This window comes from Salvia splendens, chromosome 9 (genome assembly GCF_004379255.2).
Source record: "Salvia splendens isolate huo1 chromosome 9, SspV2, whole genome shotgun sequence".
NCBI lineage: Eukaryota > Viridiplantae > Streptophyta > Magnoliopsida > Lamiales > Lamiaceae > Salvia > Salvia splendens.
In genome coordinates, this window is record NC_056040.1 from 28,254,399 (window position 1) to 28,326,487 (window position 72,089).

The 72,089-nt window shown below is 36.2% G+C and overlaps 6 long non-coding RNA genes and 1 pseudogene across 21 annotated transcripts; all 7 read right to left on the bottom strand.

Annotated features, from left to right (window-relative positions):
* Positions 1–7,709: 7,709 nt before the first annotated feature.
* Positions 7,710–10,384, bottom strand: LOC121747706. Its single transcript, XR_006039313.1, has 3 exons — positions 8,651–10,384; positions 8,091–8,517; positions 7,710–7,986 (listed from the first exon to the last, which is right to left on the bottom strand). It is a non-coding gene; the product is annotated as an uncharacterized LOC121747706 (long non-coding RNA).
* A 402-nt stretch (positions 10,385–10,786) lies between these two features.
* On the bottom strand, positions 10,787–13,258 carry LOC121747698. The gene is made up of 2 exons (XR_006039303.1): positions 12,969–13,258; positions 10,787–11,111 (listed from the first exon to the last, which is right to left on the bottom strand). It is a non-coding gene; the product is annotated as an uncharacterized LOC121747698 (long non-coding RNA).
* Positions 13,259–19,805: 6,547 nt separating this feature from the next.
* Positions 19,806–23,543, bottom strand: LOC121747707. The gene is made up of 3 exons (XR_006039314.1): positions 22,848–23,543; positions 22,688–22,743; positions 19,806–22,605 (listed from the first exon to the last, which is right to left on the bottom strand). It is a non-coding gene; the product is annotated as an uncharacterized LOC121747707 (long non-coding RNA).
* A 2,636-nt stretch (positions 23,544–26,179) lies between these two features.
* Positions 26,180–34,614, bottom strand: LOC121747694. Of its 16 annotated transcripts, XR_006039291.1 has the most exons (10): positions 34,511–34,614; positions 34,303–34,412; positions 34,166–34,193; positions 33,559–34,083; positions 32,432–32,528; positions 31,890–32,320; positions 28,723–28,800; positions 27,585–28,629; positions 26,795–27,199; positions 26,180–26,326 (listed from the first exon to the last, which is right to left on the bottom strand). It is a non-coding gene; the product is annotated as an uncharacterized LOC121747694 (long non-coding RNA). The 16 variants fall into 16 exon arrangements; XR_006039287.1 differs by lacking the exons at positions 31,890–32,320; positions 32,432–32,528; positions 33,559–34,083; ... (1 more) ...; positions 34,303–34,412; positions 34,511–34,614 and adding exons at positions 29,507–29,569; positions 29,677–29,769; positions 30,033–30,117; positions 30,207–30,446; positions 31,163–31,862; XR_006039292.1 differs by lacking the exons at positions 31,890–32,320; positions 32,432–32,528; positions 33,559–34,083; ... (1 more) ...; positions 34,303–34,412; positions 34,511–34,614 and adding exons at positions 30,033–30,117; positions 30,207–30,446; positions 31,163–31,863 and having other exon boundaries at positions 27,585–27,654; positions 27,759–28,629; positions 28,723–29,769.
* On the bottom strand, positions 34,610–35,851 carry LOC121747711. Its single transcript, XR_006039318.1, has 3 exons — positions 35,424–35,851; positions 34,737–34,792; positions 34,610–34,650 (listed from the first exon to the last, which is right to left on the bottom strand). It is a non-coding gene; the product is annotated as an uncharacterized LOC121747711 (long non-coding RNA).
* A 440-nt stretch (positions 35,852–36,291) lies between these two features.
* LOC121747708 lies at positions 36,292–36,689 on the bottom strand. The gene is made up of 3 exons (XR_006039315.1): positions 36,669–36,689; positions 36,445–36,584; positions 36,292–36,352 (listed from the first exon to the last, which is right to left on the bottom strand). It is a non-coding gene; the product is annotated as an uncharacterized LOC121747708 (long non-coding RNA).
* An 11,446-nt stretch (positions 36,690–48,135) lies between these two features.
* LOC121749379 lies at positions 48,136–49,554 on the bottom strand (annotated as a pseudogene).
* Positions 49,555–72,089: the final 22,535 nt, after the last annotated feature.

Here is a 72,089-nt window from a genome sequence, read left to right on the forward strand (position 1 = left end):
AGATATTGTTATGTCTATCTTTTAAGAAGTAAAGATGAAGCAATAGAAGTGTTCAAAAATTATAAGAACAAAGTCGAGAATCAACTTGGATGTAAAATCAAAATGATTCGAAGTGATAGAGGAGGTGAATACGTAGCCCCGTTTGAGGAATTATGCAACGCAAGTGGTATAGTTCACCAAACGACTACACCATATTTACCACAACCTAATGGTGTTGCAGAACGCAAGAATCGAACTCTCAAAGAGATGCTGAATGCGTTACTGATAAGTTCGGGGATGCCCCAGAACATGTGGGGGGAAGCTGTTTTGACAGCCAACTACATCCTAAACAAAATCCCACTCAAAGGTAAGGACGTTACTCCTTATGAGTTGTGGAAGGGAAGGAAGCCATCCTACAAATACCTCAAAGTGTGGGGGTGTTTGGCTAAGGTGATGGTTCCTCCGCCCAAAGAAGTTACAATCGGTCCTAAAACGGTTGACTGAATCTTCATTGGGTATGCAATTAATAGTAGTGCATATCGATTTGTTGTCCACAAGTCTGAAATACCGACTGTGACCGTGGGAACAACAATCGAGTCAAGAAATGCTGTATTTCTTGAAAACATATTTCCTCGCAAAGACAAGTAAAATATTGTATCCAATTCTGAGACGAGAATTGAGGATGAAGCCACTAGTTCTAAATCAGCGGATGAAGAGCCAGAATCTCGCAAGCGAACAAGGCCTGATCCAAACGATGCGGTACCAAGACGTGGTAGCAGGGTCAGAACACCAAAGACATTTGGTCCTGACTACATTGCATTCATGTTGGATGAAGAACCAACATCGATAAAAGTAGCATTTGCTGGCCCAGACGGGTTGCATTGGAAAGAAGCTGTTCAAAGCGAAATTGAGTCAATTTTGCTAAACTACACGTGGGTGTTGGTTGATCTACCTGAAGGTGCTAAACCTTTAGGATGCAAATGGGTCCTTAAAAGAAAGTTTAAGGCCGATGGAACAGTGGACAAGTATAAAGCTCGACTGGTAGTCAAAGGCTTTAAACAAAAGGAAGGGTACGATTTCTTCGATACATACTCACCTATAACGAGGATTACATCAATTCGAGTGCTTCTCGCGATTGCTGTCGTGCACAATCTTGAGATTCATCAAATGGATGTTAAGACTGCGTTTCTAAATGATGACCTTGAAGATGAAATCTATATGGAACAACCCGAAGGTTTTGTAGTACCTGGACAAGAGAAAAAGGTCTGCAAACTGGTTAAATCCCTCTATAGATTGAAACAAGCGCCATTGCAGTGGCACTTGAAATTTGATAACGTGATGTTATCAAATGGATTTAAAATCAACGAATGTGACAAATGTGTCTACATTAAGAACACTGATAATGGATACGTTATAGTGTGTCTCTACGTTGATGATATGTTAATCATGGGTAGTAACACCCAAGTGATTAACGACACGAAAGCCATGTTGAAGAAAAACTTCGACATGAAAGATATGGGTCTAGCCGATGTAATTCTTGGAATGAAAATTTTAAGAACATCCGAAGGAATCACCTTAACACAATCTCATTATGTTGAGAAAGTATTAAAGAGATTCAATGCCTATGATGGCATCCCGGCTAAGACGCCTATAGAGCTCAATGTTCACTTGAGCAAGAACAGGGGTGAGCCCGTTGCACAAGAAGATTATGCACGGGTCATTGGATGCATTATGTATCTTACTAATTACACTCGACCTGATATTGCTTGCGTCGTGAAGTCATTGGATAATCTAGCGGATCCGCTAACCAAAGGGTTAAATCGTGATCAAATGAATAAATTGCTAGAGGGAATGGGTTTGAAATCCACAAACTAAAGAATTGTCATAGTGGTAACCCAACCATGATGACTGGAGATCCCAAGAACTTGGTTCAATGGGAAAACTATGCTATGAGAGTTCGTGTGAAACACTCATCTATATCTATTCCCTAGAGAGCAATAGAGTGTTTGAAAAACTTGCCTAGTGGTGAGGTTAAGTCTATGACTTTTAATGATTCCTAAAGGATCTCGTTGAGATGAAGTTCTCAAGGAGACTAAGTATGGCATGATACTTAACGAGGAATCACCTATTTAAGTGTGAAGTGGGGCCGCTTCAAACTATACACTTATGAATCCAAAGTGGTGTCCAAGGCCTGAAATAGACACAAAACGTGAGAACGGATGAGGTTGAGGTGTTTAAGTATTAACATCATTGTCTCGGTGCACGCCGTGGAGGAATAGTTCAAAGCATCGCGCTACTAGTCCGCCTGTGTATCCGATGGTGTTGACTATGGATGGTTCAAAGCAAAAAACTACCTATCCTTATGCTTACATACCTCTTGAGGGTTGAGCTTGTGTCTGCATACATATGCATTTGACAATTTCCACTCATGTGGGGGATTGTTGGAATCGTGTTTGGTCAAATGATTTTTGACTAATAATAAATATTACAAGACATTTAATTTTGTGAAATTAAATGCAATAACATCGATCTACGTTCCGAGTAGATGACCGTAGTATATTCATTTTCTCAAATCCGATTCCCGGTGAGTGAGAAATAATATATTAAAGTTGGTCACAATAAAGCTAGAAATGAGCTATGTGAAAAGACTAAGGGATTAATTAACTAAGTGTTAATTATCCCACATCGGGGATGATAGACTTCTTTGATGAAGTATTTAATCAGATGAATTAGTATGTGTAATAATTATCGTGGAATAAGACGGGTGACAGAGCCCAAACGCGAGCGCCGCCGCCGCCCGCCCACGAGCCGCGAGCCGCGCACTGTGACCCGTTACCCGTGTCCCGTGACCCGTGCCCCATGCACCGGGTGTCGGGTGCCTTGTGCCTTGGATCTTGGCAATTGGTCTTTGGGTGGTCTTTGGGCTGTTCTTTGGAGCTGGTCGTTGAGCGTGGTTCGATCCCCGCTTGTTCTTTTTAGACTACACCAAACTCCACGCTATCCCCAACGGGTCTGGTCCACGTCATGGTCCTGCTGGACCCCGACTCATGACAGGAGACAAAAGGTCCTCGGTGGACCCCGACTCACAACGGGAGTCAAAAGGTCCCCGCTGGACCCCGACGCATAACGGGAGATAAAAGGTCCCCGATGGACCCCGACGGTCCATGGTGTATCCCGTCGTGTAGCATGTCCAGGTGCGTCGTGTCTCTTCAGCTCCCACTGGCTAGTGCACCAGTCAATAACCCCCGGCGGTTACGGTCAAGCCATCATGGCACACATAATGGCTGTTGACTCCATCAATGCCCTGCAGGTGGACTTGGCCTATAAATAAGCATGCATCCATTGCATTCTAGACATAGAATACACAAGCATTCCTGCATACACGCTCTCTCCCTCTCTGCATATCTTCCCGTCGAAGCTCTGCCCCCGCCTTACTCCCGTTCACCGGAGCTCTGTTTCTAGCGGTGCTGCTACTTCAGAGACGAAGCCGTTTTTTCTTTGGGGACGACACGCCAAACCAAGAGCACTACCGGGGCGTATCTCGTCTTGCGGAAAGATGACTCCTCGACTCGGCTTACCGCTTTCCACATATATTTTTCCTTGTAATTGTTTCAGTTTTTCCGTGTAATTTTCTTTTGTTTATTTTCATTGTAATTTTTCGCCCGGCAAGACTTGTATCTCATTTCGACAACAATGCCGACCCCGAAACAACCTTAAAGACGCGAGGAAATGAGACAAGAAGGCGTTCAATATATATCAAGGTATTGACGAAACCACGTTCGAGAAAGTAAGTGCAACCACTGCATCAAAACAAGCTTGGGAGATTTTGAAGAATGCTTTCACCGACGTTGATAAGGCAATATGAGTACGGCTGCAAATCCTACGTGACTAGTTCGAACGTTTGACCATGTCTGAAATAAAAAGAATTTCAGACTATTTCACAAGAACATTGGTTATTGTGAAACAAATGAAAAGTAATGGGAGAATATTGAAGATTTTCGTGTTATTTGATGTCTAAGTCTAAATTTGAGCACGTCGTTGTGACTATTGAAGAATCCAAAGATCTCAATACCATGTCTATTGATCAGTTGCAGAGTAGCTTGCAAGTTCATGAGCAACATATGAAGAAAAAAGCTATTGCTTCTCTTGAGCATATCTTACAAGAAAAGATATCAAATACCATCCATAAATTTAATCTCCATACGACGTATTGTAGGTGTGGCATTTCTTAGCCATGATAGATCCACAAAATTTTTCCCACATATTGGAGATGATGCAGCTGCTTCATCCCCTCCAAAATCTATCCTAATTATGAATTATTTGAGTTTGATAAAATCAACAACCTCCCTTAAACTCAAATCTCCAATGTCTTCATTCCGAGCATGAACTTCAATCTTCTAAAAACGCCATGCTTCAATGGCTTCGTAAATATATCCGAACTTGCAAGTCACAAGATCAAGTTGCGGATATATTTACGAATCCATTGAAACACGACATCTTTAAAAGATTGAAGTTCATGCTCGAAAAGAAGACTTTGGAGATTTGAGTTCAAGGGAGGATGTTGTTTTTATTACACTCAAATACTTCAAAATTAATATAGGTTTTGGTGGACGTGATGAACCAGCTGCATCATCTCAAATTTGTGGTGAAAATTTTGTGAATCTATGGTGGCTAAGAAAACGCCAAACCAAGACTACATTATATGTAGGTGGAATTTATGGATATTATTTGATATCTTCCCTTGTAACATATGATCAAGAGAAGCAGTAGCTTTATTCTTCTCATGAACTTGCAAGCTGCTCTGCAACTGATCAATAGACATGGTATTGGGATCTTTGGATTCTTCAATAGTCACAATGATGTGCTCAAGGTTCGAAGAATTTTATCAATAACATAAAAATCTTCAATATTTTACCCTTGCTCATTTGATTCACAATAACCAAAGTTCTTGTGAAACAGTTTGAAATACTTTTTGTTTCAGGGATGAAGGGCTATGCGGAGTTGTTTGTGTGAACAGGATGTTCTGGGGAAAGGTTGGCTTGTGCCACGCAACTATAGAGTGGGTTTAACTATTTAAGTTTAACTACTTGGCTGAAATTTAAAACTAGCTACTTGACTTGGGAGATGAAAATGAACTCCAACTAACTGACCAACTAGACTACGGAGGTATGAAAAGAAAATAAAACATGAAAATGTTTTTAATCATTTTAATAAAACATGAAAGCAACTAATAAGCAATTAAAACTACGAGCTAAGCTAAAGACTTTCCTAAATGGACATGCATGTCAAAAAGTAAAAGGAGGACCACTACTCTATTTGGCTATGCACTGGCCATGCAGTCTGGAAAAACAAAGCATGTAAAGACAAAAATAATTAAACCCTAAGCAGCATTTCAGATTTAGTTGCTATTTTGTATTTCATCTTCCTCATCTATCTACACAAAAAAGAGCTTGAAAACACCATGGATGAACTTAAATGCAAGAAAACAGAGCATGATCGGAAAATGTACGGAAACACAAAATCAGCACTGGAAAACGCAGATCCGCGCTAACTGACCAATTGGAAAGCACGTAACCAGTATGGATCTAAACATCTAAGCTAACAATTGCGAAAAGCATCCAACAAGCCTAAAGAAGAGGCAACAACACGAGATCTAACTAAAACTTCCATAATTCAAGATTTTAAACAATATCCAATGGAGGAAACACGAGATTAAACTTCAAAAACTACGAGATTTAACCAAAGCATCAAATACAAGAGAGTTTCTAAAGCTAATATGTCAAACACGACACTTGGGATCTGAAACTGAAATGCGCAAGAACTGAAAATAAACGATGGTGTCTTCAACAAGCTAACTAAGAACGGCTGGAACAAGCTGGAATTAAGCTAAACTAAGGATAATCTGGAGCAAAACCAATCTAAACTAAGAGAGTGGTGGCGTTAAGCGCCTATGAGAGCTTTTTAACTAAACTAAGAAGATGGTAGCGTTAAGCGCTACTTCTACTTCGGTAAGACCCTCTATTTATAGGGAGGCATAGCTCACATCCCTAGGGTTACATCCTTCAATGATTTGACATTTATGCCCTTAAGAATTTCTAAAGCAGCCTCCTAACTCCGTGGTGTGGTCTACTGACTAGTTTGCACTTTTATGCCCAACTTCTTCTTGATTTTTCTTCTTTTCTAGTACAATTTGCCATGTCAGCGAGCCATTTGTTCTCCTTGATCAGTTGGCGGCTTTTTTTATGCATTTTTGCTCTAAGTTGCCATGTTTTCATCTACTTGTTCAAGTTGCACCCTCTAACTGATTTAGCAGCAATTCCTGCACATTTAACTCAGATTCCGCGCATTATGTCCCCTAATAAGTGTAAAATCACCCCGAAAAAATGTATGAAATGAGCCTCATTAGTGGACTAGGTCAGAGATCCATGGAAGAATGGACTTGGGCCAATCCACAGAACACGTGCTAATTAAATTAATTAACTCATAATTTAATATAGGTCAAATGAAATATTATTTTTTACCACTATGGATATTAATAATAACTTCCCGTTCAATTCCAAAACGTGCGAGTAATTCTGCTCCATTTTAATTTATAATTTTTCTCATGTATAAGAGGACAATGTCCATTAAATTTAACTCTTACCTGCTATCGATTATGTCTATAGAATCTAATTTAATATATTTTCCAAAGAATTTTCTAGTTTGGAACCTTATTTGTTATTTATGGAATAACTTTCAACTAGCCAGTTTTATGGAATAATAAATTCTTTTCTCAAATAACTCTCGGAGATATTATCATGCCACGCAGGCATATGATTCAATGCAATAACATATTTGACATATAATAGTCATTAATTAATAATATCCAAAATATCATGTGTAAGTATTGGATTGAAGTGAATTTATCTTTTAATGTGATACATACTAAAAATTAAGTTTGGATTTGATGTAAGTAGTTGAAGTTGCCCTGAGGGTTCCGAATGTGCCCGGTAAACTAACGACTATGCATATATACAATGAGCCCTTTTTGCCTTGCAAAATGCCAGCCAAAAGCCGTTTTTTAGTGAAAATGACAATATCATTAAGAAAATGTATCGCATATTGTTTTGGATATTACTCCCTGTTATTTATATATGGTGTAGTAAATATTTGTGAAAAAGAATTCCCTAATTTTGAAATTAATAGTAGTAACTTTTTATGCTTGGTGTTCTCATTATTAATTTGGATATTATTTAAATATTACATTTTTCCTTTTTTGTCCCTCAACTAATAAATGTTCGATTTCATTTTTCCTTCATTCGTCTCACTTAAGATGTTCACCTTTCTTTTTTAGTTTGTCTCATTCAAGATGTCCACTTTCAATATTTGGTAATAAATCTCTCTCTTTTCATTAAACTATTCAATCACCTTTTACACTCTATTTTATCACACAAAATTCCTTCACCTAAAACCTCATGTAATTAAAGAATGTGGACATTTTGAATGAGACGGGGGAGTGCTATTTTTAGTAAATGAACCATACATTCAACTAACTTATTTCACTCACATTTTATTATAAATCTACTCCCTCCTCCGTGAAAACTTGTCCACTTTGTTTTTTCTATTTTTGGTAAATGAACCTCACTTTTCACTAATTTCTTACACTCACGTTCTATTATAAAATGAATATATAAATGTGGGACCCCGAATACACTAATTTTTTCAACTCACTATTCTTTATATTTCTTAAAACCTGCATCGAGTCAAACTTGGACAATATTTCATGGACGGATAGAGTATAATAAATGTAGGACTCACGTCTCTCTAACTTTTTTCTATCCAATTTCCTTCATATAGTTAAACAATCTTAAAATCCAAATTAGTAGGGATGTAAATGTAGCCCGCAACCCGTGGGCTGGACCGAATAGCCCTCCAAATTTATGTGAAGAGGTGGAAAATCAGATGAACTAACACTTCTATCCGAAAGCAGAACCAAAGCTTTCTCCCATGAGTTTGATTTTATTTGCCCTAAACATAAAAATTATTCAAATTAGGGATTATCGTGTTCAACGAGCCATTGCTTTTCACACTAAGAAAACTGTGATTACAAAACGATGGAGTTGTAGTGCTACCTCAAGAGCAGAGATTGTAAGAGGGCTGAGAAAAGACACTTGGCAAGAATATGGCTAGCTGGGATAACATGTGTTGGATGTATATTGAATGGAAACAAGGCTCAAACATGGTTATTGAAGAAAAGTGGACATCTCTGGAACTTGATCAACAGTAAAGTAGAGCTCTCAACAAAGGAACGAGTTTTGCTTGCAGCGCAGCCCAGCAGCAGAATTTAGATGAGCAAGCAGTATGAGCAAACTCAAGTTTGCAATCTATAGAAAACTTGGTCCCGTGCTAGTTGATCAAACCGTCGTAGACAAACACAACTGCTGGAATAATAATTAAAATTTTGGGTGTATCACAACATTTCCAGAGAGGTTATCAATCGAGGAAGATGTGTATCAGTGGATGGATTACATTCATCGGTGTCAACTCTTTTTGTGATTCCTGCAAGGTCACATGTTATTTATAATTAAAACCAATTAATTTCTAAACAAGTCTTTATCGCCTCACTTCTTGTTTTAATAGTTATTATGGAAATCAAGACATTGATGCATATAATATTATCATTAGTTACCACCTGAAATGACTGCTCTAGAAATTATCTCAGTCGCCACAAATACAATAGGATTGGCACACAGCTCTTTAATCTGACTCAAACAGAAATTCTTTCCTACATACAGACAAGAAAGAATCCAAGGAAATAAAAATAATAAATTGTTGTATGCATTCCAATTCCCTACAACTAAACAAAAAATTATATCTAAATGTATGTACAACGAAGAGAATGACTAACCACACATCCTGGTATCGTGATCTTCAGATTTTGGACATAGCAAGACCAACTCCAATTTTATAAGTAGTGAAAAATGTAGAGCATCAGAAAATTTTTGCAGTAGTTCATTAATGGCTTTAGTATGAATTGAGAGACACTTAATATCGAAGTGGTCAAAACTGACTTGGAGCAGTGATACGCTACCCTCCATTCGATTGTATACTCCGAGGAACAAGTTAGACAATTACCCACTCACATCAAACACCCCCATAACTTAAGTCTTGCTTGCCCTCGAGCAAGTTAGACAATAAAGCACAGTCAGAAGATATTAGATAATCCTCTCCTTCAAGTCACGCCAACGAATCAGTAGGGAAATTAGGTCAACCGTGAATTCACTCTCGGGTAAAACTTTCGAACAAGAATCGTACACGAACTAATTCCCTAAGACCTAGGCATCCCATGCTTCAATATAAGTTCGAGTTGTGTCTTGGGAGTCTCAAACCATCGTCACTAATTCCTAAAGAGAAGTTCTTCCGGCTATTCTTTATTTTAAGCACATAAGATCTTTCTCCCAAATTCAAGAAAAATTCATCACTCACAAGTCAATATGATGCATAAATGAAAAGGTCTTATTCATTGGGAAGTAATGGGGCTTTTGGTAAAGGTGGGATAATATATGGTTAAGTAGCTTACCATCATTCTTAAAATACTAACACATCCATCACAACATCTTTCACATATCAGTCAATGCATACAAATTTCTCACAGCTCAACACCCCAAACATGAGATTTTTCGACCATCTAACCAGGTCAACTTATTCTTTTGAGCATTCTTTTATCATTTCTATTTTTCGCTCGATATTTTTTTTGAGCCTTGGCTTTTTTTACTCAAGAAGGCTTCCTTTTTTTTTTCTAGCCTTGGCTTTTTTTACTCAAGAAGGCTACCTTTTTATTTATTTATTTTTTTCTAGCCTTGGCCTTTTTTTTTACTCAAGAAAGGCTGCCTTTTTTTTTCTTTTTTTTTCTAGCCTTGGCTTTTTTTTACACATGAAAGGCTGCATTTTCCCCTAGTCTTGGCTTTATTTTACACATGAAAGGCTGCCCTTTTATTCTATTTTCGTTTGAAGTGACATCTTTTCACTCACTTTGTATCTCAGTACAAATGAATACCACCTAATGAATGGTCCAAAACTTCCATCTTTATCTTGCCACCATAATGCCCTCCCAAGATGTGCTAGCACTTTAATTTTGGTGACTAGGGAAGAAAATATAGGCCAACAAATGGATATTAATAATATGTAAGCTGATATAGTGACTAGAGGTTTATGCAGGGTCATGTGATAATTTAGATATGAGGCTTTTATTCCTATTGCCTAAATCATTTTTATGCACCATTCCCCTTCTAATTCTATACGTAATTTTCATTTTTTTAATGGCCAGTCCATTGTAATTCTATTTTATTCAAATTATTGACAATTATCAAGAAATTATTATTTAAAAATATCTAAATATAAATTTATAAAAAATATTTTAAAACCCATTTTACTTCAATCCTTTTTTATTCAAATTATTGATAAATAACAAAGAAATTATTATTTAAATATAAATTTATAAATAAATATTTAAATTATTGAAACCATGATTTTACTTCAACAATTTTATAGGAGTAATTTTTAGATATGAAAACTCTTAGAAATGTACCATAAAAAATAGAACTAGTTAAATTTTGTTATTTTAATAGTTTTTTAAATATAATATTATATATATTATTAATACTTTGTTATATTCGATCCCACGAGATTCATATCGTGGATCCTCAAGCATTCAATATGTCCTAATTTACATCGGACAAATCTCTTTAGCAATTATATCACCATGATATACCATGGAAAAAATAACTTCTCAGTTTTTCTCTGAAAATCAATTAATTAACACAACAAATTGAAGAAAAGTATCTTTTCATTTGCTTTAGCGATGGAACCAACTTTAAATACAAAGAAATTCAACAGATGAACAAAAATCTAGACTTCCTTACCTAGACATTTTTGCTACGGGTGATGGGCACAAAATATCGATAACTTGCTTCGATAGTTATTTACATCCCCATTAGCAAAAGAAGGTTCTAACCTCACATTTGTAACCCAACTATTTACAAACAAAAGATAACCTAAGCATGCTACGTGTAAACTCCAACTTTACCAGCAAAAAGCGGGTAGTGACTTGACACGTACTGCTGCCAACTAGCGAGTTCACTCGCTTCTATACTCTGTAAGAGGGAGAAGAAAGGGGGGTGAGCTTCGAAAAGCTCGTAGTCTAATCGCATTCCAGTATAAAATCTCTAAAACTTCAATCTATATCATTATCACAAGTAAACACTTTATTACCTAGAATGTCGTACAACACATACTCAATTTATATCAGCATCAATATACCAGTTCAAAATAATATTACCAAATATCAGCATTCATATAAGTTTGAATCATTTAAGATAACATATATCGCTTGCAATTAATCAACACCTTCATCCTTTACAACCACACTATCATATTTATCACGTAATACTTTCAATAATAACTATCTACCATCTATCCATAAAACCCAAACCAATAACATGATATAAATAAATGATCCTGTCAGCGGTCACTTTCTTTCATAAACACAATTTACACTATAAGAAACATAACTATTTAAAGAATTCAAACTACCAAAAGTATTATTTCTAAATCAAAAATCACATTCAGCCCCCAAGTTATGCTTAGTGATGGACACGGGTACACAGACACTATAGGTAGCCCGATGGGGGCGTCTATCATGTACGTCCATATCGAACATTGTAATCTCTCATATGGCCTATCGCAAGGCAACTGTCATTAATTACCCATATAGGGTACATGTCAACTATCAACATGTCATATAGACCATCGCTTCGGTTATCCAGAAGACGAATGATCAAACATGTGTGCATTACTGTTGTCCTATGACATGCTAACTATACCCTGTGATTCACTCAAGCAATGGGGCACAATGCAACTATTTCATATCAACTTTCACATTATTCAACACATATAACTATTTAAATCACTTTGCATCTCATAAAAAATACCAAACAACAATTTCAATATCTAATCTTTCAATATCACCGTTTCTGTCACTTTACCTTGAAGTATGCAATCCACACAATCATTTTTAAGTTCTATGGCATAAACATACGAATCACACAAACAAGTAGTAATATTTATCGAAGTTAAAGGAATTAAATTCTAGAACACGCGTACACTACCTGTACACGTATAAAAAATGCTATTACTTGCTTAGTCTACCATGGAGGTGCCCTTTTCCCTTATCATTTGTGCTTGAACTCGATTCATCTAATTTTTCCAACAATCACATATACAAATTATAAACAAACACTTAAAACACAAGTAAAACCAAATCATCACCTTTATCTATTTCACTTTCTATACTATTTCTTTCATCACAAATTAAATCAACTAAAACATATATACAACTTCATTTATACCAAAAAGAAGCAAAGTAATTCGATAATACTATTTAATAGCTTTGGAAACCGAGAGCTATACTCGGCTATCCCAAAAATATAAGCCTCACAATTCCATTTTTCTCCATAAAACAAACCTAATTAATTTTCAAAATATGGGACAACAACTTTATTTTAAAATTAAACTCAACAATTTGACATTTCGAAGCTAAACTCATAACCAAAAGTCTTTTGATATCAACCAACGACTAAACCTCTTTCACCATATCATTTTAAAGAATTTTCAGCTTGTTTAAGCATCAACAACCAACATCAAACTTCACAATAAAATCAGTCTCAATATTATACAATATCAAAATCATCAAAAGATAACTTTAAAATCAATATCAAGAGCTTATAGTCAACTATCATCTCAAAATCAGATTTTTCCTATCACTTTCATGCTTAATATCATATCATACTTCTAATTGCATAATTCAATAGTCAATTTACACCAAAGCATCAAAACAACAAAATCCCCAATTCTAAGAACCCTAATTTTAGACCAAACAAAAAGAATCACATCAAATTAACATCACTATTATACTCAGAAACAAGATTAAAAAAGTTATGGAAGAGTGTAACCTCTAATTTCAACTATTTTCTAAAGATAAGTGGAGGTGAGTTTGCAACCTAAGCTCCAAAATTGAGAGGAAGAATGGGGAATTGAGAGCTTGGATTGGTGGAGTGTTTTACATGTTTCACGGTGGAGTGGCCGGAGGAGTCGCGGTGGCTGATCGGTGGGAGTATAGGGCTGTTGAAAAACTTCACAGTGAAGGAGGAACTTGGCGTGGAGAGAGGGAGGAAAAGAGAAAAGAGGTGAGGAGAGAGAAGACTAATCATCTATCCTAATTACTTTCACACATACACACACACGTATCATCCCCTTCTACCTCACTTATTTTTTTTCTTCTTTTTCTTTATCTTATTTTCTCTTTTTGCTTTCTAATTCTTTCCACTAACTAGTATACAATTTTTTTTAATTCCAATTTCTAATTCTTTCTAAAGTTGGGATATTACAGATAGACGCACATAGATCACACATGCATGCTCGACTTTCACATCTCCAATTGAAATAGGCAAGGTAAACATGTCTGGGTCGGTCCGCTTGATGGCATCCTCCTCTTTTGGATTACCACTAAAACGCTCTCTCGGATCATTATCTTCCCATCAGATTTGGTCTTCCCAGCAAAAATTCCTTGATGAACTTGCTGAAAAGAGGTAATTTCAGAGCTTGTAGGAATGGTGGGTGGTTGATCTCCAGTTTGCCAAAAATTTCCATGAAATATACGTGATTTTTTTTCTTCTTCCTGACCTCCCCTCGATAAGGGAAGGGTTTAACTTGCTTGACTATGTTGCTGGAATTTCCCTTGGAAGACTCTTCAATTTCCTTCCTTATTTTTTCACTCTCCACTTCAGTTCATGGGCTTAGGGGGAACGGTTCAGCCATCTGGGGCAGTGGCTTCCTCAAGTCATCGATCTAGATGCCATCCCCTGTTTCCGCTTCCCCTGTTTTGGTATCTTCATTCTACTGGACCAAGTTATCTCATTCCTCGCTTACCACAGTAGGTACTCCTTCATCAATCTTCATTGTCGGTCCCTTGTACTCTCGTCCTAATCTCAAGGTGATTTGGTTGATGTTTGCCTTGTCTGGTGGTTTGACTGTAGCTGGGATTCTTCCTTCGTTCCCACGCATCTCACATAAGGAAGTATCTATCTGAGACAACTGTTTTGCAAACATATCCATGGCCGCCTTTTGTTCCTGTTGGGCGTCATGTAGCTTATGCACCACGTTGTTATTCGTTTGCATGTTGCTCTGAAGGTGTTGCGGTGAGCTGACATACTTGGATTTTACATGGTTTTAGAGGGTGGTTTTGTATGAAATTTATCATATTCATCTATTATTAGGCATGTTTATATCTACTTCTCTATTATGTTGGTATGTTGACCATATTGTTAAGAATGTGTAGAAAAAGGTAAAAAATATGTCGATGTGCAGCAGCCTTGGTTTGAGACAGTTTTACTGAAGATTTTGAAGTCCAATCAGCTCCCAATGCATATCATTCTCTTCGTCTTCGAAAGAGCTTCACGTGGATATCTTAAAGGCCTCAATCAGAGTTCCGTAGAAGAAGTTATGGACATTTTATGAACACTGCACTGTCTAGAAATTCTCACGCGGCCGGGTGAATTATTACCCTGTAAATTCACCCGGCCGGGTGTCTCAAATTCAGCGCTGGAGAGTCAGAAAGGGGTCGAAAATGACCACCCAAGTGATAGGTGCATAAGTAACGAATTTCTTGTTTGCCTTGATTCATGCTATTACTCAAGTGAGAATTGAGCCTTAATCTTTTCATGTGTGATGTATTATCAATCGTGCTACATGTTTCTAGGACTTGCTCTTGGTCTTCTTAAGTCTACAAGTGATTTTAGGAAGAGGAGACGACGTTAGGCCATTTTTGTTAGCCACATCTTTATCCAAACACTAACCATACTCATAACCTTTTGTTAGCTAGTTTTTAGCCTTAAGCCTTTATATTTGACAAGCTAATCAATTGGGTTGGGAATCCTAGACTCTATATGTTATAAATTATGAAAAAATGTGAGTTGGAAGAATATAGTAAAAAAATATATCTTTAAGATGTGGTGAGATTGTTAAAAAAATGGAGGTATAAGCTAGACGAAGTCTAGAGAAAAAAAATAAGAAAATATTTGGAGGTATAAGCTAGACGAAGTCTAGAAATGTTATTGGTTGTTTCTAAATAAGTGGGGATCGGATGGGAGGAAGAAGTTCGACAAAGTCTTACTTATCTGAGATTTGTTTTGGGAAATGGTCTTTTGTTGGAATTCTAATATGTGGGTACTTGTGCTTCTTATACTTTTCAGCCACTTTAGCCTAAATATTCCCTACCGTCCAAAGAGCCACATTACAACCATAAGAAAAGACCTTTCGGATCCTTGATTTATTGTCACAACATAATAGAGGAGAGGTGAGACCTTGAGCAAGCCTACGGTAAACTATTCACTTTTGTTTGATTTAAGAGTATTATTTTCATACACATACACTTTTGAGAGTGAGATACACATACACGTATCTTGAGAGAGCATGAATCCAAGGCGATATACAAGTTAGTAGTAGAAGTGCACTCGACAGCTTGACTTGATAGAATTTGTATTTTGATATGCTCTTTAATTTCATACCCCTTGAAACGAAGATGATGTCTAAACCCCTTTTAAATACAAGTCTTCTTTTAGTTCTTTTTCTCATTGCTCGAGGACTAGCAATTATGTAAGTTTGGGGGAGTTGCCATACTTGGATTTTACATGGTTTTAGAGAGTGGTTTTGTATGAATTTGATCATATTTCGTCTATTATTAGGCGTGTTTATATCTAATTTTCTATTATGTTGGTATGTTGATCATTTTGTTAAGAATGTGTAAAAAAGGTACAAAATATGTCGATGTGCAGCAGCCTTAGTTTGAGACAGTTTTACTGGAGATTTTGAAGTCCAATCAGCCCCCAATGCATATCATTCTCTTTTTCTTTGAAATAGCTTCGCGTGGGTATCTTTAACGCCTCAAGCGGAGTCCCGTAGAAGAAGTTAAGGTCGTTTTACGAACACTGCGATGTCCAGGAAATTCACCCGGCCAGGCGTCTCAAATTCAGCGCTGGAGAGTCAGAAAGGGGTCGAAAATGACCACCCGGCCGGGTACTTTGTTTTGGTGAATTAATTTTCCTGAAACACGATTTTTGAAGGAGAAAAAGGCTAGGGTTAAGATTCATTCTACACCTACTGCCTACCACACTCTACACACACCTCAAGAACACATTTGAGAGAGAATTGAAGATTGAAGACTCTGGATCGGAAGATTGAAGTTTCATTCCATAGATTCATTCCACAGGAGTTCTTGGTATCTATACTTCATGTTTTTGATGGAATACTTTGTGTTAAACTTAGTTTTCTTCATGAACATGAGTAGCTCAACTTTTCATGTAGAATTCTTGGTGAAGATGCATTGATTCATAGTTTTAATCCAATTGACTTCGTTTTATCTTGCTCTTGTGATTGTTTGAATTATTCATACGCTTTTTCCTATCAATTGCTTGATCACCAATTGAGAGTGTTAGGGTTTCTTTCAGTAATCGGGGAGATGAAATAATTAATCTTGAAAGAGGAATAATTCACACCTTAATTCAATAGAACTCGAGAGAGTTGAGATTATGAGTGGGATCATTAATCTAATCAAACTGTTAAGAGTTAGGTCTATGAATTAGAAGGGGACTTCAATTATTACACCTAATTTACGGGTTTCTCACCTCGGGAGGGGGTTTAATCTAAATTGTGATTGATTCAACAATTCTGGAGACTTTAAATGGTAAATCTATTTCAATTGGGTTAGACTATGAGTTGTGCATCGGTTCCATGAATTCTGCATATTTCTCCATCATCTTACACAACCTGCATAATTGCTTTCTTATTTAAGTGCTTTAATTTAATCTCTGAATTTACATGCTTTCGGTAGTTGCTAGTTTCAAAACCCAAAAATTTCCTGATTGTCTGGATAATAGTTGAAATTTGTTCGTGGTACTTAGGTTTACACTTAATTGTCTCTGTGAGATACGATATACTCCTGCTTGCTAAATGCTACAATAACTCCGTACACTTGCGGGTATTAATTCGGTAAAATAAAGTTGAGTCATGAGCTGACCAAATCACCCACCAATTCGTCGATACTCTTCGACTGTCTTGGATTCTGTTGACTAGAGCTCGGCCTCTGGTGGTGGCTAGATCAATGTCCTTGATTGGGGTGGAAGTTCCCCGGTGGTCCCTGGTTAGTATTGTAATGATTGATCTATCCCTGATTACCTTGTTGATTGGGTTTAGGGTTTGAGCTGCTGCCCGTGTAGCTTCTCTAGTGTGGTGGAACATAAGAACTTGCTGGATTATTCTGGTTTCTGTTGGGCCAGTTAGACTGGTTGCTTGATTCCGGTTACCCCAGTTGTTCTGTCCCTCCTGGTTTCGCTAGACCAGTTAGGTTTATTCTCAGGTGGGTTGGAATAGTTCGTGTTCTGTGGTTGGGGTAGTGGATTATGGTTACCATCAGTCCATCTAAAATTAGGGTGGTCCCTCCACGGGGCATCCCTTTGCTTCCCTGGGTTCCAGCTTCCATTCTGATTCCAGCTCCCCACTGCATTTACCTGGGCTTGGTAATCTTCTCCCCCTGGCGGACCATAATACGGATATACTTCCTCTGGACCCAACGCTTTCACCTTTACTGGTGGGTCAGGTTGATTACTCCTTTCTATAGCGCTCAAGAGTGCCTTTTCTAGCTTGTTGATCCGAGCCTCCACGTTTTCTTCTCCTTGCTCTATTGCTACATTAACTGATCCCCTTCTGCGAATTATGGGGTGCGGATTATTATACGCCTTCTTCGCATCAATTAGTCTCCCTAAAATCTCTCTGGCCTCGCTCACACGCTTCCTTGAGAAATTCCCTCCGCTCGAGGAGTTCATCAAATCCTTACACTCTAACGTCATTCCTTCGTAGAAATTGTTTTAAACCTCCGCATCAGCCAAGCGGTTGTTCGGGCATGAATCCAACAGCCCTTTGAAGCGTTACCAATATTGACTCAGGGTCTCATCATACTCCTGTGTGCACCCCTGGATTTCCTTCTTGAGAGCATTGGTTTTGGTCGCTGGGAAGAAATAGTCCAAAGAAGGTCTGCCCACGAACGAATAGAATTGGATGGTAGTCTCAACAACCACGTGTTGACTTCACCCTTCAACGCAAAAGGAAGCGCGTGTAGCTTATAATCTTCCTCGCTCGACGCAGAGGCCTTTTTTGAATTCCATAGAGTTAACAAAGCACTATATTTTGTGGGCCTATTCCTTGAATTTTGGGCCTTACTATAAATAGCACCTTTTATCATTTTATTCCTTAATTTTTGATAAAATTAGATGCTTGAGAGATTTGTTCCTCTTGAAGAGGTTTTGTATCCAATTCCTAGTTATAGGTTGCTTGAATCCATCAATTCTTAGTGAATCATGGATCAAGTAGAGCTATGGTTTGAGGATTGTGGTTTTCCTAGAAGACTTAGCTTATTTCAACAATGACATTTCATCTCTTTATCCACATTATCTTATGTTGATCCTCTTCTTTTAGTTTAGATTCAATGGATCTTGTTGGATCTTTGTTTTATCTTTGATTGCTTGAGAAATTGAAAACCTATTCCACAAAAATTATTAGATCAAACATCATCAAAGGTATAATTCTTTTGTTAATGGATCATAATCTATATGGATCCTTATCATTTAATCTAAATTACGGATAATAATTTAATTATTAAAGAAATTCCAAATGGGGAGGCCCAATCTAAGCCCCATAGATCCCTAACCTAGCCCATCACAAACTCTATAAATAGGATGAAGGAGGTGTGACAAAACACACATCACACAAAACCTAAACCTAGCCTCCAAGCTTGCAAGATTTTCGAGCTCCTCACTAATAGGAGATTTCGAAATTGCAAAGTTTGTGCAATTGATTTTCCTTGTCTTCTCCTTCAAGATCCTTATAATTTCTAATAGATTCCTCCCACAAGGAAGTTAGATCTAGAGTTGGGTTATAGGTTAGAAGATCTTTGGTTTTGCAATAAAGCTTCCAGATCTACACGTGGAGAAGTAACACGCTACTTCGATTCTTTGGAGAATCAAAATTGTAAGATTCAATATCATAATTTAATATTAAAATTATGCGATTAATTGTGCAATAATATGTCTTTACATGTTGAAGCATGAAATTGAATCGATTCACATAATCTCCTAAATAGATTCTTTTGTGAATTTATTTAATTTGCAATTTCTGTTGTGCAAATCCCATCATACCATGCTACACATTTATTTCCACCGCGTGTGGACCGATCGAACTCGAGCATAAAGCTCAAGCCTGCATCATGATGCACTACATGTTTCTCCCATGTGGAGATCGATCGGACCCATTTCTGGCCTGCACTAGGTGCGCAACAGATAGTCTGAATAAGACACTCAACGGATATATCACATATATATCAGACAATAGTCAATATCATAGGGATGTAATCAAACGCAATTTCTAAATATTGTACAAACTCCAAACTATGATCTGAACCGTTAGAAAATGTCAATGGATGAAAAATAACATCAACAGAAAATATCAACACAGTGTCAACGGTTGACGTCGTGTAAACATTGTATTGAAATTGTGTTGGCATCAAAATCTTGAAATTTTACATTGTGTTGACATTGTGTTGACGTTGTGTTGAAGAGTTTGGAGTCTGTACAATATATAGAGTTTGCATTTTATCACTACGCTATGTGTATGTATAAGTGCACTACTTCTAATCCATCACATTAAGTAAGACAATTCAGATTATTATACTCTCACCGTCCCATAAAAATTTGGGTAAAGGGTAATGACACAAGAATTAAGATAAAATTGGTAAAGTAAGAGAGTTCTTGGTCCTTAGGCAAATGACACGCTGCCAAGGAGTTCTCGTTGGGCAACCTTTCTGGCCGCTAAGTCCTCAGACTTCTCTTATCTAGTTAATTTAATTAATGTAGGAACCAGAATGATGGGATTCACTAAACACTTAAAGCTCTTTTGTTACACCGCAATAGTGAGATGGTCAATCTCACAATTGAACCGGCCAAGGACAAAAGATAGAAACAAGATACAAGATGTAGATACAAGAAAAAACCCTAGCTTTAGTCAAACACCGTAACTGGTTCCGACTCCAAGTTGTTCACCACCTGAAATCCCTGCACACTTAAGCATACACGTTAGTAAATGCAAGAACCAGTAACAAAACTAGCAAGTAAAAGAGAAGTTCAGAAGATTGGAATATGGCTAGGTTGCACATGCAACTACACAGGGCCAAGGATCTCCTCAATCTTCACCAACTGGTCAAAAAGGAGCTAATGCACTATTTTTTAGCACTACAACTACCTGTAAGTATACAAGGCAAATATAATATAGCTAAGGGTACGCACATGGATATGAAACACAAGGAATATGGTCACTGTCTATCTAAGACTATGCTTCTTTCACTATTTAGGGACGTTTTGAATGTTGAAAAACAATAAATAAGCAATTTAAAAGAAAACAAATAAACAATTGCAGATTAACACATGAGGAAAACATATGAGAGAAGAGAATTCTATGGACATGCTTTCACAGTTATGGTTTTTACAAGTTTCAAATACAACACCCTAGCACAGTTCATGCTTAACTAGAACGAGTCACATAAATATTATCCATGCAGCACAAAGTAGATTACATACTAAGGTCGTCAATCTTATATTAGCAACTGTCACGACCACAACTCTCTAGTGCCAGTGAGTTAGTTATATTCGCAACTATAATAACTTCAATAATCATAAACCTTCATAAAAAGAAATATTTAAACCCGAAGGCAAGAGGGTACGAGGCTATGTCAAAATCTGAGTATCATAATGGGTACATAGTTTCCCTTAAACAACATTCATATGCAGCGGAAGGTTCCAAGACGAAGTAATATGTAAGGAGACATATTAAATTAGCTACCTAGCTACTTATTTATAAGTCTCTCCCAATACCTTCTCGCTTCGATCACGATCAACCTGCACGTTGGAAAAATAAACATGCTAGACTGAGTATTTGATATACCCAGTGGACTTAGTGCCAAAAACAGTTCTTATTTAGTTGTCAGCCATAGTTAAGTGAGCGCGGGATTTTATTTGAAATAATTCCCGGTGTCACCAAATCCTTTATCATTTCATAAACTTGACTGCACAGTCACATAGCATAACATACCATATCTGATCTTATGTGAACCGGGAATGTGGCCACATTCCACGACGGTCACTGGACCGGCCAACTCAAAAGCTAGCACACAGTCCAATATGTGTACACTAGTCCGAGTAGGGTTTGCAGCCATACTGGGACCCGAATTCGATTTAACATGTTTGACATAGCCAACAGATAGGTAATCATAAAACAAACGTGGCATGACACTCATTCAAAAAAATATATTCACGTTTTCACATAAAATCACATGTTGAAAGAAAAACCCACCTCCTGTGCTTAAATTCTCAAACGAGCGTTCCTCGACTTGCTTTTACTTGTCTTGCGACGACGTCCCTTTATAAACAAATAATACTTAAATTAGACCTAAGTAATTATTTCTAGCATGTATGCATTCCTAAGCATGTGATCATCTTTATTTCCTTTCTTCCTAAATCCATAAAATCTTTAATCATTAATTAAATCAAATGATTTAATTATTTGGGCATTCGCCGTATTATTCGTGCACTGGTTAAATTATAAACATCTTAACATTATTTCCGCGAAATTAAATAGCGGCTATCCATTATTTAATTTTGGCAAGACATTAGGAGGGTCTATAAATCAAATTTGATGTTTTAATTAGTGGCTCGTGATTATCAGAAGTCCATTTTCAAATTTAAATCCTCTTGGATTTATATACTTAATTAACTTAAAAATACTTACTTTGCTTAAAAATAAATATAAGTCCAATTTAATCATTTATTTGACATGGTGTTAACGTGACTATTTCTTTTCCTTTTTTTTTTATCACGGTCCAATCCAAATAAGAGAGACTACGGCCCAATAACATTTAATTCGGCGGCCCAAGGAACTAAAAGCAGGCCCGAAACTAAATTTAATTCATGGCCCAAAAGGAATTTATTTGTAGTGGCCGAATAAAAATTGCACTGGCATAAAATACTCCCCAAGTCCGTCGGCCCAATCCAGCCGCCTGCGATAGTCTCTTCCGCCGCGTCGTCCTCTGTTGCCGGCTCTACAGCCGCATCGTCCGTTCGGTAATGATTTACGTCGTTCGGTCGACGCCGACCCAAGTCATTCCCCCCCTTTCGGTACTCAGCGCAGGCTCAGCCCATCGATGTCTGGCTCGTTGTCGCCTTCGTCGGCAAGAGCTAAGTTTCAATTTTAGGCCGATTTTGCTGAATAGTTATTTTACGATGTTAGAGTATTATGCTCATCTTGTATGTGACTTGAATCTAAAGTTCCATTCATTCTCAGATTTGGTAGTAAGGCCGACTAGTTATGCTATCTATACTTAAGATTGTGAAGAACTAAAGGCTCGATCAAATAACTTAGTTGTGGAAGATCATCAACTTAGTCATGTATCTGAGGATTGGTTGGTAGGTCTTGTGTGGGAACTGTCACTACCTGTAATGATAATGCAGTAAGTGCAAAGTTCTTGTAGAATGCAACAAAAGATGTGAAGAGCTGGAAAATCAGATGAACTAACACTTCTATCCGAAAGCAGAACCAAATCTTTCTCCCCCGAGTTTGATTTTATTTTCCCTAAACATAAAAATTATTCAAATTAGGGATTATCGTGTTCAACGAGCCATTGCTTTTCACACTAAGAACACTGTGATTACAAAACGATGGAGTTGTTGTGCTACCTCAAGAGGAGTGATTGTAAGAGGGCTGAGAAAAGAGACTTGGCAAGAATACGGCTAGCTGGGATAACATGTGTGCATTGCGCGTACACTCAACACATAATATATACTCCCTCCGTCCCAATATGCAACATTTGCTTTTCGGCACGAGATTTTATGTAGTGTTGTTTTGTGAGTTAATGAAGAGAGAGTAAAATAAGAGAGAAGAAAAAGTAGAGAGAGTATTGTTTCCATGTTTAGAAACGTTTCATTTTTAATGGGACAGACCGAAAAGGAAAATGTTTCATTTCTAATGGGACAGAGGGAGTATATTGTACATAATACTCGAACTATACGCAAAGTATTAACACACATTTTACACAAAATACACACATTGGACACACTACACAAAACACACACTACATAAAATACACACATTGTGAATATATATAAACACTATACAAAATACGCACACTATACATTAATTGCACCTAATACACAAATTATACACAAAACACAGATACACACTGTAACGCACACACACTACACAAAATACAAACGCTAAACACACTACACACTATACATAGAATAAACGCACCGTACACACATAAATATTATACAAAATACATATAATGCACACACATACTGTAACACTGTATAAATTACACATAATACACAAAATACACAATATACACTACACATAACACTACATAAATTGCACATAATACACAAAATACACAATACACACTGCACATAACACTACATAAATTACACATAACACACAAAATACACAATACACAATACACACTACACACTATACATAAAATCAACATCAGTACAAATCAACATCAACCGAAATAGTAAACATACTTTAAACACACACTATACATGCACAACACACGCTACACACTCTCTACATAAAGTCTACACATACCCCACATATTATACACAAAGTATACACACTATACATATTTCACACGCGAAACACTAAATAGAAACAAAATACATACAATTCAAACACTACACACCACAGTGTATACAATACATTTGCACACAATACACAAAATATGGACAATGCACTACACACACTATACAAAAACAATACAATTGCACACAATACACAAAATATGGACAATGCACTACACACACTATACAAAACAAACATACACATGAAGAAAACATACTGCATACCTTATAAACACTAACAAAATACATACTACATGCCTTATAAATTGCACACATGTACATAAAATACAAAAATACAAACCGTGTATTAGTCACACACAATACACACAATATACACTATATACAAAATAAAAACAAAAACAAACACAAAATACACAAAATAACCATAGTAACACAAACTACCCACTCTGCACACTACACAAAATGCACGCAATTTAAACATTATACACAATATACATACACACTGTAAACATACTATGCACAAGATACATGCAAACACATTAAACATAATATATATGCTCTACACATAGAAATACACACTTTAAAAAACTACATAAAATCTACATAATACACATACTATAAAAAAAATACACTACACAATACAAAATACAAAATACACAATGCACAACATACATAAAATAAACACCAATACAAAAAATAATGACATTTTACATACACAATACAAATTCACACAACACTACACAAAAAATATAAACACATACTATATACAAAAAATATAAACACACTGCATACACAAAACACACACTATACACAAAATACATGAACTACAAACACACATACATAAAATACACACTGCACACACATACAAAAAATATAACCACATACACCACACTAAATACATACTATTCACAAAAAATACACACAATACTCACACTGCACACACTAAACAAAACATACACTATACACAAAATAAATATATTTCAAACGCATACCCACACTTCACATCTACACACTGCATAAAATACACACTTCATACACTATGTATGTAACATTGCACATGATACCCACTATATACACAAAGTTCAAACAGTGTGCTAGCACACTTTACACATACTATGCACAAAAATACCCATCATGCATACACCCTACATAAAACACACACGCCGGATGCATTGCACATAAAACTCACAAATACACCCACTATACCCAATATACATGCACTGTACACACATAAACACTACTATACAAAATACACAATGCACAAGCACTATAGAACTCTACATAAAATCCACATAATACACACGCATACACTTACACTACACAAAATACAAAATGCACAATGCACAATGCATACCATACAAAAAATAAACACCAATACAAAAAATAAACACATTTTACACACATACTTTACATACAAATATTGCACATTATACACACACTACACTATACATAAAATATACACACATTTTAAACACACACTGGATGCATTACACATAAAACACACAAATACACCGATTATACACAATATACACTCACTTTACACACACATAAATAGTGCTATACAAAATACACAATGCACACACTATAAAAAACTACATAAAATCCACATAATACACATACTATAAAAAAGATACACTACACAATGCACAATACACAATACACGATGCATAACACATCCCATACATAAATAAACACCAATACAAAAAATAAACACCATTTCACACACACACACTTTATACACACACTACAAATTCACATATTGCACATTATACACACACTACACCACATATAAATTACATTTCACATAAAACACACAAATACACCAACTTACACGACATACACGCAGTGTATACACACATAAACACTACTATATAAAATACACAATGCACACACACTATAGAACACTAAATAAAATCCGCATAATACACCAACTATAAAAAAAGATACACTTACACTACACAAAATACAAAATACAAAATACAAAATACAAAATACAAAATACAAAATTCAAAATTCAAAATGCAAAATACACAATACACAATACACAATATACAATGCACAATACAAACCATACATAAAATAAACACTAATAAAAAAAATAAACACATTTTTCACACACACACACAACAAATTCTCACATTCCACATTATACACACACTACACTATACATAAAATATACACAATTTAAACACACCCCGAACACATTACACATAAAACACACAAATACATCCACTATGTACTACACACACTATAAACATAATAAAAAAGACACACTATACACAAAATACACATACAGAACATACATATTCCACACCTTATAAACACACACACACAATATACTGCACACCTTATAAACATACAACACACACAAACAAAATACACACGCTGCAGTACAAAATACACATAATACATACACTGCACACACACTATACATAAGACAAACAAACTCCACACACTATACACAATATACATGAGCTATACACACGAAATACTCATACACAAAATTTACACTGCGCGCACACACAAAAAATTAAGAACTTGTTCAAATGGCACGGATCCCGCTCCCGTCAAGCAAGCTGCATTTGTAACACAGAATTAATTTAGATTGTTAAATAAAAAAGGTAAGCATAAACATAATCTTAATGTTGTAGAATATCTTTTGTATCTAGGTGTTGCCCTAGCTTTCAACTCCCCCTACACATATGGGAATCTGTCTTACTTTGGTTATGCAATTTATTCGCTTCTCCTAATTTGAATTTGGTATGTCGTCGCACCACCGCTGCCCTAATACGCTATCTAACCTAATCTGATATGTTGCAGCTGTCGCAGCTGCACTGCCTTATTCTGTTACGCGACTTTATATAAAAGAAGAATTAGAAATGCTAGCAAATCCTCTAGTACAATTACAACTTCCCATAGTAGACCCCCAACGAGAATTTCCCTTCAATGTAACTAATTATCTCCCATATAATACACAACAAAAACTGAAGTTTTGAAAAGATGAGGACTAATTACAAAGGATTGGGAAAAAGAATTGCATTTACCTTCATCAGGAAAAACCTCGATGTGCTTTTGTTTCCCAGCCACAAAACTGTAGCAAGCATTTTGAGGCGTTCCTGGTCATCTTTATAGAATCTAAGGCTACTTAAGGGGTGGAAACATATGCTATAATTAATAAATATGCTAAAAAAGATTAGAAAGCTAAGTAAAAATATCAGTTTCTTCACTAAAGATTCAAACCTCTCCAGACACAAAAGTGGTTGGGTGCTTGAATAATGACCGAGTACGACAAAAACAAATGGGTGTAGCTAACCATACAGTGCATATTCAAGCCCTGTCATTGACCATAAGATTATGAAGGTTTTGTTCATTATCAATGTTTTGGATCTGAAAACATTTACTCGGATTGAGATAGTTGCGTTCAGAAGCACTTCTTAACCTCAGGCTACCTGAAAAATATAATCATTGGCTTCCGGTTATAATATTTTCCAGAAAAGCTATACATGTGTTTTAGGCAATAAATGATTTTTTTTATTAAGAGAAAAGTGCAGTGACTTATGCATCATCAACAATATATGTTACATTCATGCTTTGGTATGTTTTAAAGAAAATAGGTTCTTAACAATGAAACACCATCAGCTATTAAGTAAATATGATACAAGCTGATAAAAAAGATTTTTGTATGCCACAGATATAATAATAGAAAAAAGTATATCAGAGTAATCACCACGTCCAAAAGTATTTGAACTATTCCCATAATCTTCATTTATGTAGGAGAAAAAGGTACATTTACATGTCGAAAACTAAATAATTGGGGAAAAGCTTAGTACAAACCTTGGAGACCAGAAGGGACACAAAGTAGAGCTTATAGAAAATGTGATAGGACCACTCTTCATGGAACAACCTGTACAATTCTTTACAGGTCAAATATGAAATAATGTCAATTCCAGTCAATCATAAATATGCAGACTAGGGAACAAACTCACTGACTTTGATAAGCATACTGACCTTTTGAAGGACTGCTCATAATTGATGAATTTGACATTGGATGTGTGCAAAATGGCAAAGCCATGTCAAAAAAATATAACTAAGAATAGACAAAAATAATATCTTTTCTAGGTTCAATTTGACCATTAAAAGAATGCTTACATGTCTATATTTTAGCACCACACATATTCCCAGCAGCAATGAAGTTGCTAGAAAATAGAGACCAGTCAACTTAATCTAAGAGCATAGAAATTGATTTTAACAACTTCGAAAAGAAGTATGTAATAAACATCATATGAAGGGGTAAATACATTCACATGAAACTTAGCAAATTCTAAACTAATGTGGTTAAAACAGAGAGTGATGCAAGTAGATCATAGGTAGGCTAGAAAAATATACAGTAACATGGAATTCAATAGAGCTTCTCAACAAACTTTCAGAAATTCTAAACTAACTAATTGGAGCAATCACAACAGAATCTTAGCAACAAGCAACGATAGAATTCAACCATTCTTCTATTAGCACTCCCATTTTTTCCCTTTTAGCTCATTTTTGCAGCATTTTTCTGTTATTTCCAAACTCCATTTTCCTGTGAATTCATTTTCCTCCATTTGCTACACAAGTTTCAGAGAATTATGTTGGTATTTGTACAATTAAAGCTGAAAATAACCCAAGATAAAGTGTCACAAATACGGCTCACCAAACCTCCTCACACTGGAAATATGCTTTCCCTCAAACAAAGAGAACAAACTAAGGTATATGCAAGTAATTGTAAACATCTATGCTGAAGACTGTGAAGAACTGAAGGCTTGTTCAAATAACTTAGCTTGTGCATGATCATCAACTTCGTCAAGTATCTTCTGAATGGCTGGTAGAAGGTCTTCTGTGGGAACTGTCACAACCAATAGTGATAATGCAGTAAGTGCAAAATTCTTGTAGAATACAACAAAACCAGTGAAGTGATGAAAAAAATAAATGAACTAACACTTCTGTCCAAGAACAGAACCAAAGCTTTCTCCCCCTGAGTTTGATTTTATTTGCTCAGATTCCTAGAGCGCCCACTCTAAAACCATATGTCAACACTAACAATGAGTTGCTGAGAGCAAAATTCTATTTGTAAACTGAAAAATACCAAACCTACTAGAGGTTCCCTTGCTTTAGCTAAATTATTGGTTGTGTACAAATATTCCACAAAAGTACAATGACAAGTACACTAACCATCCCGGCATGATGTTTAATGCTGAATGTTCCACCCGTTTCTCCATTAAATCAACGGTTAGTACTGAAGTGATGCTGAAGTTTAGCAGCATATGTTAAATATGTAGCTTTGGCAGTATAGATATGAATACAATAGGTGTCTGATCAAGAACACCATTGTAAACATAAGAGTAAGGAGACACAATTTGTTCAATACTAAAATATATCTATTCAACAAATTAAGGTAAAAGTCAGATATAATGGGTTATTGATTAACAGAAAATAACATTAGTGCCCCGTCTCCCCATCCCACACATAGACATAAATAGAACTATGCCAGTCAAAATAAGAACACAGATCCCACACAATCTTGGTTGTTTTCAAAATCTACCCTTTTCCAGTCTATTCAATATAACTTATACTCTTGTGATTGTAAATATGTTTCACCAGCACCAATAGCAAAATTCCAATATTAGAATATTTATGCTAAAATATTTGATGCACAATTTGCAAGGAAAGAAGTAAGCATTAAGTTTATTAATCATATAGATAATAAAGGCAGAAGAATTTACTTATGAATTCACAAATTGTAATCCTTGCAGGCGCTATTTTGAGAAGTATCTTATGTCAATTACCTAAATATGAGGGAAAATCAACATACCATTAAGTGTGATGGTTTAGCAATCCAAACATCCTGAAAATAAGCATTATGCAAGTAATATTGATCTTTGAAATTATGAACCTGTTCAAGTGTCAGAGATTTGGTGACCTCATCATTTCCCGCTCGTACCTTCTGCGCTAACATTGTAAGCATCAGGTCTTGCTTACTACAAGGCTGTCAAGCAAGTAGCATTTGTAACACCAGTAGATAGGGAAATTAACTTAGATTGTTAGATAAAAAGGTAAGCATAAACATAATCTTGATGTAGTATAATATCTTTTGTATCCAGGTGCAACCCTAACTTTCTACTTCCTACACATATGGGATTCGCTCTTACTTTGGATATGCAATTTATTCGCTTACAGAAAATGTGATAGGACCACTCTTCTTGGATACAGCTCGAAAACTAAATAATTGGGGAAAAGCTGAGTACAAACCTTGGGGACCAGAAGGGACAACAGAGCAGAGCTTATGGAAAATGTGGTAGGACCACTCTCCTTGGAACAACTGAACAATTCTTTACTGGTCAAATATGGAATAATGTCAATTCCAGTTAATCATAAATATACAGACTAGGGAACAAACTCACTGATATTGAAATGCATACTCACCTTTTCAAGGATTGCTCATAATTGAAGAATTTAACATTGGATGTGCGCAAAATAGCAAAGCCATGTCAGAAAAATATGACTAAGAATAGACAAAAATAATATCTTTTCAAGGTTCAACTTGACCATTAAAAAGAATGCTTACAGGTATATATTTTAGCACCTTACATATTCCCAGCAGCAATGAAGTTGCTTACACGAGGTTTGGTGTAAGCCACCACGTCCTTAAGGATTAAAGTGGACCTAAACAATAATGTGGGAAACTAGAATTTTAAATATGAGAACTAGGAATAAGAGCGTAAACTGAATCTAACTAAGTGTGGGAAATCGATACTTCCATCCTACTTTTGGAAAGCTTGAAAGAGAACACTGAAGGACTGAATATAACCTAATTAAATAAACTTGGATTCAAAAGAGAGTGGAAATCATGTTTTAGGAAACTGTGGACATAAAACAAAAGTTGAAGCATGAAAGACAATGGGCTGGAAACTTCACAAACATGGCTAGAAAATGGAGATCAGTCAACTTAATCTAAGAGCATACAAACTCTTTAAAAACTTCCAAAAGAACTCATGTAGTAAACATTATATAAAGGGGTAAAAAATGCAGTGGAAACTTAGCAAAATTCTAAACTAATGTGCTTAAAATAGAGAGTAATGCAAGTAGATCATAGGTAGGCTGATAAAAATATACAGAAACATGGAAATTCAATAGATCTTCTCAACAAACTTACAGAAATTCTAAACTAACAAATTGGAGCAATCACAACAGAATCTTAGCAACATGGAGACAAAAGAACCCAACCATCCTTTGGTAGAGAAAAGAAAAGCTAACATCGACAAAGCTTTGTTCTGTTGTCTACTAGCTAGCAAGCATTTAAAAGTGGAAAATGAATTCAATATAACTAATTGTAACTGTCACAGATTCAAAGGGAAAAGGAGGATTTTTGTTTTCCTTACCGGTTGCTCGTCCCCTTCAATTAGGGCAGAGCATTGCTTTTACACTTGGGGATTGAAAACTTCCTCTCCAAGGAATTGAGGTAGGGCTGATTCTGTAGATGGTCTCTCCTCTACAGATGTGGGCCAAATTGGCATTGTACAATTAAAGCTCAAAAATAACCCAAGATAAAGTGTTCCATAAACCAACGGTTAGTACTGAAGTGATGTTTAAGTTTACAAGCAAATGTTAAGTATGAATCCAATACATGTCTGATCAAGCACACCATAAGTTAAGAGACATAATTTGTTCGATACTAAAAACATATCTATTCAACAAATGCAAGTAAAAGTCAGACAAAAATAAAATAACAATTAGTAGATAATGTGTTATTGATTAACAGAAAATGGCTTTAGTGGCCTTCTCCCCATCCCACCCATAGACATAAATAGAACTATGTCAATCAAAATGCTGCGTGATAAAGAAAAACCCTACTATATAAAAATAAGGACCCTGATTACCTTCTCAAAAGGACCTACAAAATCTTGGTTGTCTTCAAAATCCTTTTCTAGTCAATTTCATCCAACTCATACTCTTTTGATTGTAAATATGTTTCATCAGAACCAATAAAAAATTCATATATCATAAGGGTTATGCTAAAATATTTAATGCACAATTTGAAATCAAAACAATCAACATTAAGTTGATTAATGCATTAATGATTCAGATAATTAAGGCAGAAAGATTTACTTATGAATTCACAAATTGTAATCCTTGCACGCTCTATTTTGTGAAGGAAAGACAGAAGGAAATAAACTGTAATAACTTTTGTGATGCTTACTTCTTGCTCGTGTTTGACGAGATGTTGATCGAAATGATGCTGGAGCCGCTCGTCAGCATAATTGATGCAAAACAGTTCAAACTAAAAAGCCATTCTTTAGGTGCAAAAAAGCAACCATCCAACTAAGATTATTTAAAGTGGGACAAAACACACCATAGTATACATTGTGGAAAATATCAATCATGGTATACCTTAAGTTACTCAAATCCATATCAAGGATCCTTACTGAACACCCCATATCACCTTTCCCCTAGGAAAGTGACAAGTTTATCTGCTCCACAAGCCAGTCGAACATGCTCACATAAATAAACACTGCCAATGCATCTCTTGTGTCAATTGCCTAAATATGAGGAGGGAAAATCAACCTTTTATAAGTGTGATGGTTTAGCAATCAAACCAAGTTGTAAAATATGCATTATGTAAGTAATTATTGATCTTTGAAATCATGAACCTGTTCATGTGTCAGACATTCGGTGACCTCCGGGCTGATCTTGTCAGAATCAGGTCTTGCTCACTAGAGCCAATCAAGCCAGCAGCATTTGTAATAGCTGTGGATAGGGAAATTAATTTATATTGTTAAATCAATTGATATGCATAAAACTAATCTTGATGTTGTAGAATATCTTTTGTATCTAGGTGCAACCCTAGCTTTCTACTACCTACACATATGGAAATATCTCTTACTTTGGATATACAACTTATTCTCTTCTCCTATCTGTCTCTATACTTTAAAGCTTGTCTGGCCTAATTTGATATGTTGATGCTGTCACAACCGCTCTGCCCTATTCTGTTCTGCCACTTTACTTTAAGAGGAAATAAAAATGCAAGCAAATCCTCTAGTACAATTATGAGTTTCCCATAGTAGATCCCCAATGGGAACTTCCTTTCAGTATAACTACTTATTTCCTAAAAAAATATACTTCCTCCGTCCTAAAGAGTATGCACTATTTCCTTTTTCGTCCGTCTCCAAAGAGTATGAACTTTCAATTTTGGAAACTTTCATCTCTTTAATGAGGTGCTTAAAAAAATCTCTATCTATCTCCCTCTTACTTTACCAATAATGCATTAAAACCCGTGCCGAACCCAAAGTTCATACTCTTTGGGGACCCTCCAAGTATAACAAAACCCGAAGTTTTGAAAAGACGATGACTAATAAAAGAGGTGGGAAAATGAATTAGAACATGCAGATACCTTCATCAGAAACAACCTTGATGTACTTTTGATTATCAATTACAAGAAATGATATGTTCCCAGTCACAAAACGGCAGCAAGCTTCTCGAAGGCATGTTTCTAGTCTTCTTTACAAATTCTGATAGAATCTAAGGTTCCCTAAGGAGACAAGCCTGCATCTCCCTATTATTTTAGTATTCACCTACCATGATAACAAATAACATACCCATTTACTCATTTTAGCATGTGAGGAAGCAAGGTCAATAACTTAGGGTAACATACATCTTAGTCGTCTTACAACAAATTCTGAACACCTTTCCACACCCCGTGGTTATTTTAAAAGGGCAATAAGCATTTAGCATTTGAGCTCAAAATTCAAAATAAATAATGAAATGAAAGCAATCATACCAAACAAATTAAGGGCAACCTAAGCCTACTTCTGTTCTTCATCAAAGCACTCATCCAAGGATTTAGAGAATCCCAAAATATCTGCCAGGGGTGTTGTTAACTCTGTTGAAAGTCCCATCTTCATCGCCTTTTTTTAGAGACAAAAAATCAAGCTGCATTCTCTATCGCAAGCCCTCATAAGTAGATGAGAGATCATGTGATGTCAGCTAGTGGTACTCCACAATGCAGGCACTAGTTTTCCCTTGTCAAGTATGCATTCTCATTTGCCTGTCTTGATTTCTCTTCTTCCCTTGCATCTCCAAAACTGTGTCAGCCTCATTCCTCTCCTATTTCAACCCTTTTATCCTCTGTAACGGTTTTTGAGGTTACTGATTTCATCTTCTCCAACAGCTCTTCTTCTTCTTTCTTTGCTTGCATCTCTTTCTTTTCTATCAGCCAACTTCCTAATTTTGTCCCTCCATTCACTCTCTTTCCATTTCACCTTTAACTTAAACAGGGTACCAAACCAAGTGGTAGCAAATAAATCTAATCACACAAACACTATTTATTATAAACAAAGCTACAGCAAAGAGAAAGGAAGAATATAATTACAAAAACTGCAGCTAACCTGATAATTATAGCTTGGCTTACTTCATCTGTAAATATCAAAAGTTAGCAAAATGGAATGAGAAAATTAGGAAGTTGCCGAACCAATATGTTAAAAAGACAAGCATTTCTCCAGGTATTTAAGGTACTATATAGTACCTGCTATCGTTGCATTGCATGTTGCATCAGCAAGCTACTTGCTATATCATCCCCATATAGCTGGATATTTTAAATGGATTGACTGACAATAATATAGGGCCTGCCATTCTCTATGCAAAGCAAAGACAAGAAAATTGTTTAAGATTAGAGGCAATCAGTATAAACAAACAAAATGAAAAGGTTCTCGAATAGTCGAATAGAGAATTACATTTAAATTATCTTGTAAATATCTATACTGAAGATTGTGAAGAACTAAAGGCTCGCTCAAATAACTTAGTTGTGGAAGATCATCAACATAGTCAAGTATCCGAGGATTGGTTGGTAGAAGGTCTTGTGTGGGAACTGTCACTACCTTTAATGATAATGCAGTAAGTGCAAAGTTCTTGTAGAATGCAACAAAAGATGTGAAGAGGTGGAAAATTAGATGAACTAACACTTCAATCCGAAACTAGAACCAAAGCTTTCTCCCCTGAGTTTGATTTTATTTGCCCTAAACATAAAAATTATTCAAATTAGGGATTATCGTGTTCAACGAGCCATTGCTTTTCACACTAAGAAAACTATGATTACAAAACGATGGAGTTGTAGTGCTACCTCAAGAGCAGTGATTGTAAGAGGGCTGAGAAAAGAGACTTGGCAAGAATATGGCTAGCTGGGATAACATGTGTTGGATGTACATTGAATGGAAACAAGGCTCAAACATGGTTATCCTAGTTGCCCTCGATGCCTATTGCATATTGACCATACCTCATGAAGAATACATGCAAAATAAAGTCACTCAGAATAAAGTAGAGAGTGTTTTACATCAAGGCTCAAATTTCACGTAATGTAGCTTTCATCCAACTTAAACTCAATATTCCATCATTCTTAAATCACTCAACTGGAGTCATGTAGTTAAAAACTGAACTCATCAAACAAAAGCACGAATTAATCATCTTTGAAGGTACACTAGGTCCGACTTGCTACTAAAACATGTACACAAAAATACAAACAAAAGCAAGACAATAATGAACACCTCCTCCCACTAAGGACGTACTTGCAAGTTGGGCTTAGTGTGGAAGAAGACTAAAAACACTGACCAACTAATAAAAAGAAGAATAAAAGAAAAGAAAGGGGGTCACCTTGTGTTGGTCAGCTTCTGCACGTCATGGGATCTGGAGCATGTCCTAGAGTGGGCAGTTTTCTCTTCTTCCCTTGCATGTTCAGAACTGTGTCAGCCTATTCCTCTCCTACTTCAACTCCTTTTCTCCCTTGTAATAGTTCATGAGGTTGTTGATTTCATCTCTCCAACAGATCTTTATCTTCTTTCTTTGCGTGCATCTCCTTCTTTCTTTCTTTCTTTCTTATTTTTTGCATCTCCTTCTTTCATATTAGGCAACTTCCTCATCTTGTTCCCCCCTATGTCAGCCTCATTCCTCTCCTATATCAATTCCTTTTCTCCCTTGTAACAGTTCTTGATTCCATCTCCACCAACAACGCTTTATCTTCTATTTTTGCATGCATCACCATCTTACTTTTTTTCTTTTTCTTTTTTGCACCTCCTTTCTTTTTTTTCTTTCTTTTTTTTCTTTTTTTTTGCACCTCCCTCCTTTCTTATCAGTCAATTTCCTCATTTTGTGCCCCTTCTGTCCACTCTCTTAACCTTTTCAGCTTAAACTTCAAACCAGGTACCAAACAAATAGTGGTAAATAAAGTTAATCACGCAAACACTATTTACTACAAAGAAAACTACAGCATGCTGTAAGGAAGAATATCATAACAAAAACTGCAGCTAACCTGATAATTATAGCCAGGCTTACTTTATCAGCAAATATCAAAAATAGCAAAACGAAAAGTGAAAATTAGCAACTTGCTAAACCAATATGCTAACAAGGCAATCATTTCTCTGGGTAATTAAGGTATTATATAGCACCTGCTATCATTGCATTGTATGCCGCATCAGCTACAACATAAGCATGAGCAGTGTCCAAAAGCTTCTTTCTTTATCCTCCCCATATAGCTAGACATTTTTAAATGGATTGACGGACAAAAATCCAGAGCCTGCCATTCTCTATCCAAAGCAAATACAAGAAAATGATTTAAGATTAGAGGCAATCAGTAAAAACAAACAAAATGAAAAGGTTCTAAAAAATAGAGAATTACATTTAAATTATCTTGTAAATATCTATATTGAAGATTGTGAAGAACTAAACGCTCAAATAACTTAGTTGTGGAAGATCATCAACTTAGTAAAGTATCTGAGGATTGGTTGGTAGAAGGTCTTCTGTGGGAACTGTCACTACCTGTAATGATAATTTACAGTAAGTGCAAAGTTCTTGTAGATTGCAACAAAAGATGTGAAGAGGAGGAAAATCGGATGAACTAACACTTCTATCCGAAAGCAGAACCAAAGCTTTCTCCCCCGAGTTTGATTTTATTTGCCCTAAACATAAAAATTATTCAAATTAGGGATTATCGTGTTCAACGAGCCATTGCTTTTCACACTAAGAAAACTGCGATTACAAAACGATGGAGTTGTAGTGCTACCTCAAGAGCAGTGATTGTAAGAGAGCTGAGAAAAGCGACTTGGCAAGAATATGGCTAGCTGGGATAACATGTGTTGGATGTATATTGAATGGAAACAAGGCTCGAACATGGTTATTGAAGAACAGTGGACATCCCTGGAACTTGATCAACAGTAGTGTAGAGCTCTCAACAAAGGAACGAGTTTTGCTTGCAGCGCAGCCCAGCAGCAGAATTTAGATGAGCAAGCAGTACGCGCAAACTCAAGTTTGCAATCTATAGAAAACTTGGTCCCATGCTAGTTGATCAAACTGTCGTAGACAAACACAACTGCTGGAATAATAATTAAAATGTTGGGTGTATCACAACATTTCCAGAGAGGTTATCAATCGAGGAAGATGTGTATCAGTGGATGGATTCCATTCATCGATGTCAACTCTGTTTGTGATTCCTGCAAGGTCACATGTTATTTCTAATTAAAACCAATTAATTTCGTTGATGCAAACAAGCCTTTATTGCCTCACTTCTTTTGTTTTAATAGTTATTATGGAAATCAAGACATTGATGCAAAGGATATTATCATTAGTTACCAGCTGAAATGACTGCTCTAGAAATTATCTCAGTTGCCTCAAATACAATAGGATTGGCACACAGCTCTTTAATCTGACTCAAATAGAAATTCTTTCCTACATACAGACAAGAAAAGGGTTACAGGTTTAGTAGAACATGTAGAAAGAATCCAAGGAAATAAAAATAATAAATTGTTGTATGCATTCCACTTCCTACAACTAAACAAAAAATTATATCTAAATGTATGTACAACGAAGAGAATGACAAACCACACATCCTGGTATTGTGATCTTCAGATTTTGGACACAGCAAGACCAACTTAATATCGAAGTGGTCAAAACTGACTTGGAGCAGTAATACGCTACCCTCCATTCCATTGTATACTCCGAGGAACAAGTTAGACAATTACCCACTCACATCAAACACCCCCATAACTTAAGTCTTGCTAGCCCTCGAGCAAGTTAGACAATAAAGCACAGTCAGAAGATATTAGATAATCCTCTCCTTCAAGTCACGCCAACAAATCAGTAGGGAAATTAGGTCGACCGTGAATTCACTCGTGGGTAAAACTTTCGAACAAGAATTGTACACGAACTAATTCCCTAAGACCTAGGCATCCCATGCTTCAATATAAGTTCGAGTTGTGTCTTGGGAGTTTCAAACCATCGTTACTAATTCCTAAAGAGAAGTTCTTCCGGCTATTCTTTATTTTAAGCACATAAGATCTTTCTCCCAAATTCAAGCAAAATTCATCACTCACATGTCAATATGATGCATAAATGAAAAGGTCTAATTCATTGGGATGTAATGGGGCTTTTGGTAAAGGTGGGATAATATATGGTTAAGTAGCTTACCACCATTCTTAAAATACTAGCACATCCATCACAACATCTTTCACATCTCAGTCAATGCGTACAAATTTCTCACAGCTCAACACCCCAAACATGAGATTTTTCGACCATCTAACCAAGTGACCATCTAACCAAGTCAACTTATTCTTTTGAGCATTCTTTTATCATTTCTATTTTTCGCTCGATATTTTTTTTCGAGCCTTGGCTTTTTTTTTAACTCAAGAAGGCTGCCTTTTTATTTATTTTATTTTTTCTAGCCTTGGCTTTTTTTTACTCAAGAAGGCTGCCTTTTATTTATTTTTTTTTCCTAGCCTTGGGTTTTTTTACTCAAGAAAGGCTGCCTTTTTATTTATTTTTTTTCTAGCCTTGGCTTTTTTTTACACATGAAAGGCTGCTTTTTATATATTTTTTTTCTAGCCTTGGCTTTTTTTTTACTCATGAAAGGCTGCCTTTTTTCTTTTTTTTCCTAGCCTTGGCTTTTTTTTACACACGAAAGGCTGCCTTTTTATTCTATTTTTGTTTGAAGTGACAGCTTTTCACTCACTTTGTATCTCAGTACAAATGAATATCACCTAATGAATGATCCAAAACTTCCATCTTTATCTTGCCACCATAATACCCTCCCAAGGATGTGCTAGCACTTTAATTTTGGTGACTAGGGAAGAAAATATAGGCCAACAAATGGATATAATAGGTAAGCTAATATAGTGACTTCAAAATTTTCAACAAAGAAATTAGGCTTTTGGGCTCAAACTGGCTCACTAGGGGTTTATGCAGGGTCAGGCATGGGATAATTTGGATATGAGGCTTTTATTCCTATTACCTAAATCATTTTTATGCACCAATATCAACAAGATTGCAACTCATAAAGCTCTCATTCAGTCGATCGGCCCTATGACTTTTTCAATTAATTTTTCAAAACCGGAATAGTTCTCTCTCCTTAGCTCAAGAAATCGGACAACAAAGAACACTGTTATCACTTATTTGAAGCATGGGAAACCTAGGACTCCAGAAGTTAGTAAGCAACAACTAAGTTTGCAGATCAACCCTTGAGAAAAATGAAGTCTACACTAATAACCCCTTTAGAAGTTAGCTCCTCCTCAACTCCTACACAACAAATACAAAACAAACAAATTCAATTATATAAATCAGCTGATAAATGAAGTACAACATAAGTAACAAGTAAGTGCATATTCAAAAGTATCAACTTAAATACAACCTAATATGTTGGACAGCAAGTTCTAGATAAAGAATCCAACAGAATTTGTAACATTTTCGGCAGCTGCTATTCATACTAGTGCTTCATTATCTAATGCAGGCACACACATGTAGAAATATATGAAAATGAGGTTTTATCATCCAAACAACTCATTCTAATAACAAGGAAAAACATATAAATCTTAACAAAATAATAAATACATTTTGAACATTAATTTTACATACAATGTAGGATTGACATCATTCCCACATCTAAACCAAGACCAGCATATGAAATTATAAAATGCATCATTGGAGAATTAGTGCGTACTTTGAGTAAAGCAAGAACAATCTGCTTAAGCTCAGTTCTTTGCAACCAGTTATATAAGTAGTAATTCACCTACATAGGAATCTAATGCCCATGATGCAAACTAATGCAGCTTTAGACAAGTAATTAGCTCATTATCTAACATTCATACCATGTTGATGTGGATTCTTCAATTGAAGTCTAGGTAAAACGCATGATCATATCAAGAGTTGGAAAAGTGAGCATTCTAAAAGTTTTAGGCTCAATCCACCATATAATAAGTTGACATCAACATATTGGAGGGTACCAACTTAGATAATAGTAAAATAAACCTATAACTATAGTTTGTAATTTTGTACTCCCTCCGTCCAACCATAAGCGAGGCAATTTTTTGGGCACTAGATTTAAGAAACTGACATTTAAAGAGTTATGGCACGTAGTGTATATACCTTCTCTGAGATGGTATGGCACATATCTAATGCATCACCAAAGGTTATAAGTGGCTTTTGTCCCAGGATGCTCGGAAGACTGAGCTGCATTAGTAGGATGTGCAGCATTTCCAGGTTCCTACATGAATAAAATGCACAGGTAAAAAAGTGCACAAGCAAATAATGGCTGATATGTAACAGAATGTACTCACTTTTGCGTAACTGGAAGGTTCCATCAGTAGCTGGTCAAAGCATGAGAGACTGAAGGAATGATGTCCTTTTCGGAGTTTGTGGACCATCACCAATTGAAATGTGAGATGAAGGAACTGAAAACGATTACCATAATTTTACTAATTTGATTACTTTTTGTTTTTGTTGCTCGCAGGGTTTACTCATAGGAAAACAACAACTAATAATTAATAAATGATATGAAAATCAAAAGAAACCATAAACTAAACAAACCTTGTATGGGAATCTGGTATCCAACAGGTTCTATATCGTCCGGGCCAATTTCCAGTGTCTGGGGCATAGCACCAATTCCAATGCTAACAAGGCCAGATGAGTAAATGCTACCACTTATTTGGTCAGAAGTAGAGATGCAAATATCCTGGAAAATCCACCTCCTGACTAAGCGGGGGGAGAAGTGGAAATGCATTTGAGCTCTGGGTGGGTGGACCGATTCTGGCCTAGAAAACAGAAATATTGCAAATAAAATGACAAAATTAAATGAGATACAAATAAAGATCACAAAGATGAACTAGACACTATATATCTGGCCACGTGAATCAACTAGATGTCCTAGAATTTGTCAAAGAATCACCTCATAAACTCGTTGTGAATGTGATAAGTGGCCTGGCTTAGCACAAAGAGCTCATTTGACCTTGCGCATAAAGGCTAGCATAAGAAAAAGTGGCACAACACTGCTCTGTGCTTTCTCCAAACAGAAATTTGTCTATCTATTTCCCCATCAATCGTTTGGACTGCATGTAAACAAAGTTACAATGCAACAAGGACAAAATCCAAACAATATGAATTCCAAATCCATACACAATGGACTAAATTAACACAACACTTTGAACAAATTTTTATCAGTTATTTGCTAGTATTATTGCTCTAATAAGTAAATCCCACTCAACCGAAAAAACATCAACAAAATCCACATTTAGCACAGAGAAAATATCAAGAGACCATTGTAACTCTCCACACTGTAAATCATGTGGCCTTACCATTTCGGACTACTTAGTATACACTGGAAGGAACTTCATCATCCAGTTGGTTAAAAGTGCGTATGTTTTTCAGACATGATATGCATCAATGATTACATGACACGGAAACATGCATGGCCAATGTATTTCTTTAATCTTGATAAAGGCTTCCAAATTTATTTAAACTAAATCATGAAACCTACCAGTGAAACAAAAGTCACAAGAAAGCCTTAATTAAATTTTCTTCCAGAAACAGATCAAAGAGAGAGTAAAAGACGGAAATATAAGAAATGCACTTGGTCTTGTTTAGAAGCAGCATAAATTCATTTTCCCAACCTTTTCACTGACTGGTGTATTAATAGGTCTTGTAATTCATATTCACCGGCGGGTGTGGTTATTTCACTAGCTATGCAATTAAGCATTCCAGAATTTGATCAGATTAGCCTAAACATCTATCGATGCAGAAAGATGGTGAAAAAAATCAGATTTCACCAAGGAGAAGCACATACCATTTTTTAACCATTTTCTAATCGAACAGATCACACTCTGAGAGCTGAGAAAGAAACTAGGAAAATTTAGCCACTAGCCACACTCATTCAAACAAGGATTAACAAATTAGTGCACAAAATCATTTACTTCTCAAAATTGTACGGACTTTATCCAACACAGAGAAAATGCTCAAGGCAACACTACTAGGTACAGCCCTACTCATCTAGATAAAGATGCTCCCCTTATTTTAGTAATTTCAAGTAGAAGAGGGGATCTTGTTGTGTTCATTGGTCAAACTCAACCTTTCTTCTTCTCAAAATCAACTCTAAATGCACAATGTAACAATACTAAATTAGGTGATGCTACTATGGATTCAGCAGCCATCAGCCACACTGACCTCAACCATGTAATCTAAGCAAAAACGTAATCAATCCTTTTAAAACACAAACCCCAAAATGATGAACAAATTGATCTAAACTATACCATGGAAAAAATAACTTCACGGTTTTTCTCTGAAAATCAATTAATTAACCCAACAAATTAAAGAAAAGTATCTTTTCATTTGCTTTAGCAATGGAACCAACTTTAAATACAAAGGAAATTCAACAGATGAACAAAATTCTAGACTTCCTTACCTAGACATTTTGCTACGGGTGATGGGCACAAAAGAGATGGAAGGAATTGGTCGAGAGAGAGGGAGAAGATGGATGAGTGTTGTTGGTTTGAGAACGGCGGCCAGAGCAAGGTAAATTGAAAGCGGCAACACATTGATAGACGTACCTAGATCACACATGCATGCTCAACTTTCACATCTCCAATTGAAATAGGCAAGGTAAACATGCCTGGGTCGGTCCGCTTTGATGACATCCTTCTCTTTTGGATTAACGCTAAAACACTCTCTCTGATCACTATCTTCCCACCGGATTTGGTCTTCCCAGCAAAAATTCCTTGATGAACTCGCAGAAAAGAGGTAATTTCAGAGCTTGTAGGAATGGTGGGTTGATCTCCAGTTTGCCAAAAATTTCCATGAAATCCACGGGATCTTTTTCTTCTTCGTGACCTCCCCTCGATAAGGGAATGGTTTAACTTGCTTGACCGTGTTGCTGGAATTTCCCTTGGAAGACTCTTCAATTTCCTTCCTTATTTTTTCACTCTCCACTTTAGTTCATGGACTTAGGGGGAACGGTTCCGCCATCTGGGGTAGTGGCTTCCTCAAGTCATCGATCTAGATGCCATCCCCGGTTTCCGCTTCCCCTGTTTCAGTATCTTCATTCTGCTAGACTAGGTAATCTCATTCCTCGCTTACCACAGTAGGTACTCCTTCATTAATCTTCATTGTCGGTCCCTTGTACTCTCGTCCTAATCTCAAGGTGATTTGGTTGATGTTTGTCCTGTTCGGTGGCTTGACTGTAGCTGGGATTCTTCCTTCATTCCCACGCATCTCACTTAAGGAAGTAGCTATATGAGAAAGCTGTTTTGCAAACATATCCATGGCCGCCTTTTGTCCATGTTGGGCGTCCTGTAGCTTATGCACCACGTCGTTATTCGTTTGCATATTGTTCTGAAGGTGTTGTTGTGAGCTGACATACTTGGATTTTACATGGTTTTAAAGGGTGGTTTTGTAAGAATTTGATCATATTTCATCTATTATTAGGCGTGTTTATATCTACTTCTCTATTATGTTGGTATGTTGACCATTTTGTTAAGAATGTGTAGAAAAAGGTAAAAAAATATGTTGATGTGCAGCATCCTTGGTTTGAGACAATTTTACTAGTGATTTTGAAGTCCAATCAACCCCCAATGCATATCATTCTCTTCGTCTTCAAAAGAGCTTCACGTGGGTATCTTAAACGCCCCAATCGAAGTTCCGTAGAAGAAGTTATAGCAGTTTTATGAACACTACACTGTCCAGAAATCTCACGCGGCCGGGTGAATTATTACCCTGTAAATTCACCCGACCGTGTGTCTCAGATTCAGCGCTGGAGAGTCAGAAAGGGATCGAAAATGACCACCCGAGTGATAGGTGCATAAGTAATGAATTTCTTGTTTGCCTTGATTCATGCTATTACCCGAGTGAGAATTATGCCTTAATCTTTTCATGTGTGATGTATTATCAATCGTGCTATATGTTTCTAGAACTTGCTCTTGGTCTTCTTAAGTTTACAAGTGATTTTAGGAAGAGGAGATGACGTTAGGCCATTTTTGTTAGCCATATCTTTATCCAAACACTAACCATACTCATAACCTTTTGTTAGCCAATTTTTAGCCTTAAGTCTTTATATTTAACAAGCTAATCAATTGGGTTGGGAATCCTAGACTCTACATGTAATAAATTATGAAAAAATGAGAGCTGGAAAAATATAGTAAGAAAAGATATCCTTAAGATGTGGTGAGATTGTTAAAAAAAATGGAGGTATAAGATAGATGAAGACTAGAGAAAAAAATAAAGAAAATTTTTGGAGGTATAAGCTAGACGAAGTCTAGAAAAGTTATTGGTTAGTTTCTAAATAAGTGGGGATCGGATGGGAGGATGAAGTTCGACAAAGTCTTACTTATCTGAGATTTGTTTGGGAAATGATCTTTTGTTGGAATTCTAATATGTGGGTACTTGTGCTTCTTATACTTTTCAGCCACTTTAGCCTTAATATTCCCTACCGTCCAAAGAGCCACATTACAACCATAAGAAAAGACCTTTCGGATCCTTGATTTATTGTCACAACATAACATAGTAGAGGAGAGGTGAGATGTTGAGCAAGCATATGGTAAACTATTCACTTTTGTTTGATTTGAGAGTATTATTTTCATACACATACACTTTTGAGAGTGAGATACACATACACGTATCTTGAGAGAGCATGAATCCAAGGTGATATACGAGTTAGTAGTAGAAGTGCACTCGACAACTTGACTTGATAGAATTTGTATGTTGATATGCTCTTTAATTGCATACCCTTTGAAACAATGATGATGTCTAAACCCCTTTAAATCCAAGTCTTCTTTTAGTTCTTTTTCTCTTTGCTCGAGGACTAGTAATTATGTAAGTTTGGGGGAGTTGACATACTTGGATTTACATGGTTTTAGAGAGTGGTTTTGTATGAATTTGATCATTTTTTTAAGAATATGTAAAAAAGGTATAAAATATGTCGATGTGCAACAGCCTTGGTTTGAGACAGTTTTATTGGAGATTTTGAAGTGCAATCAGCCCCCAATTATATCATTCTCTTCTTCTTCGAAAGAGCTTCGCGTGGGTATCTTTAAAGCCTCAAGCGGAGTCCCGTAGAAGAAGTTATGGTCGTTTTACGAACATTGCGCTGTCCAGGAAATTCACCCGGCCGGGTGTCTCAAATTCAGCGCTGGAGAGTCAGAAAGGGGTCGAAAATGACCACCCGGCCGGGTGAATTTACAGTGTATCAATGCACCCGGCCGGGTACTCTGTTTTGGCGAATTAATTTTGCTGAAACACGATTTTTGAAGGAGAAAAAGGTTAGGGTTAAGATTCATTCTACACATACTGCATACCACACTCTACACGCACCCCAAGAACACCTTTGAGAGAGAATTGAAGATTGAAGACTCTAGATTGGAAGATTGAAGTTTCATTCCATAGATTCGTTCCACAAGAGTTCTTAGTATCTATATTTCATGTTTTTGATGGAATACTTTGTGTTAAACTTGGTTTTCTCCATGAACATGAGTAGCTAAACTTTTCATGTAGAATTCTTGGTGAAGATGCATTGATTCATAGTTTTAATCCAATTGACTTCGTTTTATCTTGCTCTTGTGATTGTTTGAATTATTCATGTGATTTTTCCTATCAATTGCTTGATCACCAATTGAGAGTGTTAGGATTTCTTTCAGTAATCGGGAGATGAAATAATTAATCTTGAAAGAGGAATATTTTACACCTTAATTCAATAGAACTCGAGAGAGTTGAGATTATGAGTGGGATCATTAATCTAATCAAACTGTTAGGAGTTAGGTCTAAGAATTAGAAGGGGACTTCAATTATTACACCTAATCTACGGATTTCTCACCTTGTGAGGGGGTTTAATCTAAAATTGTGATTGATTCAACAATTCTGGAGACTTTAAATGGCAAATCTATTTCAATTGGGTTAGACTGTGAGCTGTGCATCGGATCCCTGAATTATGCATATTTCTCCATCATCTTACACAACTTGCATAATTGCTTTCTTATTTAAGTGCTTTAATTTAATCTCTGAATTTACATGGTTTCGGTAGTTTCTAGTTTCAAAACCCAAAAATTTTCTGATTGTCTAGATAGTAGTTGAAATTTGTTCGTGGTACTTAGGTTTACGCTTAATTGTCTCTGTGAGATACGATATACTTTTGCTTGTTATATGCTACAATAACCCCGTACACTTGTGGGTATTGATTAGGTAAAATAAAGTTGAGTCATGAGCTGACCAAATCACCCACCAATTCGTCGATACCCTTCGACTGTCTAGGATTCTGCTGACTGAGCTCGGCCCTTGGTGGTGGCTATATCCATGTCCTTTATTGGGGTGGAAGTTCCCCGGTGGTCCCTGGTTGGTACTGTAATGATTGATCTATCCCTGATTACCTTGTTGATTAGGTTTAGGGTTTGAGCTGCTGCCAGTGTAGCTTCTCTAGTGTGGTGGAACATAAGAACTTGCTGGATTATTCTGGTTTCTGTTGGGCCAGTTAGACTGGTTGCTTTGATTCCAGTTACCCCAGTTGTTCTGTCCCTCCTGGTTTTTGCTAGACCAGTTAGGTTGATTCTCAGGTGGGTTGGAATAGTTCGTGTTTTATGGTTGGGGTGGCGGATTATGGTTACCATCAGTCCATCTGAAATTAGGGTGGTCCCTCCACGGGGCATCCCTTTGCTTCCCTGGGTTCCAGCTTCCATTTTGATTCCAGCTCCCCACTGCATTTACCTGGGCTCGGTAATCTTCTTCCCCTGGCGGACCATAATACTGATATACTTCCTCTACCCCCGCGCTTTCACCTTTACTGGTGGGGCAGGTTGATTACTCCTTTCTATAGCGCTCAAGAGTGCCTTTTCTAGCTTGTTGATCTGAGCCTCCTCGTTTTCTTCTCCTTGCTCTATTGCTACATTAACTGATCCCCTTTTTCGAATTGTGGGGCGCGGATTATTATACGCCTTCTTCGCATCAATAAGTCTCCCTAAAATCTCTCTAGCCTCGCTCACATGCTTCCTTGAGAAATCCCCTTCGCTCGAGGAGTTCATCAAATCCTTACACTCTGGCATCAACCAAGTGGTTGTTCGGGCATGAATCCAACAACCCTTTGAAGTGTGACCAATATTGACTCAGGGTCTCATCATACTCCTACTCATGTGTGCACCCCTGGATTTCCTTCTTGAGAGCATTGGTTTTGGTCGCCGGGAAGAAATAGTTCAAGAAGGTCTGCCCATGAACGAATAGAATTGGATGGTAGTCTCAACAACCACGTGTTGGCTTCACCCTTCAGCGCAAAAGGAAGCGCGCGTAGCCTATAATCTTCCTCGCTCGACCCAGGAGGCCTTTTCTGAATTCCATAGAGTTAACAAAACACTATATTTTGTGGGCCTATTCCTTGGATTTTTGTGCCTTACTATAAATAACACCTTTTATCATTTTATTCCTTATTTTTTGATAAAATTATATGCTTGAGAGATTTGTTCCTCTTGAAGAGGTTTTGTATCCAATTCCTAGTTATAAGTTGCTTGAATCCATCAATTCTTAGTGAATTATGGATCAAGTAGAGGTATGCTTTGAGGATTGTGGTTTTCCTGGAAGACTTAGCTTATTCCATCAATGACATTTCATCTCTTAATCCATATTATCTTATGTTGGTCCTTTTCTTTTAGGTTAGATTCAATGGATCTTGTTAATGGATCATAATCTATATGGATCCTTATCATTTATTTTAAACTAGTTTTACCACTCGTGCTATGCACGGGCCAAAAAACTTGTAATAAATTCTTAGATAAATGAACTTAAAAAAAAGTAGATGATAAATATTGTATAATTATGCTTGCAGACAGAGAATTTGTTGTTTGTAAAAAAACACATTGTAAATATCAAGACAAATACATAAGTGTCTATTTCCAATGAACAAATAATTGTTATAAATTTGAAACGCAGATATGAGGGGAATAAATAAAATATAATACATAATAAAGATGAGAAAATGATACGTATATACATACATAATACGTAAGAGAATTGTAAAATAGGTTCATTAAAAAACGCAATATTCATAAATAGGAACTTACGCAAACATCAAAAATCCAATAGTTCATAAGTTTTGAAAAACTTTTTTATAAACAATGTTAACAGTAGAATCACCATTGCCTTCACCTTGTTCATCTTTACACACCAAAATCTTCAAACCTTCACGACTTGTGACTCTTGATATAGCAACATACAACTGTCCATGATTGAAAACAAGTTTTCTAAAAAACAATCCAACATGAGAGAGTGATTGACCCTGACTCTTGTTAATGGTCATTGCGTACGACACAGCCAAAGGAAATTGTCTTCTTTGGAACTTGAAAGGTAATCTCGGATCAGATGGTATTAAGGACATTCGAGGAATCAACACTTTATGGCCAATATTATGGCCACCCAATACCTGTCCCTCTAACACATAATCACCTAATCATGTAATTATCAATCTTGTGCCATTACACAACCCGTTTGACAGGTCTATGTTCCTCAACAACATCACAGGTGTACCAACTTTCAGCAACAACTCATGGTTAGGTGTACCAGAACACTTCAAACTATTCAAAAACTCAACAGAATGTATCTCAGCAAGACCATTTGATGTGGAATCAGAGTTTGAAATACTATCAGAACTTAAGTAAACTCGACCTTGAGACTGATCCAAAGAAATCATGAATTGGTTAACCTCATCAACTACCTCTAAAGTAGGAGCAAGTATAGCACGACCATGCAAACAACTAATCAATTCTTCAGGATTCATGTAAGAAGGATAGACGTTTGAAACAATAGTTCTAAGCGGATCACCAAAATTTGACAAAACAATGTCAATAGGAAGTTGAATACCCACTTCACCATCATTTGGACCACCAATAACACCATCACCAATAGAAGCAACCCAAGAGGAAAATTCCTTCAATTTAGAAGCTTCATCAACATTTTCCACATTCAAAAGCCTCATATTTTTTGGCAGCCTTAAAACTGTGCAACTCTTCCAAAGATAAGATGAGTTAATGGTAGCATTCACAACATCTTGACGACTGCCTTTAGGAACAACTGGCAAGATCTGTCTAAAGTAACCACCAAAAACAACCGTTTTTTCACCAAACGGTTTGTTCCTATTTAATTCATCACATACACGCATAATATCTCTTACAGTTCTATCCACGGCTTCTATGCAATGTTTATGAATCATCGGTGCTTCATCCCATACAATAAGTTTAGCTCTCACAATCAACTCAGCAAGTGCACTGCCTGGTTTAATATTGCACATAGAATCTTCATTCACATTAATGGGAATTTTAAACCGAGAATGAGTTGTTCTACCACCAAGCAATAATAAAGATGCTATGCCGCTTAACGCCACATTTAAAACAATATCGCCCATCGAACGAATACGTGCAGACAATGCTCTCCAAATGAAAGTTTTCCTAGTACCTCCATATCCATAAACAAAAAATATTCCTCCATCATTAGAATACAAAGACGACATTATAGTGTCATGCACATAAAGTTGCTCATCGGTGAATTTGGAAATACATTCCGAATATTCACTTGCTAAACCATCGCGATCATAACACAACTCATCAGTAATCAGTCAATTTTCACATGATTCAAAATACTGATTATCAGGATATGGCAAACCATGGAAATCAAGCAAAGTTTTGCCTAGATTCTGCAGCAATTTGTCTATTTCTGCAAATGCAAAATTCTGAATTTCATCCTCACTCAAGATCAAACCTACAGTAATTAAAAATACATTGCAAGAATTAATGATAAATAACATAATAAACATGCAACGAAAATAATTAAAAAAATAACTTACCAGGATAATTTGTTAATTTTCGACAGTTATTAAGAACATCTTCGGACAAATATTTCCAACAACTTTGCCAAATAAAGTCCGGGAGTGAAATAGATTCCGATGTTAACAAACTCACATAGAGCAACCTCAAAGAGTGAGCTGAAGCCTAAAACGAAGCTTCCACAATACCATCAACATATTCCTTATCATCATCTAACAACCCTAAAGCAAAGCAAGCATCTCTAAATGTAGCATACTGAACGCCATTAACACATCTGATGTCTTCATAGGAAGAAGCTCCTTTAACAATATTCAACAAACATCTGAGATAATACATATCACCAGAACCAGGAGCAACATAAAACAACCTTCCAATCGAATATCTTTGTTTCCTAGGTTCCCAGTGATTCTTCGTCCATACAAATTTCGTCGGAAATTCACCATAAGTGAGGTCCCTACCTTGAGAATATATCTTATTTGCTTCCATCCAAGCCAAGAACTTACTTTCATGAATTGTCTTACGATTCAAAACAGTATCCAAGTCATCAGCTTCATCAAATATGACATGTTGTTGATCTGAAAGATGAAAACTCAATCTTTCAACATGAGGATCCTTATATTGAATTTCAAATCCAAAAATTCTCCAGGCAGCTTCACAAGACGATATATACCTACAATCGTAGTACAAACTTACTTCATCAGTACATCGTTCAGCACCATCCGCACCAGATTGGAAAACACGATCATAGCCCTTATTTATATACTTAAACAAATACTTAATAGATTGCGACTGATTGCACCACTCAACGTTGACATGACCGCCATACTTCATAAGAAGAAAACGATTTTGGGGTACAACATATCTATTATCTAAGGGCACACCATCCTTCATAACAACACGACCATTGTCTCTACGTCTGTAAGTAGGATAGCCATCTTCATCAATGTTTGTGGCCGCGAGATATTTTTTGGGAAAATATTTGGAACAACGTCCATTGAGCATGCAAGGAGATGATTTTCGAACAACACCACAAGGCCCATGCATCATGAATTCTTTCACATACTCATAATAGTGAGGATCAGTTACTTGGTCGGGAAGTTCAGCTGAAATAATCGCATCAATGCGTTGAGGCTTCGGCTGTTTGTCCTCATTGCTTAAAAACAACAAAATATGCGCATGAGGCAATCCACGTTTCTGAAACTCAACCGTGTACACAACTGCACAAAATAATTCAACTAAATTGCTTTTTCGAAACAACTTAAAAAATATTTTGAAAGCAATGTCTTTAAAAATACCTGCTTTCACAGCTCCAAATATTTTTTTACTCTTAAGATCTCTTATCAAATTATCCAACTTGACTTTAAAAATCCTACAAATAATATCAGGACGATCATCTGATTTCAAACCCTTAGATGCAAGATATCGACATATCTGTGGCCACTTAGGATTGCACGTAAACGTAATAAACAAATATGGGTAACCAATCCACCTACAGATCGCCATCGCATCTTGATAATTCTGAACCATATATCGAGCTCCACCAACAAAACTGGAAGGCAAGATAATTTGTTTCCCACGCCTTGAACCATCTGTCTCACCACCAAGAACAGCTTCCGCTAAACCACTATACAACTCAGCCCTCAACCTTTTCTGATGGGTTCGTACAAAAGTAAGACGTCCAGTCTCAATCATCATATAGGCATCAACGACAAATTGCTGAAACAATCGCCTGCCAAATAAAAGAATAGAATACTCAGAAATTCTTTCATGTAAGCGAAACGCAAAAAATTCTTTAGGACTAATACTTTTTCTATGGGTCGATGAAGAAGAAGAATTTCTAGAAAATCCAATATCTTCTCTATAACCATCCTCCCCATAAGGAAACAGAAGTGGATACTGAAGTGGAAGATAAGAAGGATGCCGTTCACTAATGCGTTGTAACTGCCCTGACTTCTCTACAACAACAATATCTCTGTCACCCAAAGCTTCATCAAAATCCCCAACGACAAGCACAACCTCAGAAACAGAAGGTAGGTTATAAGTTCTTCCATCCCTACCTCTCTTACCAAGCAATCTCAAACTTACATTGGGTCGATTTTCATGTCCAATCGTTTCTTTGGCCATACGAAAAGACTTTACTAACGCATTTTCTTCATCCAACATATGTTGCAAATCACTAACAATCTCTAAATGAAGATTATTCACGGCATCCCTTTGCCTGTTAAATCAAAATTACTATATTTATTTTTTAACACAAAAAAATTATAATTTAATGTGTTACAAAATGAAAACAATTTACCTCACGGACGTTATTCTATAATTGATCTCATTGTCCGTATCATAAACATATAACTAGGCAAACTTTGGTTCGCAACCATCTAATGGTAGTAAACTTCCAATTAAGTGGTAATTTTGCCTGTGTAAACGAAATACAGGGGGACCACCACCGGTGTTCACACTATTATCAACTTTACCTCCCATGGAGGTAAAACCAAACATCGAATTATATGAACGAATATTTTTCAAATAGTGACTACTTTTAGCTTCATTAGAGAACATTAATTGGTGCAAAACGTCGGGCGGAGAAGTCAATTTTGGAATCTCAATATTTCCATTCATACAACAACCCCGAATATCTTGGATTAGTGGCCTTATTTGGTTTACCAAGAGGTTCCTCATACCAAAATAATGCCCCACAATGTGAACACATATACGAAGGATCACCAATATCCCAAAATTTTATAAAAACAAAATGTTAGTAAAGCATAAATAACAAACTGATACAATTTTAAATATACAGTCAAGCAAATAAGAAATAAAAAAAGTAACCAAGCTACGATAAAAAAATACCTCCAGCTTCATTAATATTGGATGCATCAAAAGAACTCTTATTGACAACAAACCGAATGCGTTCATCAAGCACATCGTCACTTATAACAATAGGACTTTCAAACGATCTACAAAGATCAACTACAAAATATAAAGCAAATTTAGTAGAAAAATAGTACACAATATATAAGTACAGTATTACTTTTTTGGCTAAAAGAAATACAATAGATTGCTAATAAAATTTAAAAATGATTTGACCAAGAAATAAATAAGAGCACAAATGAATTACTTCATTCTTCACATTTTACATATAGGATAAGAGCCGAAATCTAATAGCCCAACATATTAAGAAAAACATTAATTATGAATGGCCCGTAAAACTGTAAATAATGAATTTCAAATTTCAAACATAATCATGTGATTCCAAACGAACAAAATTATTATAAATTATATTTTGTAAAATATATTACAATTACTAAAATTGGCATCATGCCCTATGTCTTTTTTGAATACATCAACTTTTTCAAATAAAAAGTCTTTTTAAATACATAAACTATGGACTAAATAAATAAAAAAAATATATAAAAAAATTCATACTTATTAAAAAAATTCATACTTATTAGATATGACTTATACACAATTAAATGGCACAACACATTAAAACAAAATTAATACTCCGAATTATATGATGTTATGGATGAAAATAAATACAACAAACTTTATAATTAATATAGAAAATATTAAATAAAAAAAGATACCAAATTATTTAAATAATATTCGTTTATACATAATTATTAAATATTATTCATGGATAATAATTATAAATACTAATACACAATTAAATGGCACAACACATACCCACAAAATAGAATATATAAGCCCAATCTGATTTATTACATTGGTCCATACATCTAAATAATGCAGGCCCAAAACATAAGTCCAAACTTGCCAAAAAAGTGGGGAATTATTTGATTTAATTAGCCTATAGTTTATTTTAATTAACCCACTTAAGAAACAAAACCATAATTTATACAACACATAAAAATTTCTCTCCTCATTGTTGTCGGCGCCGACAACCAAACCCTAAATACCGACTCATCTCCTCCACCAAAATTCTGGCGATCCGTCTTCAATCGTCGGTGCGGAGGACAACATCACACCTCTACAGCCAAAAACTACGATTCCTTTCCAGATTTGCAACTACAATCCTACAAAAACAAACTCAAAACCTAGACTTATCTGCGTGCAAAACCCTCGAATTCTTTTTCTTCGTCGACAGCTTACCGAAGACTCTGTCGGAGGTTCATCCTAGACGACGGAGAGTGGCGTAAAATCGATAAACCCAAGCAAAAGGCCATTGATATGCTACTAAATCAGATCAAGTTCGATTTTGAAAACAGGTATTTTTGAACAAAATTTAGACAAATATAATGTGAGGTCCGAGATTAGGTGTATTCTGACTTTTTTCTGTCTTTTTTTCCAGAATAGGAGAAGGAGTGAATTCAACCAGTGGATACATCGAAAATCGGTGAAAAAATATCTTCATTATTTGGAAAAATTCCATTCTAAGCTACCAGATGAGATAAGTTTTCTCACACAATGTTCATTTATGGAATATTTTTCTCAATTACAATTGTGATTAATGTTGTTGGTAGATCTATTCAAGCAGATCTACATTTTTGTGACTATAGACATCTGTATATTGACTTCCTTGCTAATCAGGATAATCAGGATTCATAATGAATCATAATATATTGACTTCCTTGTTGGTAAACCTATTCAAGCATATCTACATTTTTGTGACTATTGACAAATGTATATTGACTTCCTTGCAAATCAGATAATCTGGATGCATAATGAATCATAATATATTGACTTCTTTGCTAATCTATCAGATTATGATTTGCAGATCATAATGTATATGTATTCTATTTATATGTATTCTATTTAAAATGCATTCATCTTTAAGAAAAACATCATAGAGCTTCAGTGAAGATTTCAAAACAATAAAAGTTACATGAGTTACCTGATGTTGTAGATGTTAACTGTTCATGAGCAGAACTCTTAAGTATAACATATCTTTTTAGCTTCTTCATTGATTAAGAAGATAATAACAACCTATCTGTGTCTTAATAAGAAAAAAACTTCTGAGCACAGTGAGGACATATTAATCTCTGCAGAACTGCATATATAAAGCTTTAAAACTTCACAAAAACCAGGAAGACTTTCAGATTATCCCACAAAACATGCTCTAATTTAAATTGTAATTTCACAAAATAAAAGGCTGAAACCCAAAAGATTTTTAACTAACATGATTCTCAGATTAAGCTTAATATTGAACTTAGCATAATGGCAAAAAAATTGTTGTTAATTTCCTGAACATGCTACATATTAGGACTTTAAGAAAAAAGATGTAGAAGAAGCTTAGGTCATAACTAACACTTTATTAGACAACTTTTAATGACAAATGCTCTGATTTCCTCCTCTTAATTAACACTCTGATTCTACATATATCAAGAATACTCTATAAGTTCTACAGCCATACTGCCCACTGTAATGTCTGCAATTAGCTAAAATCCATGCATTGCAGGGATTATATAGGATTTTCATTGGGTATGATTATCTCACAAAAAATTCAAGTTAAAAGGTCATGTTCTTTTTACAGAAATATGATAGTGAAAGTTTTTTGCAGATTCAAACTCAGCTCCTATAATTAATCACATCATTTGATGAAGATAATTGGTAGGCTCAATGAGACCATTGGAGTGGTCCTTGATTACTGGCAAGATGCAAAGGCAAGATTATCTTCATATAAATAGGTATTAACACTATTTCCAAGAAATTAGGGTTTAGGATATCCCACTGACTGAGATAAGTTATACATGTATTAAACCTATTAAACAGGTTATAAACCTATCCCACTAACTCCATTCTGATTGAGTCAAATGATTTATAAGACTTATGTAAGGAATAATCTATTTGATTATTTGATTATGATTCTTGATACCATTTGATTATTTGACTCCATCAGGATAGATTATAGTTGAGTTATATATTTCTTTTTAATTTATACAGGATTTGAGAATCTGATTTGACCTGAAAGCTCATTGGGTAAGATTTGGGATATTGGATTCTTTGACTCCATCATGTTGAATATTAACTCATTAAAATACTTAAAATTTAAATATTAATTACAAATTTAAATATTAACTCATTAGAATACTTCAAATTTAAATATTAATTCATTAAAATACTTCAATATTAATTCATCAGGTTGAATATTAATTTATACTTCAAATCTGATTTGACCTCATAACTCATTGGGTATGATTTGGGATATTTGATTCTTTGACTCCACCAGTTCTATAATTGCCTTTATTTTTATTCATATATTAATACTCCTCTACTGACCTTCATCATATATTTCAAACTTAAACATTGTCAAATATTAAAATACATAATAAGGGGAAAAAATGAACAATAACTCAAAAACTTCAACTCAAAATGAAGGGACAACTCAACTCAAAAATTCTTGATGAAGATCTCATCTTACTAACTTGACACATGGAAAACATTCATATGCCAGAACAGCATCAATAAATTGTCAAGTTCAATGACAAAATACAAAACCAACACAAAAATACAAAGGATGAGAATTCTTTTAAGATGTAAATAAAACAAAACACTGCCAATAGTAAACGCCAACTTTGTTTGCCCCTCTAATATTCACCAACAATTTTCTCTTTCTTCTTCATCTGAACTTCATCAACATGATCACATCCATCAAATTATAAATCCAAACATCGCTTTATAGAACCTTCAACACCCCATCCATGAGTTTTCTCATTAGAAACCAAGGACAAATCAGGTGTAACAAACACTTTGTGAGAACCCTATAATAATGATGACAGTTAATTATAAAACAGGAAAATAATTACTAAATAATCAAATGGCTAAAATATAAACAGAAATACCTCAGCAGCATCAACTCCAGAATTAAATTCAGCTCCTTCAACAAACAATTCACTGATACTCTCATTAGCAACAGTGGACAGATCAGTTGTAACATAGGACTTTCGAGAAACCTATAAGTTAAAAGAATCAGCTAAAAAGCAATATGAACTTTCTGAAAACAAAAAATATAGCTACTGAATAATAAGATAATATAAATACCTCAGCAAGATCAACTCCAAAAAGTAGATCAGATAACCTCGTATCAAATTTAAAGATCTGTTCACCCAGGTCTTTAGGAGTATACTTGTCAACAATTTCAGGGAGATTACAAACTTTGTTGACAGTAAAAGGATAACTTATGTAATACTCAATATGATTTTTCAACTGAAGTTTAAAAAGTATATTCTGACCCACAAGAATCTCTTCAATAAGTGCAGGAATGGAATTCTTAGGAGCATCCTGCTGTTATAGAAATTAAATTAAAACTCACCAATGATAGAGAACAAAGACTAAGTTTCAGTGTTTAAATATACAAACCTGACCACCATTTCCTAAAAAATCAGTCACATTTCTCCCTAACAATTGGTTGCCTTCCCTATCCCACAATAATAAAGATGCATTGCTGGTATGATCAACAACATTCACCACAAACTTGAACCTGAGTATTATTAACTATATATGAGTTGAATTTATATATTAAAAAGAATTAACTGAGATTCAGAAACCTAGTATCAAACCTTTAACTGCATAAAAATGAGTTTTTGTACATCCAGAACAGTTAAACTTATTATCCACTTCGCTGACCTTCTTAACACATGTCTTACACGCCAAAAAATACCATTCACCATAATGACACTCAACTGACTCAATTTTACCGAATACCCAACATGAACCTTCCTGTGAATCACAAAATGAAATAAACTATTGAAATATTACACAAAGTACTTCACTTGTAGATCATCATATTCACCACCAGATTAATACTTATTCAATACCTCTAGGCAAGACAAATCCTCAAGGGACTTCACTTGTAGATCATCAAATTCACCACCAAGCCTTTGCTCTCCTTGAATGACATAAACTTGTTGCACAAAACTGCTATCATCTCTTATTCTACATAACACAGAATGAAAAATTTGATAAACTGAGGAACAAATAAATAGAACTGAGTAATAGGTAACACCCATGCAGAGGTAAATGTTAAAACTAACAGTTGACATAAAAATCTAATAAATAAAAATAAGTACCTCATCCTAAAATCTTTAACTTCTTTAACATCAGCATTGATCACAACCTTAGAAGCTTGAAAATGTGTAGAAATGTGAATTTCACCTAGAAACATAAACACTTGCCAGTTTAACACATATAATGACTAAAAAATAATTAAAACAGCAACAAAACATCAAATATAAACAACATCTAAATAGATTGCGCTTGCAAAACTGAATAATCACAATTGGAATTGTTCCTTCACTCTTTTTCAGTTAATCCAGGTATAAGTCAACATTTGATTCCCATATGGTACAAAATAGTATGTTATGGCTGTTAAAAAGAAATACAATTAGTTTAAGAAAAGAAGATAATAAAATGTGACTGCCCAAACACAAATAAACTTACTTCTCATCAGATATTTCAATCTCAATCAATCTATACTTAGATTGAGAGATAACTCTACCAGCTCCGGTTATCACACCAATGACATCTAAAAGTAAATCAGTAAGATTAACAAAAAATAGCTTCAATACATACAGTACAATAGGTGGTAGACTGAATAAGCACACTAAAGTAAATGACAATAACAAAAAAATCATACCAAAGAAAGATGAATCATCAACATTTTCATATTGTGATATTTCAGCAAAGGGCTTGAAGTCAAACATTTCTCTCAAAAACCTAAGATCATTAACCTCAACCATCTCCGTCTTTACATTCATTAGCAATCTAAACTGGTGGTTTGCTGCTTTGTTTATGAGAGTATTAGGTCTGACAAAGAAATTTTTAATACAAAATATCCCTCCTTCCCTGATTATATTTCCAAAATTCTGGACTAAACTGTTGGAAAATGTAGCTTGAATTCTGGTACCCTGAAAATCAATACCAAACTATATGTTAGAAAGAATAACATTTGTTCTTAACTATAGTTCATAACATAGATTGTGCTATCTTGCATATTCTCCAAAGATTATCTACCTTGGAGTCATGAATCACACATTCTAAGCTTTTATCATTCTTATCTTCAGGTAAACCTTGAAAAGCCCGAACACACCTCACTTTGATTGTGGAGTTTGTAATTGCCTTGCTGAGATTGTTCACACAGGTAATGAATGGAGCCATTATTTCAGAATTACTCCTGTAAAAAGCCAATTATTTGGTTCAATTCTATAAATATGTAATTATATAAGCAACTCACATACAAATATTATTTAACTCTCTAACTTACTGATCTGCAGGTATCTATTTGAACTATCAATAATGCAGGAGTGAAGTCCCCAAATGAAAGATACAAAGAAAGGTTATGAAACCCTCTATTCATTGTAAATCATTTAGTAATATTTCATGCCACACAAAGGTTATGAAACCCTCTATTCATTGTAAACCCTCTATTCCATTGCAACAGATGATGAAAATCTTTTGTGAAGAATGTATATTACATCAGCCCATAACTACAAATTCCACATATGTGCAGATATAATGCAACAAAATGGGATATATTAGTGACACAAAAGGGAGACCAAGAACATCTTAAACCAAAATGGTAAGAATGTAATTACAGTAGCCATAACACTTCGATTAAAAACACTTAGTGTACTGCACTTAAAACAACAACTTCCTCACTATAAACTCCACATATGCATAGTATGACAAAGATAATCAAATGGAAAACATGGCAATTGGTGACATGGCAAAGATGATTCAATGCAAGGGAAAAAGTTGATGACCAAGTAAAAAAGAAACTACATCATACAGAAAAAGATCAAAGGCAGAGAGACCAACAAATAAGGAAAAGAACAGAAGCTGGCATATCATCAAAGGTCATATTATACTAAACTAAACTACTGAAACATCATTAACACTTCGATTAAAAACACTTAGTGTACTGCACTTAAAACAACAACTTCCTCACTATAAACTCCACATATGAATAGTATGACAAAGATGATCAAATGGAAAACAGGGCAATTGGTGACATGGCAAAGATGATTTAATGCAAGGGAAAAAGTTGATGACCATGTAAAAAAGAAACTACATCATACAGAAAAAGATCAAAGGCAGAGAGACCAACAAATAAGGAAAAGAACAGAAGCTGTCATATCATCAAAGGTCATATATACTAAACTAAACTACTGAAACATCATTATTGTTGGGATTTACGCACACAAGGCTTACACACACTCAATAAGATCACACACACACTCACTGTTGTATGAGATCACACAATGCAGAAAACACACACACTCACACTTTGAGTATTGAAGATGATAATCTTGGAGAGAAAACTGGAAAACTCTTTATTGATTAAACTCTACTCTAAACTACATACACGGTGAGCTATTTAAAGCTCTATATTCACGTAGCAACTGCTACTAACTAACTACAAGAAGAATCAAGAAAGCAAGAAGAATAACCGCTACATCTCAGCTAATTAACTGCTGCTCCAACGGCTAGTTCGGCTAGGTTGCTTCTACCTTCTCGGTTCAAGACCGAACTCCTTCTTCGGCTCAATACCGAACTCCTTCTCGGCTTACAACCGAACTCTTCCTTCTCGGCTCGGCTTACAACCGAACTCTTCCTTCTCGGCTCATTCCAGCTCAACGCCGAGCTTCCTTACCGAGCTTCCATACCGAGCTTCCATACCGAGCTTCTTTACCGCTGAGCTTACCGACTTCTGCCTTCTTCTTCTTGGCTAGTTCCAGGCTAGTTCCAGCTCGGTAAGCCGAGCTTACCGAACTCCTTTCTAGCCGAGCTTCTTCCAACTGAAATGAGCACTCCATTATTACAATTCTCCACCTGAGGGCTCATCTCAGTTCTTGCACAAACATTGATCAATTTCTTGCAATGGTCAAACTTGTCTCTACCTAGAGACTTCGTTAGCATGTCAGCCGGATTGTGCAAGGTGTTAATCTTAATCACCTTCACTCTCCCCTTTTCAATCTCATCTCTAATGAAATGCAACTTTATGTCTATGTGCTTGCTCCTTTCATGAAAACCCGGATGTTTAGCCAAGCACATTGCTGAGCTGCTGTCACAATGAATCACCATTGTCTTTTGGTCAAAACCAAAATCAGAAATCACTCCCTGAATCCAAAAACTCTCCTGTACAGCTGCAGTGAGAGCTATATACTCTGATTCTGTTGTTGAGAGAGCAACAACACTTTGCAACCCTGACTTCCAGCTGATTACAGTTCCAAACATGGTGAAAAGATAACCTGTTTGGGACTTTCTGTTGTCCAGGTTTGCAGCATAGTCTGCATCACAATAGCCCTGCACAACCTCCTCAGATTCACCTTCCCAGCCATTGAACACAATCCCCCAGTCCTTAGTTGACTTCATGTACCTCAATATCCACTTAAGAGCATTCCAATGCTCCTTCCCCGGGTCTGCCATGTATCTGCTAGTCACTGAGATAGCATGAGCCAAATCTGGTCTTGTACAAATCATAGTGTACATAACACTTCCAATCACACTAGCATAAGGGATAGCCTCCATCTCATCAGCCTCTTGCTTAGTTTTAGGGGCTTGTTCCTTTGATAGCTTAAAGCTCTGGGACAGAGGAGTTGATGCAGCTTTTGCATTTTCCATTTTGAATCTCTGCAAAACTTTCTCAATATAGTCAGTTTGCAGCATCCACAGCTTCTTGCAGCCTCTATCTCTCTGAATATGTATGCCTAGGATCTTCCTTGACTCTCCTAGGTCCTTCATTTCAAAGCTTGACTTCAGATCTTGTTTAACTTTCTGAATTTCTGTCATAGAAGGCCCTGCAAGTAGCATATCATCCACATAGAGTAATAGGTAGGCAACGGGAGTCCTGCCTGCCTTCTTGATGTAGATGCAATCATCATATTCTGACTTGGAGAAGCCAATCTTCTTCATCTGTGCATCAAACTTCTTATTCCACTGTCTAGGACTTTGCTTAAGTCCATAAAGACTTTTCTGTAACAGGCACACCTTGCCTTCTTCTCCAATCTTCACATATCCCTCTGGCTGTTCCATGAAGATAGTTTCCTCTAGATCTCCATTGAGGAAGGCTGTCTTCACATCAAGCTGTTGTAGCTCCCAGTCAAGCTGATTCACCACAGCCAATAGAATCCTAATCGAAGTGTGCTTCACAACAGGTGCAAACACTTCATTGAAATCGATTCCCTCCTGCTGTGTAAAGCCTCTAGCCACCAGCCTTGCCTTGAACCTGATTCTGTCTTTATCAGTGGTTTCTACCTTCTTTTTAAACAACCACTTGCAACTGATCAGCTTCCTCTCCTTTCCATCTGTATTCAGCTTGGATTTGTCCACCAAAATCCATGTTTTGTTCTTGAGTAAAGACTCTATTTCCTCATTCATGGCTTCAATCCATCTTTCTCTATCTTTACTCTGCATAGCTTCTTTATATGTGAGTGGATCTGCACCATCAATACCTTCAGCTGCACACAGAGCATAATACACAACATCAGAGAACTTTGTTGGTGGCCTTGTTTCTCTTCTAACTCTGTCCCTTGCAAGCTGATAGTCCCTGATAGAGTCTGATATAGACTCACCAGCCTGGTTGCCCTGAGTTGGAGCCTCTTCTTTATCTGAATCAGACTCACTCCCCGAGTCAATGACTCCACCTGCTCCTAGGCCAACCCCCACAGGCTCCACCTTGAAGAAATCACCCTCATCTTCATTGGAGTCCGGCTTATCTTTCAGGAATGGCATCTGATCCTCCAAGAACACCACATCCCTACTCACCAAGACCTTCTGCTTACCGGGCTCAATACACCAGAGCCTATACCCCTTAACACCTCTCTGATACCCCAGCAAGATACATTTCAGAGCCCTAGCTTCAAGCTTACTTTGCCTAGCATGAGCATAGGCTGCACACCCAAACACCTTGTATTTTGAGTAGTCACTGTGAGCTCCATACCACATGTAATCAGGAGTTTCAGATTTCAGGGCAGTAGATGGGCATTTATTGATGAGATAGGCTGCTGTATACACAGCCTCACCCCAGAATCTGCTGCTCAAACCAGACCCAAGAAGTAGGCACCTCACCCTCTCTAGGATTGTCCTATTCATCCTCTCCACAACACCATTTTGCTGAGGATTACCAGGAACAGTCCGGTGCCTCTTCATACCCTTCTCTTTACAAAACAGATCAAACTCAGCAGACAAGAACTCTAGGCCATTGTCTGTCCTTAAGCATTTAACACTTCTACCCTTCTCTAGCTCAACCTCCTTACACCATATCTTGAACTTTGTGAGTGTTTCAGATTTTTCTTTAAGAATATATACCCACAACTTTCTTGTATAGTCATCAATAATAGCTAGATAATACTTTCCTCCACCAATTGAACACACCGGTGAAGGCCCCCAAAGATCACTATGTATGTAGTCTAAAGGGGCTGTAGAAGAGTGAATACCTGTAGGATAGGGTGCCTTCTTAGCCTTTCCAAGTATACATTGCTCACAGGGGTCCATCTTGTTGAAATCTCCAGAGATCAGACCCTTCTTGATGAGTTCTTTCAAGCTTCCTTCGGCTGGGTGGCCCAATCTCTTGTGCCATAGCATTATGGAATCATCTGACACTGCATTGCTTTCTCCATCAACAGCCCTAGCCTTCAGATAATAGAGAATATGCTCTCTGTCAGCCTTCATCATCACTGCATCTCCAGATTTCACAAACAATTTTCCTTGACTCATCAATATGGTGAACCCTTTCTGTTCCAGCATTCCCAATGAGATGAGGTTCCTCTTTACTTCTGGAATATACCTCACCCCAGTTAGGATCTTTATAGAGCCATCTTGTAGGCTTAGCTTTACCTTCCCTATTCCTTTGATCTGACAAATGTGGTTATTACCAAGAACAACCGTACCCGATGCTTCTTGAAGATCATGAAACCAGCTTCTATTGGGGCACATATGGAAGCTGCACCCCGAGTCCATAATCCACCTATGACTGACCCCACTATTACTGATATTCATGAGTTGAGCCGGGGGATCAGCACTCTCCACACAATCAGATTGATTGTGTCCCTCTGAGGCCATCTTTCTCTTCCATGCATGACAATCTTTCTTCAAATGTCCAGGTTTCTTGCACCAATAGCAAGCTCTGGTTTCCTTCTGAGCATCTGAACTTGAGGGTTTAGGGCCCTCAAACTTCTTCTTGAAGTTCTGCTTCTTGAACTTCTTCACATTCAAGGCCTCTGCAGCTTGAACATTGGAGCTTGCAGAGCCTCTGTTGGCTGTCTTCTGGAGTTCTTTGGCCATCAAGGCTGAATAGACTTCTGCATAGGTGATAGGTTTATCTCTTCCATAGATAATTGCATCACTTAGCTGGTCATACGAGCTAGGTAAGGCATTCAATGTGAGAATGGCCTTATCCTCATCTGAGATCTTGACATCAACAGATCCCAGGTCATCAATGATCTTGTTGAACTCCTCTAGCTGCTCAATGATGGACCTATCTCCAGAAAAACTATAGGCATACAGCCTCTTCTTGAGATACAGCCGGTTAGCCAAGGATTTGGCCAAGTAAACTTCATCTAACTTGTCCAAGATCTCCACCGCAGTCTTGGCTTCTTGAACTTCCCTCAAGACCTTATCTCCAAGGCACAGAATCACTGCAGAATGTGCCTTGAGCTGCATCTCCTCCATCTTTGCCTGAGCTTTTTCATCAAGCACTGGAGCCTTTCCTTTCTCATCTGGTTTTGCAAGAACTGCCGCCAAGCCTTGTTGAATTAAAACCGCCTTCATCTTCATCTTCCACAGGCCATAATCATTCTTGCCTGTGAACTTCTCTGCATCAAGCCTTGCTGCCATCTCTGAAACCGTTTGATCCTCTGCAAATCAGCTTCAATATCCCTTTCCCACAGACGGCGCCACTTGTTGGGATTTACGCACACAAGGCTTACACACACTCAATAAGATCACACACACACTCACTGTTGTATGAGATCACACAATGCAGAAAACACACACACTCACACTTTGAGTATTGAAGATGATAATCTTGGAGAGAAAACTGGAAAACTCTTTATTGATTAAACTCTACTCTAAACTACATACACGGTGAGCTATTTAAAGCTCTATATTCACGTAGCAACTGCTACTAACTAACTACAAGAAGAATCAAGAAAGCAAGAAGAATAACCGCTACATCTCAGCTAATTAACTGCTGCTCCAACGGATAGTTCGGCTAGGTTGCTTCTACCTTCTCGGTTCAAGACCGAACTCCTTCTTCGGCTCAATACCGAACTCCTTCTCGGCTTACAACCGAACTCTTCCTTCTCGGCTCGGCTTACAACCGAACTCTTCCTTCTCGGCTCATTCCAGCTCAACGCCGAGCTTCCTTACCGAGCTTCCATACCGAGCTTCCATACCGAGCTTCTTTACCGCTGAGCTTACCGACTTCTGCCTTCTTCTTCTTGGCTAGTTCCAGGCTAGTTCCAGCTCGGTAAGCCGAGCTTACCGAACTCCTTTCTAGCCGAGCTTCTTCCAACTGAAATGAGCACTCCATTATTACAATTATGGTATATGAAATTCGATGTAGTAAAGTAGAGGAAAGTAGAGCTGCAATATAAGAACAAATAAATAACTAAAGACACCGCATATATGATTAGGCAAAACAGTTGATGAGTATGAGAAATAGACAATGGAAGTATCATATACCAAGAAAAGAATGGAATTCTAAGCTGGCGAGGAAGATGTTGCAGGGTGAGTAAAAGAGAAGCACACTTGAGTATTTATAGATGTTTGGTGACGTATATATGCAAACACAGCTGAATAAAAATAAAATAAACATTAGAAAACATACATAATCATAGATGAGACCTTTCAAATAACACAAATAAATTAAAATAAAGGGAAACCAGGTATTTAGTATTAACTTCGAATAAAAAATAGATACAGAAACCCTAGTCTAACCCTAGTTAATAGAACAATTTAATATATACACATTGATTATAGATTCTTGTGCGTGCTCTATTAATTATAGGCCCATTAATTGGGTCACATGTCAGCCGCATTAATGATACATTAGTTCTTGTTGCCCTATTAATATTAACCCTATTTTGCAGGAATACCAAAACAAACAAATAAAACCTAATGACAAAAGAGCCGCCTCTAATTTTCAAGAAGGAAGAGAGAGAAAGAATGCTGCAACCAATAATAGATGTAACTATAATTAATAGAGCACGCCTATAAGCAAGGGCATATCTGCAGATAAAGGATGCACGCCTATAAGCAAGGGCATATCTGCAGATATGCCTCTTTGTGTAGGTGAAGGAGAGAGAGTAATAGAGGCAATCATTACACAAAGAAGAAAGAGAGAAGATGCATGCTTGATTCGTTTATATTCTACACTCTACAATGTGGAAAAGAGCTAAGGAAGAAGAAAGAACACAAAATAGGTATCTACTTCCATTTATTAGATTGAATACAAAATTATTGCCAGTTTAACACGTACATTTAAACATTCTTTTGTTTACAGTAAACCTTAACCAAATAACACACCTACTGAAGAGAGGGTTTTTTTGCACGTGTGTCGTGTGCACGTGTTACTCCTTTTAACAAGATTTATAATTTTCCCACTAATGCAACAAATATTACAAAGTATAAGCGGAAAGAGCGGGGTCGAACCACAGAGACTAGAGACCTACTCAAGATTGTTTCTACGACACAAACGGAAAAGGGGTCGGCTGCTGCCACGCATTCATTAAGGGCTGAGTTTTAACTACTAGACCTGGGAATTTAAACTTAATCTATTCTATCTACTGGATCCAGAGAACTGAAGGTACTTCAAATGTAATTGCAATCATGATTTGAAACTGAAAATTACTTTAGATCATTCACCAAATTTCCTGGGTCAAGCAAATAAGTTTCCTAAACCAGCCAGACAACAGAGCATAAGAAAAGCAACAGAGCAGATTTCCCTAAATAGCTACTGACAAGAAAGCTGCACTAACAAACTAAAGCAGATCTGATTCTAACTACCAGCAAACTTCATCTTCTTCATGAATCCAACGGGAAATACAAAACAAAACAGAGCATTAAACACCATGAAAACAGAGCAATCTCAGATCTAAATTTAAACATGAAATTAAAGCCTAAACTAACAGATCTATGCTACTGGGTCTAGCAGATGCGAGATCGAACAGTAAACAACCATAATCATGCAGAATAGAAACGGAGAACTTCAGATCCACCACAATCTAATCATCGAAAACGAAACGTAAACACGAAATTCAAGCTAGAACTGCCAGATCTACTCTCCTGGATCAAGCAGAAAGCGGAATAAACACAGATTAACCTTGCATGCATCACCTAAACTAACAGATCTCAGAAATCGAGCACGTGAATAACTAGATCTCAACCTCTAAACTACTGGAAATCATGTAAATATCATGGATCTAAACATCTAAGCCACCAATTGCGAAAAGCATCCAAGAAACATGAGTAAATAGCATCATCAACATGAAAATAAACACCAAAGCTTCATAAAACCAGAAATAGGTCGAGATCCAAAGGCGGAGTCGTCAATTCCTCCGATGAAACTCGAGATCTAACTACATCGTCTCAAAAGCGGTAAAGAAAGCAAGGATCCAACGTTGGAGTCGTCAATTCCACCGTCGAAACCATTGAACTAAGCTAAGAAAGCAGTGGCGTTAAGCGCCTATGAGAGTTTCCTACCTAAACTACGAGAATGGTAGCGTTAAGCGCTACCGAGAACTTCCTACCTAACTACCATAGCATTAAGCGCTTATGAGAGTTTCCTACCTAAACTACGAGAATAGTAGCGTTAAGCGCTACCGAGAACTTCCTACCTAACTACCATAGCGTTAAGCGCTCATGAGAGTTTCCTACCTAAACTATGAGAATGGTAGCGTTAAGCGCTACCGAGAACTTCCTACCTAACTACCATAGCGTTAAGCGCTCCTTTCTTCATTCATGTTGGTCCCTTTATATAGGGAGGCTTCAAGCTCGAATCCCTAGGGTATGCTCTTCATGATTTGACGTTTGTACCCTTAAAATAGGATCTTTTAAATATGCTCCTTTCTTCACTTTTCCTGCTTCATTTTTTCCTGCCCCGGGTAATTTGTGTGCGTTCCTGGGCCCGGACACACCTGCTCACCTGATAATTCTCCTTGACCTAGCGGATTTTTGATACTTTTTACTCCTTTTCTGCTCATTTTGCATCTGCTCGGTCAATTTACAGCATCTACTTGACCCAGCAAATATCTGCACACTTAATCTCAAATTTGAGCATTATCTCCCCAAAAAAGCATGTAATATCACCAAAAACCAATGCATGAAACGAGCCTTATCACCTACCTTTTGTGGAAGAGAGAAGAATATGACAAAGAATTTCCAATTATTTGGTAAGACCTTTAATTTAAAGATTTTAAGAAGTATATTATATAGACCTTTAAGACCTATATTATTTTCAGATTAAGATACTAAGGTACAAATGATTACATTTGCAGGATATCTGCATCTTTCTCTTAATGGAAAAAATAGAACAACCAAAAACATGTATTATTCTTATTTAATAGATTTGCAAACTTGGAATTATCAAAACAGGTATCTCAAAGAATATGAATTCAAGGTCGAGATAAGCACTGAGATAATTATATCCAACTGCAGATCTATTACACAAAACATTAAATAATACATTTTGATTATGCTGCTTGACATTCTTAAATTAGCACTGAGATACATGTATTAATCACCATATTTGGCACCAGAAATAATTCCATAGAATATATGCATACCCTAGGAAAGTCAGTACTAAAATAAGTTAGTTAATAGAACAACTTAATATATATACACACTCAAAATAGATTTTTGTGCATGCTCTATTAATTATAGGCCCCATTAATTGGGTCACACGTCAGCCGCATTTATGACAATTAGTTGTTGTTTCCCTAATAATATTAACCCTATTTTGCAGGAATACCAAAACAAACTAAGAAATCCTAATGCCAGAAGTCTTCCTCAAATTTTCAAGAAGGAAGAGAGAGAAAGAATGCTGCAACCAATAAAATAGTAAACTACAAATACAGGTTGCACGCCTATAAGCCTCTGCATATCTGCACATATGTGTCTTGGTGTAGGTGAAGGAGAGAGAAAAGGAAGAAGGAAGGACACAAAATAGGTATCTACTGCCATTTATTAGCTTGAACAAATATATAATTGTCGGTTTAATATTTTAATTTATACTTTACTTTGTTTACAGAATATATCCAAATAACACACCTACCTTTTGTGGAAAATAGAAGAAGATGAAGAAGAATTTCCAATTATTTGGTTAGACATTTAGTTTCAAGATCTTTAAGAAGTATATTACATAGACTACCACAATAATCAACATCTGCTTTGAGAACTATATTATTTGCACTTTAAGAACTATATTATTTGCAGATTAAGATAATAATGTACAAATGCTACATTTGCATGATATCTGAATATTAATCTCAATGGAATAGTTCATGAACAACCAAACACAGGTACTATTCTTATTTATTAGATTTGCAAACATGGATATTGAAATCATGACACTCATTGAATATGAAATCAATGTCTAGTTTCTTCAATCATATGATTATAATGCACTGCAGATCTATTAAAAATAACACTAAATGATACATTTTGAATATGCAACTTGAGATTCTAAAATTAGCACTGAGATATTGAATACATTTTACATGTTATTATACAAAAGCAAGTTATACCATAACATTAAATGATATTGAATTCTTAATTTCTATATATGTATTAGCACTGAGATTTTGTACTCTAAGCAGCTTTCCTCAATTTCTATATATGTATTAGCACTGAGATTTTGTACTCTAAGGAGCTTTGAAATTCTTAAATTAGCACTAAAATATTGAATTCTTAATTTCTATATATGTATTAGATTTTGTACTCTATATTTGGTACTAATATATCTTTCATACTTGTTCAGGTAATTGAAGCACTGAATTTGCAGAATATATGTATCTCAATTACATATGAAAAGTGTGATGTATTTGTGTATAAGATTGAGGTTTAATAGTTCAAAAAATAGTGAACTGCGCAAAACAATCAAACAAAAGCAACATTGAAACCATGAATGACAGAAACAATATTCATAAACAAAGGCAAAAAAAACAAAAAAAAAACGAAGAAGAAACCTCATTTTCCCGCCAAAATGCTGTCGGGTGGCGGACAAAAAAACTCTCACTTTAGATATTGATAGATTATGGATTATAATTTAATTATTAAAGAAAGTCCAAATGGGGAGGCCTAATCTAAGCCCCATAGATCCCTAACCTAGCCCATCACAAACTCTATAAATAGGGATGAAGGAGGTGTGACAAAACACACATCACACAAAACCTAAACCTAGCCTCCAAGCTTGCAAGATTTTCGAGCTCCTCACTAATAGGAGATTTCGAAATTGCAAAGTTTGTGCAATTGATTTTCCTTGTCTTCTCCTTCGAGATCCTTATAATTTCTAATAGATTCCTCCCACAAGGAAGTTAGATCTAGAGTTGGGTCATAGGTTATAAGATCTTTGGTTTTGCAATAAAGCTTCAAGATCTACACGTGGAGAAGTAGCACGCCACTTCAATTCTTTGGAGAATCAAAATTATAAGATTCAATATCATAATTTAATATTAAAATTATGTGATTAATTTGCAATAATATGTCTCTACATGTTGAAGCATGAAATTGAATCGATTCACATAATCTCCTAAATAGATTCTTTTGTGAATTTATTTAATTTGCAATTTCTGTTGTGCAAATCCCAACATACCATGCTACACATTTATTTCCACCGCGTGTGGACCGATTGAACTCGAGCTTAAAACTCAAGCCTGCATCATGATGCACTACATGTTTCTCCCATGTGGAGATCGATCGGACCCATTTCTGGCCTGCACTAGGTGCGCAACAGATAGTCTGAATAAGACACTCAACGGATGTATCACATATATATCAGACAATAGTCAATATCATAGGGATGTAATCAAACACAATCTCTAAATATTCTACAGACTCCAAACTATGATATGGACCGTTAGAAAATGTCAATAGATGACAAAATAACATCAACAGAAAATATCAACACAGTGTCAACGATTGATGTCGTGTTGACAGTGTATTGAAATTGTGTTGGCATCAAAATCTTGAAATTTTACCTTGTGTTGACGTTGTGTTGAAGAGTTTAGAGTCTGTACAATATATAGAGTTTGCATTTTATCACTACGCTATATATATGTATGTATAAGTGCACTACTTCTAATCCATCACATTAAGTAAGATAATTCAAATTATTATACTCCCACGGTCCCATAAAAATATGGGTAAAGGATATGGCACAAGAATTAAGACAAAATTGGAAAAGTAAGAGAGTTCTTGGTCCTTAGGCAAATGACACGCTGCCAAGGAGTTCTCGTTGGGCAACCCTTCTGGCCGCTAAGTCCTCGGACTCCTCTTATCTAGTTAATTTAATTAATATAGGAACCAGATTGACGGGATTCACTAATCACCGAAACCTCTTTTGTTACACCGCAATAGTGAGATGGTCAATCTCACAATTGAACCGGCCAAGGACAAAAGATATAAACAAGATACAAGATGTAGATACAAGAAAGAAACCCTAGCTTTAGTCAAACACCATAACCGGTTCTGACTCCAAGTTGTTCACCACCTTAGATCCCTGCACACTTAAGCATACACGTTAGTAAATGCAAGAACCAGTAACAAAACTAGCAAGTAAAAGAGAAGTTCAGAAGATTGGAATGTGGCTAGGTTGCACATGCAACTGAACAGGGCCAAGGATCTCCTCAATCTTTACCAACCGGTCAAAATGGAGCTAATGCACTATTTTTTAGCACTACAACTACTTGTAAGTATACAAGACAAATATAGTATAGCTAAGGGTACACACATGGATATCAAGGAATATGGTCACTGTCTATCTAAGACTTCTCTTCTTTCACTATTTAGAGACGTTTTGAATGTTGAAAAACAAGACGTTTTGAATGTTGAAAAACAATAAATAAGCAATTTAAAAGAAAACAAATAAACAATTGCAGATTATCACATGAGGAAAACATATGAGATAAGAGAATTCTATAGACATGCTTTCACAGTTATGGTTTTTACAAGTTCCAAATACAACACCCTAGCACATTGATGCTTAACTAGAACGAGTCACATAAATATTATCCGTGCAGCACAAAGTAGATTACATACTAAG